This window comes from Electrophorus electricus, chromosome 1, assembly GCF_013358815.1.
Source record: "Electrophorus electricus isolate fEleEle1 chromosome 1, fEleEle1.pri, whole genome shotgun sequence".
Taxonomy (NCBI): domain Eukaryota; kingdom Metazoa; phylum Chordata; class Actinopteri; order Gymnotiformes; family Gymnotidae; genus Electrophorus; species Electrophorus electricus.
The window spans coordinates 33122658-33194746 of NC_049535.1; the positions used below are offsets into that span (position 1 = coordinate 33122658).

The following is a 72089-nucleotide window of genomic DNA, read 5'->3' on the forward strand; positions in this document are numbered from 1 at the left end:
GTACGTGAAGCACAGAAAAACAGGCAGGGAACAATAAGGCTATAGATTCATAGGAAGAACTGGATACTATGTAAAGGAACTGGATCCTAATGCATGAGATTTTTAACAATTCCAGCTCCAACTTCAGGGAAAATTTCCATGATGCTCAGCCATGTATGTACCCAAACATTATGTCATTTATGTAATGTAACAGATTATGTAACATTATGTATCAGATGCAGAAATTGTTTAAAAGGGTGGTACCTGGTCCTACCTGCAGAAGTTCTATGGTAGGAGCTGGCTGAAAAAGAGCAGATGAGTCATATTACAAAATCAGCTTTACATTATGCAATGTTCTGAGCACGAACAGAGACAGAGTCCAATGCAGTATGGTGAATGCAGTTTAATAGAGAACATGGTTACTCCACAATTGTAATCTAAATAGACTTACACAGGTCACGATACAGAAGAACAGTCAATGAGGCAACCAAAACAGACAGCGAACAGGCAAAGAGGGTAATCCAACAACATATGCAGAAATCCAATAAACCAGAAGAAATTCACAATAACAGACTACAGCTCAGAAACATAACACAGGTTGACGACTTCACAAAGACACAGTGAACAAATAGGGCATAAATACAACTAATGAGGACTAACAAGATACAGATGATACAATAATAGGCATAGATACTAACAAGGGGGCGGAACAGAATGAAACCAAAATTAGGAAGCATGAGGAAACAAAACCAGGAAGTAAACAAACTCTGTAAGCACTACTCTGTACTTTAGAGTTACTATTACTGATTATTGCAGTCTATGTTGCTGTTAATATCTTTATCCCTGTTCCTGTTTAAACAATACCTTACCATGTCCTTTTTGTTTTCATGCCATATCTTTTGGGTTTTAGCTGTTCTTTGATTTATATTTTGTATTTGTTTTTCTTATCTTTGCTTTGCCTTTTAGCTCCCTCATTCCCACATTTCACGTCTGGTTTAGTTTGTTACATTAACTTCCTTGTTTGTTTTGTCTTTTCCTTTCCATCTGATTACATGCCTGCTAGCTCATGCATCCGACCTGTTACCCAATCACTTAAAACGTTACAAAGAGTGATGGACATCTTCTCACATTACCTGGCAATTATGGTTATGAGGCCTCCTCCTTTGTTGGACCCACAGAACAAAGAATATTATGTTGGCCAGTAAGGACAAAGACAAGGTTACAGAAACCAGACCTGGAAAAAAGACAGGAAATTGTGTTCATCAGTGAAGAACTGGAGCCATTGGGCAGTCCAACATATTATGAAGCTTCATACTTTGTAATTTTGTGCAATAATCCATACTTTTATCATCTGTGAAAATGAAAAGGCATCAATATAATGGAATATTTCCATAACTCCTACAAAATCAAGATGTTGAAAAAACAGATTCATGTGGTAAAATCATACCAACAATATGGATGGAAAAACAAATCTGGATTATGGTGTGAATTCTATAAAAATATAGTTATCATCAAATTTTTTAATATTCATGTTACATTGTTACCACAGGGAATTTGCATAAAGCCCCACTGTGAAGGGAAGTTAAAAGGCTGCTGCCAAACTGCTAGTTATAAATTTTATTTTATTTTTTCTATTTAGGGAATTTTGTGCGTGTGTCTAAAGAGTAGAACAAACTCTTATCAGTATGATTGTCACGGTTACTCCCTCCTTGCTTCCATGTTCCATGGTTTCCGTCTTGTGTTTTTTTGGTTCCTTTCTGGAGTTTCGTTTTCTCTGCCCCTCATTTCGTTTTCCACACCTGTTCCTCATTTTTAGTCTTGTTAAGTTCATGTATTTAAACCCTGCCTTGTTCCTATTGTCTTGACTGTTGAATATATGTATGTTTGGATGTTTTTGAAAGCCCTTCATGGACTTCATGGACTCAACTTGCTTGGTCCAAATTCTGATCCTTCTTTTAGCATGATACAAATGAAACATGGATTCTACCAATCAGGCAATCATTCATTGGAATATAGATTACAATATAGGTCAAGTGTACTTAATAAAATGCTGACTCAGCTCTCATACTGCTACAAGTGTTAGTTCCTAGAATGTGATGGAAGACACTTACTCATAGTAGTAGGAACAGGAACAGAAAAGTGAGCTGACAAATCTAAAAAAAAACAACAACAACCCAAAGCACATAAGTGATGTATTTACTACTATAGCATGTTGGAAGAGGTAGAAAAGCACTGCAAAGTTAAAGGTAGCTAACATAACATCCCAAAGCAAAGAAGTGACATATTTACTACTATAGCATAATGGAAGGTGTAGAAGAGCACAGCAACATTAGAAGTATCTAACATATCATCTTGAGAGGTATGTAGTACATAGACAAGAATTATAGCAGTTCTTAATGTGGGAATAAGCTTAAACTAATAATTCTCTGCAGCATTTCATAAAGTAGATGATTATCAGCTATTTGTGTACTTATAAAGTTGGTCTAAATGACATTTAAGAGTGTCATTAAAATATTTTGATGGATAACTTACTTTCCTTTGTAGATGGAATTGTGGTATGGGTGGCTTCTGATGATAAAGTGCCTGGATCATACGAGAAAAAAAAGTCTTTAGGTATTCACACTAATCTTATGGTACTATATATATACACATGTTCTACATGCAGCTATTGGCTATTCTAGGTGTCAATCACTGGCAGGCCCGAGTCACAATGAAATCCCCAAGAGAAAGAAAAATAGTGTGTGCTCAGGTCCATCACACATTCTATAAACTTCCTGGACTGGTATAGAACGGATATGACATTTGACTAGTTGTGCTCTCAGAGGACTTGGATGACTTTGGTAGGACTTTTGGTTCCTATGGGCTAATGTTCTGGGGGGAACCTCTTACAGAGTACACAGAAAGATAGGAAAAAAATACAAAGAAATTATGTAAATAACACTTATGCCAAGCAGAGATGTGTAGAATAGAAATTCATAAAAAAAAAGGTTTTACATTATACTGTACACATGTTCATTTATATAAAGGCAATAACATGATACCAAAAACATGCCATAGTAAATGATTTTCACATTTGAACACAGTAAATATAACCACGGAATGTGTTTAAGGTACGCGCCTTTCCATCATGCTGGAAGTGTTCATTTGACTGGCTAAACTGCAGCTATGAAAGGATAAAATTGGCCAGCAACAGAGTTCAGATACACAGTGGCATTCATGTTTTTCATACTGGATATCAGAGGCCTTACATGTGCAAAGAAAACATTCCCTGCACACTGGCTTGAAGTGTTGACAAAAAAACAGGACGACTTCATTGACTCAACTTGCTTGGTCCAAATTCTGATCCTACTTTTAGCATGATACAAATGAAACATGGATTCTGCCAATCAGGCAATCATTCATTGGAATATATATTAAGAATATAAGGTCAAGTGTATTTAATAAAATGCTGACTCAGCTCTCATACTGCTACAAGTCTTATTTTTTAGAATGTGGTGGAAGACACTTACTTATAGTAGTAGCAACAGGAACAGAAAAGTGGGCTAACACATTTAAAAAAAAACAACAACAACCCAAAGCACATAAGTGACGTATTTACTACTATAGCATGTTGGAAGAGGTAGAAGAGCACTGCCACATTAGATATATCTAACATATCATCTTGATAGGGATGTAGTACATAGACAAGAATAATAGCAGTTCTTAATTTGGGAATAAGCTTAAACTAATAATTTGCTGCAGCATTTCATAAAGTAGATGATTATCAGCTATTTGTGTACTTATAAAGTTGGCCTAAATGACATTTAAGAGTGTCATTAAAATATTTTGATGGATAACTTACTTTATATATATATATATATATACACATGTGCTACAATGAAATCCCCAAGAGAAAGAAAAAATAGTGTGTGCTCAGGTCCATCACACATTCTATAACCTTCCTGGACTGGTATAGAATGGATATGACATTTGACTAGTTGTGCTCTCAGAGGACTTGGATGACTTAGGTATGACTTTTGGTTCCTATAGGCTAATGTTCTGGGGGGAACCTCTTACAGAGTACACAGAAAGATATGAAAAAATACAAAGAAATTATGTAAATAACACTTATGCCAAGCAGAGGTGTGTAGAGTAGAAATTCATAAAAAAATAGGTTTTACATGTGTACATTTGTACACATGTTCATTTGTGTAGGTGTGTAGAGTAGAAATTCATAAAAAAAAAGTTTTACATTATACTGTACACATGTTCATTTGTATAAAGGCAATAACATGATACCAAAAACATGCCATAGTAATTGATTTTCACATTTGAACACAGTAAATATAACCACGGTATGTGTTTAAGGTACGCGCCTTTCCATCATGCTGGAAGTGTTCATTTGACTGGATAAACTGCAGCTATGAAACGATAAAATTGGCAAGCAACAGAGTTCAGATACACAGTGGCATTATGTTTTTCATACTGGATATGAGAGGCCTTACATGTGCAAAGAAAACATTCCCTGCACAATCCTTATTGTATCATCTCCTGTGAGGAAGAGACTGGTGCAGTCTTCTGCGAACTGTACGCTAGAACTTAGGGTTACATTAAATTTCAAATTGCACCCTCTCTGCAGAGTAAGAAAGTCTCTCTAATAACCTACAATACGAGGCAACCAAAACAGTTTGTTTTAGATGGCACTTACCCTTGATAATGCAGGAACAAGTTGTAGAATCTAAAATAAATAAACAAGCAAACAAATAAAATGACATTGTGATGGTCAGACATTTTTAGGATTTAAGAATAGAGGAAACATCAAGCAAAATAGATTGTAATACATTATAAGAAATACATTGGTTTTCACCTAATTTGTATAATCTGTGCATTGTTAGTCCTCAGTAGCATGTGTATGTAAACACTGCCGTGTTGCCTGTGTGTTTGCTGGTCATTGTGTTAAGCCTAGCCTCCATCTGTTATTCAGCATCATGATTTCTCTGCCTGTTTTCTGATCTTTAGTGTTAGTTATTATCGTTAACTTGTTTCATTGTTATAACCTGCTCCCTTTTCTCATTGTTTGTTTGTTTTTTTTGTTTAAGATGTATTCCCGGACTCTACGTGTTGGATCTATGACTCTGGACCTTAACTACGACTCTGATTATGGATTTTCCTCTCAATGAATCTTGGTCTTTTCAGGGTCTGCATCTACCTCATAATCGCTCCATGTAACTCCACCTATGTAGAATGTTCAAAACAATGTGGCACATGTCTTGTATGAAAAAATAACATTAACAAAGCAATAAATATACTGTTACTTACTCTGTATTTTTGGGCACTCTGGGATGCTACCTAGTCAAAAAAGAGCAATTAACTGAGCTTTAGAACATTGTCATTTTAAAGAGAGCTTTAGATATAAAAAACAAAGTGCTCATTCACCTCTAGACAGTTTTAGATCCATACCTGCCAATGATTTATTCCCGTTGCATATTTTATTATACATGATCACAAAGTCAGTTGGTCTCATAAAATATGTTGTATAGGAATCTTTGCAGGTATAATTCTCACAAAAATTGGTAATATTTTCTGTTTCCTTTGTGTTGTTCAGCTAGAAAAAGCAGAAGAGACGACACAATGACTTTAGACTTTACAGTGAACACACAGTCTATGACACAAGCCCATATGACCTGCAGTCCTAGAATTTTATGTGTGGTGTCCTTGAGCACGAATCAAGCATCAAATATGCAAATATAACTAGCAGTACCCTTGCAAAGCCTTTCAGGATATTTCCATATGTCCACATAACTTTTTCAAGGCAATCAATGCAGTTCCTTGCATCATTCCTACATTCATTCTTAAGTCTTTCTCCATTCTGCTTCCAGGTGGAACAAAGAGTATTTATGACAGAGAGTAAAATATGCTCGTCCTAAAAAAAGAAACCCAAGAAGAAAGAAAAATGATTAACTTCTCATGACAAAATGTTGTGCAAACCTTGAGCCAGCTTTTCAAATTAAGTTTTAAAAGCTTAGAAGGAATCAAGAAACAATGGTGAAAATGTAAGCCATCACCCCTAGTGGTTCAGGAAGAATAATACAGGTCATGATCATATTTAATCATAATTGTTTTTGCAGTTGAGGTGAAATCAGTGTGGCAACGTTTTATTTGACTAGACACTATTGTTTCTGTTATATCTAGGTTTTCTTATAAATAAGAGTAATTCTCTAAGTGTCTCTCCATTACCTAAACTAATTCCTAATAATGAAAGTAATAATTATATAAGTGGATATAAAATGCAATTTTATTGTGGAATTCACTCATAACAGTTTTGTAATGTACTGTAACTCATTCATATTCTTTGGGGGCCAGCAATCAAATTTTACTTTTATTTTAATAAGGTACTTCTATGCATGACAACTATACAAAGTCTGTATAAATGATAATGTATCCATAAATGTAATTGTTTTTTGTGCTTTCCACACATTGTACTGTATGTTACTCTTGGTAATGCACTAGAGCTGTTTGAGTATATTAAACTAAAATTACATAATATTATTTTGTCATTATCCATAGAATATAAATGTATTATGTAAACATGGCTGCTTCATTCTACCTTTTCAGATTCAGCAGGAGGTGTGAAGTTCTTGACCGCAATCCAATGGTCTTTAAATAAACATGTTGTCTATATATATTAAAAAACAATACAAATGTTAACCAAGTGTGTAAATATAAAACACACAAATAACTAATTAATGAATATCATCTGGATGTAAAAAGTCCTGATCTTAAAATAATCTTAATTTAAGAGTCCTTGTACATTTTAGGGAACCCAGACTATGTCAAAGACTTAATATCAGCACCATCATACACCTTTTGGTGTGGATGTGCTTATTCTGCACAAAATGGATAAATCTAACTATCACTGCCCAATATAAACCTCTCTGATGAATTACTTAAATACTGTACTGTCACATTAAAAAATAAAAATTCCATTTCCCTAGACTTAATATTGTTGCTTTTTGTCTTGTATATTTGACTAATACATATAGCAATACATGAGTTATAAGTATTAGTATACCTACTGATATTTTTGTCAATATATATTACATTTATGACTTAAAAATTTAATAATAATTTAACAAAAATGATTAATAATGAAATACTTACTATGTCTTTATGAAAATTATTTTCACATTCTGCATCACAGACCATGAGTCTTAAAATAAGTCCCTGTGAAAAAGGAGAGGAGATCATGTTTAGACTAAAACCTGTAGACACTGGAATTCTAATGCTAATCTGATTTATGCCTTTCTTGTCATGCCCATTTACTTTAAATTAACTGTATCATTTTATGCTCTATATGCTCTTATTCATGTTTACATAAAACAATTTTGAATTATTACTTTTGAATGTGCTATACTATTAAACTTACATTGTCTTGGCTAATACACTTTCAATTAACTAACCATATTTGCAAAAAGTGCACATAACATGTATCTTTAGTACAAGGAAGAGTTTTGTTCAGCATTAAGACCCATGTCCTTATAAAAGCAAAAATGTATGCACTGCATTTGCATCTTCATAACATGAGAGAACTTAGAGCTAAGGAGCTACTTTTTAATCAAACACATTCAGACCTTTAGATGATCAGGACGAGATCACCAGGACATCAGATCAGAAGGTTAAGATACATGTGAGCTGTGACATAAAAAGATGCGTAAGCATCATATAAACTCACAATTAACACAGTGCAGAAGGCTTTGTTGCTCATTACGGCGATGTGGCAACCATGAAAGCTCATGTCCTTATGGTCCTGTGTGCCTTGGTAAAGAACATGGATGGGTGAAGAAATGGTATATCCAAATAACTAAGACCACTGGTTTCTGTAGGAGAGGAGAAAAGAAACCTTTTCAACGCCCTTTTCAGTGTATTATGTCAGTTATCTCTGCAGGTTCAACCCTTAAGAGATTTCTTTGTGAAGCTCAGATTTCCAGAGATTTCACAAATCCACTTAAAGGTGTCATTTTTTTATTATCATAGAGGGGCAAAAAAGCAGTTAATTGAATAAGTGTCACGGAACGCTCCCCTCTCACTGGTCTACATTGTTCCAGCCTCTGTTGTCTGTCACGTTCCCCGTTTCCCTAGCAACCAGGGGTCTGTCTCCAGGATTCCCTGCGTTCCCTGCTAAGTTATCCTTTCTGTCTGTGTTGCTTTACCTGTTCATGTTTGCTAGTTGTCTACTGTCTCTCTGTGTTTTCGTCTACGCTGCTTTCCCCGTTAATATTTGCTTGTTTGATTCCGCTCTCTTTCCTCGTCCGGTGTTCCTCCATCGCTTCGCTTCTGTTTGTTTCCTCTTAATATATATGCAAGTGTTATTTGGTTTTCTTTGAGTTTTATTAATTATGTTTTTTGTCTTGGTTGTTGTTTGTCTAAAGTATGCAGTCCAGATCAGTGTTCTCCCTGCGTGTCCTACTTTAATACATCTTCGCTGTTCTCAGTTCATGTTTCCTTAATGTTTACTTCCCTGCTTCCCTAGTTCTCGCCCTCACCCTGTTAGCCTGTTACTCTTATCTTATCCTGTTTGTTCCTTGTTATATTCTGTATTGTTAGTCTGTGTCTGTAATTAAACATATTTAGTTATTCTATCCCGTCCGTCCCTTCTATTATGGATTCCCTATGTAATTCACTTCCGTCTCATGTCTAAGGCGCCGACACCCTCGCGTTACATTTTCATGCTGCCTGTTATTTTGCACATAACCTGTTTTCTGTTGTGTCCCTCACTGTAACCTCTTGTGTATTTTTCGTTTGCTATGTTTTCCCGGACTCTCCCTGTTGGGCTCACTGACCCTGGACCGTTGCCGATTTGCCCTTTAATAAATCTTCTCAGCGCTTGCATCCGCTACGTGATCGCTCCACGTTAAAATTATATATGCATAATATTGTCATTATTATTATTAGTAGTAGTAGTAACAATAATAGTAATGTAACAGAAATACGTTTATTGTATCATTATTATTATTATTATTATTATTATTATTATTATTATTATTATTATGGTTAAAAGTGGTATGGTTAATATGGAGGATTGTAACCGGACCGATGTATTTATATGATTAAGTGAACACCCGAACAACGTTCACTCTCTTTGTTCTCTCCACATTAGTTAGTTGCATAGTTCGAAAGCCTGACTGAAACAACACATACGGACTTAATCACGTTTGAATACATTAACTATATTTTCGGATGCTAGTAGGACAAGTTTAAAAAAGACCTTACCTTCAGTCAGAATTACGATGCCGAACGTACAGCTGAATTTCTAGCTTTTGTTTTTAAAAGTAAGACAGTCCTGCTTTTGGTCGGATGCTAAAACTCTCAATGGACATTTCTGCCCTCACTCAAATCTCAGTTTCCTTTTCTATAGGCTTTGAAGTCTCCCCTGGACGTAGCGATTTACTTTCGATCTTGAAACCGCTCGACGTTTTATCAAGCTCGGCCTTGGGAAGCCCCCATGTGTTCAGAGATGTCACATTAAAATCCCCCAGAATGTGCCAGACGGAAGCTTTCGAGGACAGGTCATAATTTTTCACACTTACCCAAACGAAAAGCGTAAGTTGTTGGACCACATTATAATGGCTCGCATGTCATTTGGCGTACACACAGTCTATGACCCGCGCACGTCCTGTCCTCTCTGTCGGGGTACAGAGACCATCCAGCACCCAGTCGTCTGCCCAGTGCTGCGCTATTAATTAGTGCCCGCTCATGCTGCTAACTAGCCTGACATTCAGTGTCCGCATGTGGCTCAGTCAAACCTGTAGCTCCAGTGGACTCATTGACCCTCTCCAGCTACTCCAACATCAGCAGTCTTGTTCTGTCCCAAGGGTAACACAGAGCACAGTATGTTCAGTTAGCACTACTGATAGCAGCGGCAGACTACAGTGACTCCCCTATTCCTGTTTGGACAAGTAATCTCTACCACTCCAGTATTTCTCACAAGTACAAAAAATTGTTTATACATCAAAAATACTAAACTCCTCTAAAATATGTGCAGTGTATATCACAGCTTTTGGAGCCAAGAATGCAGATTATTAAGTTAGCTCTTTCAATCTCAGATCTCCTTCTAATAAGTTATTCTTAATTTATTACTTCATTACATGTCAGAGACTTCATTTTAAGCTTTTAAAAGAGATCTGTCTAAACGAATGTAACAGTTCAGCGGTGTTAATTTATAACGTGGGGAGGCTTGACAAGACACACAACGACGTTTATTGATTAACATTAAAGACAATGTAGCGTTTACGATATCGCAAGGTTAAACACCGACACATCCACAATTAAACGAGAGAATTATATACATGCACACTGACGCGGCAAAACGAGGAGCAGGTGTGAAACACGGGGAAGGCGTGGCCCTACGGACAAACGAATACACACACACACACACACACACACACACACACACACACACACACACGCATACACACACGTTTGGGAGGAAGGGCCGTACCGTGACATAATTTAATTTGCTCCATCAAACTTCAATTTTATAACTGCCCCACGAGCATAAAGAGAATGTGCTGGAATAGCTATATTTAAATTATCGTGCAGCAGGACGCACAGAATCCCTCGATACAGTGAAACATTTATTAATGAAAGAAACAAACAACACTGGCGGCACTCAAACAATACTAACAAAAGACATGTCCCCGGCCTCATTAGAGGTTCACTTCCGCCCCGGTTCCGGACGTGCTCCTCCCCTGAACGATCCTCCTCATTCTGCTGATCGGAAGGAACTCGGGCTACAGCTCTGCCCTCCAGGGATCCCACTAGCTCCACACAACCAACCTCTTTCTGATTGATGTGGGGCACATCCATCCTCCTTAGGCTTCAGCTAAGAAATTCCTGGGGGTGTTCCCCTCCACCTCCGGAGTGGACCCGGATACCAGTCGTGGTCCTCTCCCCAATCTCCTGGGATCCAGGCGGCAGTGCAGGGGGTGGCCATGCACCTCCCGCTAGGAAGTCAGTTCTTCACCAAAAGAGCTGGCATCCTGTGGTGGTTGGTCATTCTGTAACGGATCTGCTGGCTCGAGTGCCGATTGGCATGGAGCAGGACGCACAGAATCCCTCGATACTGTGAAACATTTATTAATGAAAGTCACAAACAACACTGGTGGCACTCATAAACAATACTAACAAAAGACATGACTTCCATAGTTAACACAACACATTACACAATAACACTTAACAAGGACTACATACGTATTTAACATATAACAGCAGACTAACAATGACCAACACCATACACACACTAGCGGAGATTTAAATAGACACGACATTAAGCCCCATGCAGGTGCACGTAATCACAAAAGGCGTGGCCACAAACAAGGTGAAACCCCCTGGCACCCGTACCACGTGACTCGTGGGGAGGAACGTCCCGTGACAGTTTGTTATTCAATATACACACCTGACATCCCCAAGGACTATAATGCCAAGGAACCCTAAAATGCCAAGGACCATTCTGGACTCTTTTCCTTTTCCATTCTATACGCTTTTCTTTTTTGCCACTCAATAACAAAGATCACTGTTCTTGAGCATAAATGGCATTTTCTGATTCTTCTCTGCCAATGCTACATTGGTGTCAGTAGTGGGTCACCAGTGTCAAAATGGAAGAAATTGAGAGGCACATCAATAAACTGAAAAGCAGGCAGTAAAGAAGATGTAACCCGGTTGAAGGGGGTATTGAGCATGATGTCTGATCTCTGCCAGACAGTTACAGTTTTATTTACTGGAGCGTGATTATTAAAGGAAAGACAGGGTCATTATCTAGACAAACCTAACAAGCTTGCTATTGAGCTCCAAGTACAACCTCCAATCCCATGACAGACCTCCTATTGTTCTCACCTCTCTTTCCTGCCATAAAATTAAGCCGGTCAGATTCTAGCCAGGGTCTGACAACAGTACCAAACTAAATATACCCAAACTATACTCAGGCCCTTTCTACCAAGCTTTCCAGTGGTATGGAATTTGAGAAAGTAAAATGATATTGTAAGCAGAAAAGGTGTGGATGGTTTAAAATAAACTGGGTTCACATAGAAAAGGCCTCTGTAGGCTTCAGTGTAAGGCCTCTGAGGGCCTCTGTGTCAGGCCTCCAAGGGCCTCAGTCAAAGGCCTCAGTATCTCAGCCTGGCACTGGAACAAACAATATTATCACGATGGGCACCAGGTGATTTGAATGAGATCACTTTTTAAAAAATAAAACAGTTTGAATATAACGATTGAATATAATGGTACCAAACTCTAACTGGTGTTGAATATGTTAAATAATGCATGATTTGGATATAGTGGTGGAAACCCTGAAAAGTACTAAGTAAAAAAGAAAAAAAGTGGTAATATAACTGTCCTTGAAGAAATTGTATAAAGATCTTGAGCTCCTGGGACTGTATAACAGTGAGCAGTAAGGAGGCGGATGCATGTGCGGAGAAGAGCGAGATTTATTAGGGGCAAATCCAGAATCATAATCATTAGGGTAGTCCAGGGTCACAGAGCCAATACGGAGAATTTTAGAATACATGATAACAAAAACAATGGCTAGGATAAATGAGGGCTAGGTGTAACGGTGAGCGGTAGGGAGGCGGACGCATGTGCGGAGAGGAGCGAGATTTATTATAGGCAAATCCAAAATCAGAGTTGTTAAGGCAGTTCAGGGGCAAAGAGCTCACACGGAGAGTACGGGAATACATGAGTAACAAAATAAACACACACGAAGACAAACGGGGAAGCAGGCTATAACTAAGGCTAGGGAAAACGCAGGGCTAGGAAACACGGAGTACAAACCAACACAACCATACGAAATAAACATACAACCATTCAATGAACTAAACACATTCAAAAATTCAAATGAACATCAACAACCAAGGCACACAACAGTGCTTAAATACGTGAACTTCGCAAAACTAGAAACGAGGGACAGGTGTAAGCAATCAAACAAGGTGAGAACAAAATGAAACTATGGAACGGAACTGAACAGAAGACAAGGAAAACACGGAAGGTGGAAGGGACTGATCGTGACACTAGGAAACACGAACCATAAGCATACTAAGGCAAACAGGGAAATCAGGCTATAACAGAAACTAAGAAGTAACATACAGAGGTAAGGAAAAACAAAACAGCTAGAATCAAACAGGCGAACAGACACAAAGGCTTCGAAACAAAGATGGGCTTACATATATCCAGTATATTCAAACTTTCAATATATTCCACACAAACAGAACTTAACAAGACTAGAAACAAGGGACAGGTGTGGAAAATCAAATGAGGGGCGGAGAAATCGAAACTATGGCATGGAACTAAAATACACAAGACAGGGAAAACATGAAACATGGAAGCCGGGAGGGACTAATCATGACAGACTGTTAGACATATTCCCAATTATGCTTCATTTGTATGTTATATTGAACAGCAAAATAAACACAGGACCTGCTATTCAATTAATTATTGAGTCTGCATCTTTTTCGATTTAAAATGTACTTAATAATACAATTGAAATTTAGGAAATAATAAGGAACCACATTAATTGGTGGTCCATACCACGGGTATGAATTGGATTTATTGAACACACCCATACCATCAGCAAGATGACTCGATAATCATCAAGGCAGAACAAAGTGAAAGTAAAGATGAAGAAGACCAATCATACAGAGATAAAGAACAACAACTACCCAGAAGATCCAATCACTTACTAAACAAGCAACAAGTCAGAAAATGTCCACTGCTTCACATAGGGCTCATATGTGCTATGGTCATTCATGGATTTGAAAGGATTGATAGTACAACTGCCAAACATAAATAGTGGTGGTAAAAGATGGATAACAGCCTTTGAAGAATGCACAGCAGGACATCAGTTAGCCAAAGGAGACATCAAGGCTATTCTTTCACAGACTGTGGGAAGGCAAAAATGGAAAACATTCTCATTGGCTAAGACAGAAAGACATGCAAAGCCAAAATGGGATGCTATATCATTGGATCCTCAGAGAAACAATATATGGGATGCCATCAGGCAAGAATTTCCAACAAAAATGGATCCATGTCAATTACACAGCTTAGAGCTGAAACCTGGAGAATGTGTCCATGAATACATCACCACCTTCCAAAGAAAATCGCTAGAAGAGACTGGGTGATCTTGGAATCAGATTGAAACCGACCAGAGACTCTTCCACATGATGTTCAAGAAAAGCCTGCCACAAGAAGTACAAGGTGCACTTGAAGAGGTAGTGGGCCTAAGTAACATGGAATGGTCAGTCTTCAAGGAACATGTAGAGAGATGCAGGAAAAAGAAGGAACAAGAGAAAGAAACCATGGAGAAGTTGACAATGCAGTTACAGAAGGCTCAGTTAACAGAGCTGAAAAAAGAAGAAAAAAGAATATGTGGTAAATCAAGCAGCAGTGGTGATTAAAAAGCTTAGTGATGCATCTATTGATATAACCATGCTCTAAACATAAGAAGCTATCATATAGGCAGCAGTAGTTACTCAACCTACTCTTGCTCCAAACATTAATCCACAGAATGCACAAGCAGTTCCAGTCGCTGTTCCAGCTACAGCTCCAGTAAGACCTCCAATCAATTTCTATGTGCATGGAGGTGAAAGAGGAAAAGGCAGAGAAAGAGGAAGAGGATGAGGAGGAATGCAAAGACCAGTTAATGTCCCAACCATAGGTGCCTATCAACAAGAAGAAAGTCATAACCTACAACAAGCACCAGAACAACAACAGGGCCAGAGAATAATATACTGCTGGACATGTGGATAACTGGGACACATAAGCCATGACTTTCCTGGTGGACATGGGAGCCACCCACTCAGCAGTTGGACCAGAAGGTTCTCACTTACCCCTTTCTAATTCAAAGAATTCGAACACAAGGTTCCTCTGGGAAACCACAAAAATTAAAATTCACAGAACTCTTAGAGCTGACCATATAAGAATGCCACTGTTGTTTTCAGAGTCCTATCCAATTAATCTACTAGGAAGAGATAATTATGTAGATTAAAAGCAGATAAGCCAAAGATCTAGGACCAATGATGAAAGCCAGCAAAGAAATAAACTAGATAAAAACAGACAAAAAATGAATTCATAGACCATCAGACAGGTCATATTATAAAATAGCTATGAAATCTGATGACAGGGCAATGGCAGAAAAAGTTATGGTAGATAGGTTGAAAGCAGCTACACAATACATCCTAAGTGCAGATCATGAAGAATTATTAAAACAGTGTCATAATGCCAGATCCCATAGCAGACTACAACACCCAGCAACCCGTTGTTCTGCCTGGCAACAACTCCACCAATCAGATACATTTAATCATCACCGGTGTATTGAACTCACCTGTACATCATTAGTATCTGTGTCTGGTTTTTGACTCAGACTGTTATGCTCTCTACGACTTGGATTATCCCTTTATAATCTCTATTTGTCGTCACACTGGATTATTGTACAACCCCTGAACAACAATTAAACCAACCTGCTGTTTCATATCCACAAGTGTCTGATTTTGCCCGACCCGTCACAGGCTTGTTGGAAGGGTAGCTCAGATATACCATACTTCAGAAAAACTGTGGGAAGAGGAAAAAAATGAAAGCTTCTGCATGGTTTTTTGAGGGGCAGCATGAAATTAGAAAATGGGATTTTTGCTAGGCTGTGAAAAAAAAAAACCATTGTATAAAATACCAAGACCTAATCGAGAGCTAGAGGCTGTTACGACATACACGCATAATGCTTATGAAGTGATTCATGAACATGAACACCAATTGTAAGGCATTACAAATATGATGTATCATGCTTATACTTGCCCCAGAACTAACAAGATCAAACTAGAGGTTTACTCATAATGGACCCCATGTAGACACAGCAAGGGAGGAGCATAAGTGAGTGATTTAAATGTATGCAGCACACAGAGGAGTGAGATGGAGCCCTTAGTGAAAAGAAGTACAAGTGGGAGGGAGTCTGAGAGCCCCCCCCCCACACACACACAACCCCCTCCTAATTCAGGGGTAGGAGCTGCAAGGTCACCCACACACACATACACACATACACATGCCGTTGTTGTAATAAAGAGATAGACTTGCTCACTATACACACACTGATTTATTAGTGTTGATTTATTTTTGTGCTTAATCTATAACTGAACAATAGAAACAGATTGTATATTACTTCATTAAAAGTAGTGATAAGAAATAATGGATTTAAAAATAGATTGTCACTATACACAATGGGGACCAAGCTAAGTGAAATGACACCACTTAATATGGTCCTATTAGAAGGGATAGGGACAGAAAGAGAACGAATGACTTATGAAAAAAATGGAACAAGATGACTAAAAAAAGAGTGTCCATTGAGAGGATATTTTGATGAAGAAACCTGCCAAATAGTTAAAGACTTTATTATACAAAGGAAAAGGAAAAAGAAAGTTGAAGTGGCGAACCAACAAAGTGAACTGACAATACTGCAAGCATTTGAAAAACATGCAAGACAAGTAAAAGAAAAAGAATTGGATTACAAGAAGAAAAGTGAAACAAAGGAAAGCTGTGGACAACATCTTTAAACAGCGACAGAGAGACCACCACCCTATGCCCCAAAACAAAAGAAGACAGCAAAAATGTATCCACTGCTAGCAACAACAGAATGGACATAGGTGGACTTTCCAGGCCAGTGAGTCGAAGTGTCACTCGTCAGACATCACCTGAGAGGCCACCTACAGTGAGGATTCTGAACAAGAGTCTTGACTACGGCTGGTAAACAGTCATTCAGACTCCAATGCAGAAAACACAGTAAAGGTGTGAGCCTAGCGCTGCCAATACCGTCACCATTGAACATCCTGCGACAATTGGATTACAGGTACATCAAGAACTAACGAGTCAATCATGAAGTTTCAAAGGGACATTAATGGACTGAATTGGGTGAGAAGAATGAACTGCATATTGTTTCTTTTGATTTTTACTTGTTTCTACTATTTGGTTTTCACACAGAAGGAACCCAGTTGATTGTAATAACATGTCAGGTTGTGATAATCTCACTGTTAAAGTGGGTTTAAATCAAATGAATGCTCTTAACTCCACCAACCATTCAGGTATCCAGAGGTATATACGTCGTAAACGCAGTGTTGCTTCCTCTATGCAAAATCTGCTCATAACTTTGCGGGAGCAAAAGATGTATACTGCATTTATGCATCCAGATAATATACGTTTATCATATGTTAGTTACACTGCTCGTACCTTTACAAAAGATAGTTGCATTGCATGCACTAAAGGGAAAATCAAGCCAGTCACTTGGTCTCTTCCCTGCAACTTCTCCACATGTGTTAGTGGAACGCCGCGTGCCTTCTGGTGTCTGATGTATAAAAGCTGCACTCGTTATGATCCAATAAGTAGGCTGTAATGCAGATAGTTCTTGAATAGGTATAATAGTATCCTTTCACCCATCCCACAACGTATTGTAGGAGGTAATGAAACTGACATATAGGCAGAGTGGATACCAGATTTTTCAGGGAAGTGTGAAAAAATTTGGATTTCAGACCATGCCCCAAGCCATGCGAATAGTATAATTGGTACCCTCGAGTACTTTGATAGTGCAACTGGTGAAATTACATACTTGAACATTTCGCCTAGTCATGCCCAAATCACCACTTATTGGGACAGTGCAGTGGTTCCTGATTTTTATTGAGTATGTGGACATAAGGGATTATATGTGACCCTAGCAGCCAAATGGACAGGTTTATGCGCCCGAGTTATGCTAATAGTGCCATTCTCTATGATTCCAGTACCAGAATCAGCATTAATGGAAACTCATCATTATGCATAACAAACACATAATCAAATTGAAAAAAGTGCTGTAGTAAGTTTCGATAACAAAGTTCACCTTGATGCTATCGGAGCTCCTAGGGCGGTTCCATATGAATTCAAGGCCAGGGACCAAATTGTAGCAGGATTTGAATCAGCACCTTTTTGGTGGGTTACAATAAATAAAAATGTAGATTGAATGAATTACACACATTATAACCTGCAGCATTTTATTAATTACACTCATGATGCACTAATAATCATAGCAGAGCAATTAGAGGCCACTTCACTAATGACCTGGCAAAATCATATGGCTTTGGATATGTCTACTGCATTCAAAACCACCAGTGTGATACCAATCCTCAAGAAGGCCACACTGGACAGCTCCAGCGTTACCAACTACAGACCAGTATCACTTCTCTCTTTCCTCTGAAAAGCCCTTGGACGATCAGTTTATAATCAATTGTCTCTTTTTCTCACACAGAACCAGCTGCATGAGCCCAATCAGTCTGGCTACAAACTGATACATTCTATAGAAACAGCTCGGATAGCAGTGACTGAGAAACTTCATGCCGCTAAAGTTGCCAAACAGTCATCTGTTTTGATTCTTCTAGACCTTTCAGCAGACTTTGACACAGTGAACCACAACATTCTTCTCTCTGTTCTTTCCAGGCTTGATGTGACTGGCTCTGCTTGGAGATGGTTTCAGTCCTATCTGGATGGATGGTCCTATCAGGTGACATGGAGAGGCTCCACATCCAAACCATGTAGACTCTCCGCTGGTGTTCCACAAGGCTCAGTATTAGGCCCCCTTCTCTTCTCTTTGTATACTCGTTCTCTTGGTGATGTAATATCTTCTCATGGTTTCTCCTATCACTGCTATGCCAATGACACTCAATTATTTCTTTCTTTTCCACCCTCTGACACGCAGGTCTCCAGACGTATCTCAGCATGCTTGACTGACATCACATCATGGATGACAGCCCACCACTTGAAGCTCAACCCCAGTAAAACCGAGCTTCGGTTCATCCCAGGTACTCCCAACCCTTACCATGACCTCACAGTTTCCTTTGAGAACTCCCTGGTATCACCATCCGAAGCTGCCCGTAGCCTGGGCGCAAATTTGGACAACCAGTTGTCGTTCTCAACTCGTGTTTCTAATCTAACCCAAAGATAGAATACTGCAACTCGCTACTTGCTGGTCTTCCCCTAAAAGCCATTAAACCTCTACAACTTGTCCAGAATGCAGCAGCACGACTGGTCTTCAATCTTCCGAAGTTCACACATGTTACTCCACTGCTGCGCTCCCTTCATTGGCTCCCTGTAGCTGCACACATCAGATTTAAAAGCTTGATGCTTTCCTAAAAAGCCAAAAATGGACCAGCCCCTTCATACATGAGGTCAATGGTCAAAGCCCGATCCATACCTCAAGCACTTCGAACCTCAAGTACGGCTCAGCTTGAAATACCTTGCTTCAGGTCTCATGGATGACAAGCATCGAGACTATTTTCTGTCCTGGCTCCAAGATGGTGGAATGAACTCCCACTTGCTGTCCGGACAGCAGTCTTCAAATGCAGACTGAAGACCCATCTATTTGCAGAATATTTAAAGGACAACTGCCACTGCTCCATTATTGACTGACTAATTTCGTACTTATTGTAGGGTACTGTTTATGTTGTTTAACAAACTCTAGCACTTATTGTTTATAGCACTTATCACTGTTTAAGATAGACCTTATGTATTTTGCACTTCTAGGTATCAGCATTCATCCCTGCATTCTACAGTATTCTAGTTCATTGGTTTAATTCTAACCTACTGTACTGTACTTGGATATATTCTATGAGTAAATGACAAAGCACTTTTGTAAGTCGTTCTGGATAAGAGCGTCTGCTAAATGCCGTAAATGTAAATGTTATTGTCACGGAACGCTTGCCTCTCTCACATCACGTGCTTTGGCCCACCACGTGCAGTGGGAGGGTTTTGTTTGTAACCACGCCTGCACACACCTGCACCTTGATTGTCTTTGTGTATTTAATCCCTCATCATTGTGTGCAGTGCTGTTGGTCATTATTGATGTATCCTGTTGTTTGTTTTTTAGCGTCTAAATGTAACATTAGTGAATATGTTTGTCTACCCTGTGTTGATGTTAAAAAGTATTAAATGTGCCTATGTTCATTGTTTGTGTTACACGTGAGTGCCACTATAGTCTTTATGTTTTATGTAAATAAATGTTTGTCCATGTCGAGAGAGTCTGTGCGTCCTGCTCCACACCCTTCGGTACCCGAGCCACTCATTATAGTTATTAGCAGAAAAGGTGGTATTTTTGTTCTGCTAGGTGAATCCTGCTGTACAGACATTCCAAATAAGACAGCCCAAATAACACATGATTCTATTACTATAGCACTGTCGAAACTGGAACCCTTGAGATATGAAGTCGGCAGGAACTCTGGGGTCGATACAAATGTCACTGGATGGTTTGATAGCTTGCTTGAAAAATGGTAGGCTATAATTATGTCTGGTAGGAAGTGTTTTGCTAGCATTCTGTGGGAGTTGCCTCATTCCTTGTATTGATTGATTGTATGTAAAGTGGATAAATCAGAGTCAACTCAAATGTTTGTTGGTTATCAGCAGTTCACCATCTCAGCCACAACTTATTTGCCATGACATTTTGTTTCAGTTAGATATTTGGTCTTCATGTGGTTTGCCTTGCTACTCCATTCTTCCGTCTGCTTTGATAATTTGATTGATGTATTGTCTAATTCGTTATCAGAATTTTACAGGGCTTCAGTTGCTTCAATTTAGTGTTGAGGCTGTTTGGACTGTTATAACACGCCATTTTGGGGTGGTGTATGACAAGTGGCAGATAATTCAGCAGATGGGCTTTCATGTAACGCTTAACTATCCTGCCTTGCTGTGCCAGCCGTATGACGTCAGCTCCTGCTTCCTCCGGAGGGACTGGAAGTCGTGGTGCAAGTCCAAAGGTAGACTGGACAGCCAATGACAGGTAAGATCCTGCCCAAAGTACAGGATAACCTAAGGCAGGCGCATTCACAGGACTTCGTGTCACCACTTACCAAATTATGTCTTTAAATTTGTGCATTTGGGGGAATTGAGGAGGAGCCTTGAGGCTACATGATGGCAGTTTTGCTTTTTCTTGTTTTTTGTTTTATTTCTTTTTCTTGTTTTTTGTTTTGATATTATTTCTTTACTCTTTGAATGCATGATGACTTTTTCTTTGTTTTAGTCTTCTTCTATTTGATTGACATTAGGTTGTTTTTGTTTAAGGTAGGCGCTGGATAAAATGTTTAGCATGACCATTCATGGTGCTGCAGTAGATTTCATTCTAAATTAGAGCGATAGTAATACTGTCTTGTCTTGCTGTGTCAGTATATAAATTCAGCTCCTATCTGATGGGGGTTCATGTACTTTGATGGTGGTTTATGTTTTTATTTTATTTTATCTGTAGTTTTTTTGTTCCTATTTACCTTGCATTTCCCAGTTACTTTTGTTTTCTTTTACTCTGCTTTATACATTATCTCTAATCATCCAGTGTATCAAATCATCAGTCTTTCAGTATATTTACTATAGTTGTAACTGCATACAGCAAGAGATCCTTCCTGATTTCATAGATGGTCAGAGATGTATTAAGCTTGCATAGAGTAGGTCATATCAATATGTTAGTTACTCACAGTATTAGTAATAATATGAAGTTTAATAACTTGGTAGAAGTAACAACTAAACTATCCTGCCCCATGTCTGATGATTAGAGATGGGCTCTGCTGGAGGAGACAGCCACCTTGGATACAAGGTATAGGTAAGAAGGAATGAAAGGTTGGGGCTAGTCAATTAACCCACACTATTAAGTATATAAACAAACTATTAAACACTACATCATTAAAAAGTATATCGTAGATAGCTTGCAAACAAAAAGGTAAGAATAACAAATAGGTTAGGAATGATATAAACAGACTTGGATAAACAAAACAACGGTTCTACTTGCATGCAAATACGGGCTTTCATAAACATTAACAAGGCTAGAAATTAGTAACAGGTGAAAGTAATGACAGGTGTAGAAAACCAAATGAGGGGCAGAGAAAAAGAAAATAAGGAATGGAACCAAAACAATACACGAAGGAAACCATGAAAAAAATGGAGGGACTAACTGTGACAAATTGAAGAAAGGGGGGGGCAGTTCAGATTCATGGTTTTTGATAAGAGACAAATGGCCTATATATACCTCCATTAACTTTGTTGAACATTTTAGGAAGGAAGTGATAATGATAATTAAGCAAGAATGGTGGTCTCCTTATTTAGTTCGTACAATAGATCATTGTTATGTGTAGAGTACAATTACTGAAAATAATTAACTGCACCATTGGGGCATATTCCTGTCCCAGGTGGACCATTTAGACACATAGTGATGCAATATGTAGATATGGTGAAACCCACTGGAAAGTTTAAATACATTCCGGTTAGGTAGAAGCATAAGCAATGGCAAAAGAAGATACAGGTTGAGCAGCCAAGTTTTTAATACAAGAGATTATACCTAGATTATACCTAGATTTGTTTTTAATACAAGAGATTATACTTAGACACTTTGTTAACAGAGTAATCAATATCATAGCACAAGCACTAAGAGTTAGATGTAGACTGGGATATGTTTATCATCCTCAATCACAAGGTATAGTTCAATGTCAAAATGGAGTCCTAAAAGCTAAAATTGTTATGTGCAGATAGCAAACAGAAAATGAATTGGTTAAATGCCTTACCCCTAGCTTTAATGAGCATGAGAATGACATCTAATTGTAATACCCATCTGACTCCACATGAGATGCTCATGGGATGCCCGATGCCTGTTACTTATTTTAGGGGACCAACTAAAGGGCCTAATCTAGAACAACTGCAAGGAAAACTGGGGGAATATGTTAAGTGCCTGACAAAGATGCATAAAGAGATCTTTACACAAGTAATGGGTGCAACTGAAGGATGTAAGCGAAACATTGAAGAAGGAGATTTCCAGGGGATTATGTGTATGTGAAGACTTTCAAAAGAGGTTGGCGAGGACCCGGACATGAAGGACTTTTAAAGTTGCTTTATCAACAACCACTGCTGTAAGAAAGTGTCGGCTCATCTTGTTCTCGGGAACTGGATTTATTGAAGCCAGTGCAGCACACAGAGCAACAATCACAAGTTCCAATGACTGAAAATAAACTAGACAATCAAGCTGCTGAGGCAGGACCCAGTGGAACTTCCAGACCAGTGACTCCGTGTTACTCAACAAACACCACCTGCGAGACCACTCAGACAGTGAGGATTTTGAACAACGGCGTGTACACATTCAGACTCCAATGCAGATAACACAGTAAGGGTGTGAGCTGAGTGTGGCCCATACTGTGTTCATTGAACATCCAGTTGCAATTGGATTACAGGATCATCAAGAACAGCGAGTCAACCATAAGGTATCAAGTGGACATTGATGGACTGAATGGGGTGAGGAGAATGAACTGTATATTGTACCTACTAGTTATTTTTTGTATTGTCATTGTTACTACTATTTGGTTCTCACACCGAGGGAATTCAATTTGATTGAGAACATGTATTGCTGTGCTAATCACATTGATGCAGAGGGCTTGAACCACACACGTGCTCTTACCTACACCAACCAGACTGGTGTCCCAAAGTATGTACATTGTAAACACAGTGTTGCATCCTCAACGCAAAAGCTGCTCAAAACATTGCAAGAACAATAGGTGTACACTGCGTCCAAGCATCCAGATACTGCCCGACCTCCTATCACACTACATTACCCAGCAGACTGTTCATTATCGGCCAATGACTCAGCCAATCAGGGACATTCAATCAGATCGTTGTCACTTTTGGTTTTGACCCTGGTTTATTCAGCTACCACTAAGTTGAACGCTAATAAAGCTTCTATTTTATATCCGCGAGCATCTGATTTTTACCCATTCTGGCCACAAACCTCCTCAAGGCCATCAGGAATGCATCTATATCAATACTTTCCAGGTTATAGAGATGCACGCAACTTGTCATACATTTCTTTGGTATGTTGGACTCTAACCTACTGTAATAGAATATTCTATGAGTAAATGAAAAAGCACTTTTGTAAGTCACTCTGGATAAGAGCGTCTGCTAGATGCCATACATGTAATTGTAAATGTAAATGAATATGACTCCCCAGCGCTTTTAAATATGCCGTCCAATCTTTACATTATAAGGGCCGAACCAGTACACTCCACTTGACCAGAAGGGTGGCTTATACAGGCAAAGTCGGGCAGGTGGTAAGTCAGCTGAGGAGTCGGTGATTTAAATTTAGCGTACATTCTCAGATAGTGTTCTCTGGTGTCACAATAAGGACATTAATGTTTTGGTTGCCCTTTAGTCTTTGAGAAGGCTGCCTTAGGGTTGGAGGATTTGGTGGCGTTTCTTACTGCTGTAACGCTTCTGGCCTGAGTGCCGTAGAGCGCGGGGCAAGACGTGCAGACTCCCTCGACTGTGAAGGACATTTATTGACATTAAACATATACGACAAAGGTGGCACTCACACATAACACTAATGGTAAACATGACTCTACACTTAACATTAAACGAAGAACACATATACATTAATATGGGACTACACAAACCAACGTTACAGTTACAATGATTGAAATGATCACACACATAGTGACAATGACCAACAAGGGAGCACACGCTGACAGGGGTTTAAATACCTACAAACACTTAACATTAATCCCCATGCAGGTGTGTGCTATCCCAGGGGAGGCATGGTTATGAATAATACACATGTGAGTCCCCCTACACGTGGCGGGCCATACCACGTGACTCGTGGGGGGAGGATCCTTCCGTGACAACCGCTGTACTTTCTTCCCCGTAGTAGATAGTGGATGCCAGACTCTGAGATTTCTTCTGTCATGCTCATGGAACAAAGCAGCTGCTCCACTAGAACGGTGTTTTGCCTGCGATCTGAGCTGTAGCTATGCAGAGAACTCTTATATTAAAGTATAAGTTCTATCTGTTCCAGTTTGGAGTATGCCACGGTTAATGTAGTACTCTACAAATCCATCGCGATAGTTTACAGGGAGCTTACTGAGAAGCTTATCCACATGTGAACAGCATCTTAGCTTATCACTATTTTCTGTGTCTGTTGCCATCGCGTTTTTGTTTTCCTCGCCCTTTTTTTGCCTCCAGACATCCCTCATCATTTGCTGTCTTTTGTTGTGTCTCCTTGTCCTCCCTCCCAGCTCTTTTGTTGTCTGTCCTCAGTCTGTTGCTGTTCAGGTTCTGAACTCTCACGTTTGGTCCCTCCTAGCGCCATATTGTCGTGTTTTGTTTTTCTCCTCTGTTCATATTCCAAGCCTCATGTTTTCTCTGCCTGTTTTGTTATTGCTAGTGTTAGTTAAGTGTTCTTATTGTTTTTGTCACTGTGTGTTTTGCTTCCTTTTTGTTTATCATGTATTCACATACTCCATGCATTGATTCTATGGCCCTGGACTGTTCTAATGATTACGAGTCTGGATTTGCCCATAATAAATCTCGCTTTTCTCCTAGTATGTGTCTGCCTCCTAACCTAAGGTATATGTATTACTAACTGTTACAAACAGGTTCAAAGTGACCAGTCCTTCAGATTCGATCTCCTCTAAGATACCCTCTGCCCTCCATCCTCTGTAGCTGGATCCGGGGAAGTCAAGAGACACTCACACCAGCGTAGTGAATCAAGAGAGTTCCACTTTATTGAGGAAAGTACAGAGTATATATGTGTCCCATCTAAATCTACAGGACGACGGGGAAAAGCGAGGCATGTTCTAAGGGTCAGAAGTGGGATCACAGTCTGGGTCAGAATTGGGATACTGCACAGGTAAGTGACACCCTAGTATTTAATGTGTCGTTTTCCTGCTCAGTGTCTCTGTGCTTAAATTTAGTTTAAATTTAGTTTAGGTGCGTTTTTGTCTCAAATAAGTTGGAAGAAGTCTCGTCCTTTGGTATGAACTGAGTGTTGAATTTTGTACTTGTTATCCTGCCTGTCGAAAAGGTGGAAGAAGTCTCATCTATTGACACGAGCTGAATATTGGGTACACTGTGCAAAGATTTGTTATCCTGCATGAGACTTATTGAAATGCAATTTATTGTTTATTAGTGAACCCTCCCTCCTCTGTACCTATTTGAGCGCTCTTTGTATAGTTGTATACTGGTTGTGATTTTGTTGAGTGACCCATGGGTTCCGATGTTAGTTATATAAAAACCTAAAAAGGGGGAAACCCCAAAAGATTGGCTGTTTCGGTGTGTTTTGGGCTCACATTGTGATCCGTACATTGATTGTCTGGCTGGTTGGACTGAATGTGCTGGGTTTAGACACTATCCACGTACAGGCTCATTTGAAAGGGGGTTTATAGTGCTCAGTGCTGTTTATGAGGGATATGGGGACCCTAGCTGGGATTTTCAGTATATAAAGAATTCTTGGCAGGTCTGGACTAAGGCCAAGCCAGTGTGGGACAAGGCGCATGGGATTAAACCCAATAAGACGCCTGGGTCTGAAATAGCTATTTTTGTCTGAAATAGCTGCCACACAGCTGAAAGGATCCCCTCCTCTGCTTGTGAAGCATACACTAATAAGACAGGCTCCTGGTCGGGCAGATGTTTCTGTGCCAAATGATACAGACACGTCTGAGCTGAATCAGAAAGCTGAGAGCTTCTGGAGGAGGAGTGGACGGCAAGCCCACACCCACCCTCTATCCTAACCTGGCCTCTCTGGCAGGGTGAGACTTTGGGGCATGCCTCCAGCCCGTTCATGAACATTTCTGCTCCATTCATGATGCTGGGTGAGAAACTGTGTAGAGTTATGCCTCCTAGTGTGACTGATATTAAAAATATTTGTGACAGTTTACCTGATCCAACTAATGTTCATGCATTTGTGGATGCTTTAAAGGGATGCACCAAATATGCTCAATTAACAGGAACTGATTTCAAGACCATTCTGATGCATTGTTTAAAGCACAGGTTTACTGAGGAGGAGCTGATTAATGGCATTAAGTCACTGTCATTTAGCAACGACACCCTCCCAAATTTAAATAGCGATGGAGCCAATGTCTATTACTGGGCACAGCACAATAACATTGACACCTTTTATCAGGAACTGAGGGAATTCCTACTTAAACTACAGGCTTCTCGGAGCTGCAGATATGGCCCTGAAGAGCCGTGATTAGTGTTTGTCTCCAGTTTTACTAGGGCCTGGACTGAGCATGCAGGACTTGGATCAACCTTAGAGTCAGACAGGAACCTGTTCATATGAACTTGTCTGCAAAATATGAATCCTCAACATGCACAATCTCTGTGGTGTAACCTCTTTAGTAAGTCTCCAACTGAGTTTGCTTCTAGGGTGCATGAATTAGAGGCTGCAGGCGCCCTTCCCATTACAATACAGAAACCAGTCCCCGCCATGGCTAGCACCCAGTTTAAGAAGAACTTGGAGTGCCACTATTGTCACAAAAGGGGTAATTTTGCTCGTGAATGCCATAAGAAATGGTGGGATGAGTCAAAGTGAAAGAATGATGACAGAAAGGGTCAGCAGCCCAAGGACGAATTTCAATATCCTGGTAATTGGCAGGCTGTGCCAGCTTTCCCACCGGCACCAGCACCTAATCAATAGGAGTGCCCACAGGATGGGAACCCTCATGGACACTGATCCGAACCAGTTTGCAGATTTAAGTGCCACCCTAGCTAATGATTTTTGTTCACTTCCTCTTATTGATCTGCTGATCGATAATCGTTCTTATTAATTTCTGGTGGACTCTGGTGCCACCTATTCATCCTTTAGCTCACACTGTTACACTGGTCCAGTCTCTGGTTAGTTCTGTGGGAATTTCGGGGATCCCTGTGGACTGTCCTAAAACACACTCTCTGCCCGTTAGAAGTCCGCATGACCCCTCAATTTTTTTGATGCATCAGTTTGTAGTTATTCCCGGTTCTCCATTTAACCTGTTGGGTCACGATTTAATGTTTAAAATGAATCTCTCTCTCTCTCTTTTGAGCAGGGCAAAATGTCGATCCATTCTGGACCAAATATCTCTATGTTTACAGACGTGCTGGGCCAACCTAGCAACACAGCAGACCACTCAATACTTCCTGAGCTTAAAGACATCCCTAAATCACTGTGGGCCACCCATAATAACAATGTGGGATTTATAGATTGTCCTCCCTACAAGTCTCGACTCAAGCACAGTACCCCTGTTTACTGTAAACAGTATCTGCTATCTCCTGAAAAAGAATCAGGTCTGTCACCTATCATTGACTCACTGCTCGCCAAGGTGTAATCATTCCCACTGTGTCATCCTCCAATACACCTTAAACCCGGTGCATAAACCAGGTGGTAAGGGATGGAGATTTACTCAAGATCTCAGACGCATTAATGACATAGTAGTTCCTATAGCCCGGTTGGTGCCTGATGTGTCTGCCATTCTAACCATTCCTAACTATTCCTGTACACCATCAGTATTTCACTGTTGTCGGTAGGCAATACACGTGGTGCCAGCTCTCCCAGGGCTTCCTGGACTCCCCAGCTGTGTTCTCCACTGTTGTAAGAGACGCATTGGCATCCTGGGTCCCTCCAGAGGACTGTGTTGTTATCAGTTATGCAGACAACATCCTCTTGTCATCAACAACGCAGGAGCGCTGCGTGATGGGGTTCGGCTCACTACTGAAACATCTGGCTTCATGTGGGTTTAAGGTTTCACCATCTAAGCTCCAGTGGTGCAAGCCATCTGTCACGTATCTAGGGCTCCTGCTGTCCACTCAGATGACTGTCAGGCAGTCATATGTAACATCCCTCTGCCCAGCACAAAACAAGCCATGCTGAGTTTCCTGTGTCTGGTTAACTACTGCCACCAATGAGTGCTGGATTGTTCCTTTCATGATAAAGTCCTCAGGCAGGGCTGTAGAAAAGACTGGAAAAGACTGCACTGAGCCCATGTTTCACTCATTTAGGACTCTGAAATTGGCCTTGTGCTCTGCTCCAGTGCTTGGCCTGCCGAATTATAATCTGCCCTTCCACCTTTACATTTCTGAAAATGGCTCCACAGCCGTAGGCTTCCTGGCCCAGGAGCACAGTGGAAGTTATTGCCCTGTGGCCTACCTTTCCAAAACTTTTGATTCGGTAGTTCAAGGCATGACGGCCTGCTTACACGCTGTGGCTGCCTCGGCCCTGCTGATCACTGATCCAGAGAAATTGTCACTGTCTCATCCTATGGTTCTACACACTTCACATCAAGTTATTAATATTATGAATAACATTCAAACACAGCACATGACTACACAGCGGTGTTCAGGCTATGAAGCCATCCTCTGTACCACTCAGAATTTAACCATTAAATCACACACAACCCTGAGCTCACCTGCTAATGTGTTGCGATCGCTTTTGACATCGCTAGATCATTCTGATGACTCTGTGCCCCACCACTGCATAGAGGCTATCCTTGAGTTCTCAAGCAGGCGCTCTATTTATCTCTAGCATGCCGCTCGAAGGTGGCTATTACATTTTTGTAGATGGCTCATGTTTTAACCCATCTGACTCCGAATTTTCCTGTGGTTATTCTGTTTACTCTCTGCCCAACCTCATTTGGGAGGCTTACTCTCTCCCTTACAGCTCTGCTCAAGTAGCTGAACTGATGGCATTGACCAGGGCCTGTCATCTATTCCTAGATCAGGTTGTCACCATCTATACTGATTCCCGTTATGGGTTTGGAGTTGCTCATAACTTCAGTAAGATTTGGCACTCCAGGGGGTTCTGCACCTCACATGGTAAGCCCATTTCTAATTCAGGACTAGTGTATGCACTTTGTCGGTATGTACACTACCAGCTCGTCTGGCTATCATAAAGGTCAGGGATCATGACTCAACCTCTGGACCTTTATGCACATGCCACCTTGTGGTTAGTTGAAGTACCTGCTGGTGAGGCGTTTCCTTGTTCTAAGGAAAATGCCCGCACTGTGGTTAAAATCCTAGCCAAAGAGTATGGTGTGCCTCAGGTAATAGATTCAGATCAGGGACCCTGTTTCATTTCTAAGGTAACTCAGAAACTATGCACCTACCTAACTATTGACTGGAAGTTTCACATCCATTATCATCCTCAGTCATCTGGCATTCTTGACATAATGAATCATACCTTGAAAGAAAGGTTAACAAAAGCTATGATGGAAACAGGAAAGAAGTGGATATATGTACTGCCAGTGGTTTGTGTGAGATCAGAATCACACCCAGTGCCACCACCAAATTGTCAGCATTTGAGGTAATTTCTGGTAGACCATTTACCACCGCATGGGTCAGAGGTAACCCAAGTGTTTCTCATTCAGGTGACATGGACGTGATCTTGGCAGACTACTTGATTGAGAAATTGAACAGTGTGTACTGATAGCAGTGACCCGAACCACTGTGCTAACAGTGAGATCAGCACAGTGGATATACACCAGCTGGCTGAAGAAATCAACAGTAGCTGACGCATCCGACAAGCTAAATGCACCCTAACACATTCACATATAGTACATTTACATTTACAGCATTTAGTAGACGCTCTTATCCAGAGCGACTTACAAAAGTGTTTTGTCATTTACTCATAGAATATATCCAAGTACTATATAGTAGGTTAGAATTAAACATACCAATGAACTAGAATACTGTAGAATACAGGGATGAATGCTGATACCTAGAAGTGCAAAATACATAAGGTCTATCTTAAACAATGATAAGTGCTATAAACAATAAGGGCTAGAGTTTGTTAAAAAACATAAACAATACCCTACAATAAGTATTAAATTAGTCAATCAATATGGGAGCCATGTCAGTTATCCTTTAAATATTCTGCAAATAGATGGGTCTTCAGTCTGCGTTTGAAGACTGCAAGGGACTCTGCTGTCCAGACAGCAAGTGGGAGTTCATTCCACCATCTTGGAGCCAGGACAGAAAATAGTCTCGATGCTTGTCGTCCATGAGACCTAAAGCAAGGTATTTCAAGCTGAGCCATACTTGAGGTTTGAAGTACTCGAGGTACGGATCAGGCTTTGACCATTGACCCATGTATGAAAGGGCTGGTCCAATTTTTGGCTTTGTAGGCAAGCATCAAGGTTTTATATCTGATGTGTGCAGCTACAGGGAGCCAGTAAAGGGAGCGCAGCAGTCGAGTAACATGTGAACTTCGAAAGATTGAAGACCAGTTGTGTTGCTGCATTCTGGACAAGTTGTAGAGGTTTGATGGCTCTTAGAGGAAGACCAGCAAGTAGCAAGTTGCAGTAATCTAGCTTTGAGATCACAAGAGACCGCACAAGCACCTGGGCAGCTTCCTGCGAAAGGGTCGAATCCTTCATCTAGAGGAGAGAGGGCACAGAAGATTCCTTGATGAGGAGAGTGTAGAAATGAAAGTATTTGTAACTGTATCCAAAGAGAGAGAGGATAGAAAGTCAGGGTGAGGAAGGGTGGACAAAATAGTAGAAGTAAGGGAAGAGGGAGTTCTGAAGTGCAGATTGCGACAGAGGGAGGAGGAACATTTCGGAGAGGACTGGATGGAAAGAGAAGGAAGGGAGAGAGAAGGATAGAAAATGATGGTCTGAGAGGTGGAGGGGGGTGACTGTGATGTCTGATGTTGTGGTGGTACGGGTAAAGATCAGGTCCAGAACATTGCCCGCTTTGTGAGTCGGAGGAGAGTGCTTGAGGGTGCGGTCAAATGCTGTCAACAGCGGAAGGATGCAGGAGGAATGCAGCTTGTCTGATGGAAGGTTGAAGTCACCAAGGAGAATGAGTGGATTTCCTTCAATGGGGAATTGACTCAGAAGGATGTCGAGCTCATCAATGAAGTGATCTAGGGAACCTGGAGGGCAGTAGATGACAATGATAAGAAGTTTGGTGGGGAATGACACTGTAATGGCATGAAATTCAAAAGAGGAGATGGAAAGTAGAGAAGGAAAGTGGAGTGAAACGCCACTCTCGAGACAGTATGAAATTTGTTATATGATTTTATGCTGAGAGACTGCCCCTCGGCTGCACCACACACCACGGAAGTACTCCTTGGCCCTGTATGTCAATACACTTTAGCATTGGTATTATAACTTGATGGATATCCTATCTGCCTATTAACATCCTTTTGCAGACTCTATGCTCCTTTCTCTCCTTGTTTTCCTGATAAGCGCATGCAAAACTTTACTATAGAATAATGGGCCCCATTCGTGTCATAATATTGGCATTGTTTTCAGTCTCGAAAGGTACAAAAGGGGGGATAGTGGGCTTTCAGTGTAATGGTAATTTAGCTTGTGTGGTCTCCCTGGTAGCAGTAGGAGAGGTGGAGCCAGGGAGGGACTGTCTGGTGTGTCAAGCATTCCATACACCCTGGGTACCAGTCCTGGTAGATAATGTTATGGCAACAGCACTTAATCATAATTCATCCGACTGTCAAATCAATATGGGAGTAGGGTTTTTGCTAAATGTATCTAAGGCAGTAGCTGCCAGTGGTAATCTCCCCGCATGGGCCTTTGATGGTGGTTCATGGCTGGACCACAGGACAGACTGCAACATTGGCATTAGTAAACGGTATTACCCCAAATTCAGAAACATGACCCTAGCAGTATTACCTGTGACAGGTACCACCTGTCTATGTTCTGCAGGCTTACCTGATGGTCCTTTTTAGGCCACACACTATGTAAAAATGAGGTATGGGCATTAGGCATGGGACTGGGCAGATGCACAATAAATAATATAACAGGCACACCATCTCTTTGCTCTGCAATCCTGGGCACTGGAGCATCTGCAGCTATCATGTGGCTATGCAGTAGGATCGCATACTCCAGCCTACCCACTTTGATTGTTAGTCATATCCATCATCAAATTCCCTGGAAAGGATGTTGTACCCCAGGATTAACTATCCCATCCCTGGTCATATATACACGTTCGCAGTCGACATCTGACAGGGCTAAAAGGTCTGTAATTACTGGCACCCCTAATAGGTATGTTGGGTGTGTACTGGCCTACCCATGGACTAACCCTGGAGCGAACGTGGGTTGGAGTTTGTTCCTGGGAGGAGGAACTATTGCAGCCCTTAATAAAATTAATGGATTGAAAACACCCTGGCATTGCTCAATGATAAGGTAGATAAGATCCGTACCACTATCTTGCAGAACTGTCTAGCCGTAGATCTCCTCTTGGCAAAGGAGGGAGGCGTCTGCAAAGTCACTAATGAAACGTGTTGCTTTGACATCCTTAGTTACTATAACAACATTACTGACATCATTTCGCACATGAAGACCGCTATTGCTAAACCTCCACCCTCCCATGATTCTCGGATCAGTTGGTTAACTGACCTTGTCGGCCCTTGGGGATCTAGGCTCATAAACATATGTTTTTCTGTACTCCTGATTATTTTGTTGATTCTTGTTTGTGGACCTTGCTTATTGTTACTGCTGTCTTCTTTCATAACTCACATTTCTACCTCTGTGATTAATCATGCTAATGTTGCTTTGGTGCCTGCATATGAGAAAGGTCTATATACTGATATGTGATTCCTTTGGAATCAAAGGGGGGAGTGTTAGATACTGGAGCCTTTATGTCTTCAGGCACCCAACGCAAGGTCTCTGCCTATCAGCCATGACATGGCGGCTTGACCGCGAGCTGGTCACCCGAGGTCATCCGCTCCCTCTTCTTGTCTCCTTTACCCCTCCCTTTCTCTTTCTCTCTCTCCCTGTCTCTCTCTAAGCACAGGAGTGGCACATGGTGGGCACAGGAACAGTTCGTGGCTCGTTCATGCAGAGAACATCTAATCTTTACTAACCTTGTCTCTTTCCTTTCTACGTAGACCCTTAGAACATGCCTCACTTTTCCCCATCGTCCTGTAGATTTAGGTAGTAAATATAGGACACATATATACTCTGTATACTCTGTGCTTTCCTCTAGATAGTGCCCTGTAAGGGAAAAACGCTTGCTTAAAAGAAGAAATCAGAAAATATGTGACCTTTATGTGACCCTCGCCCCTTTCTTTGACCAGTCTGTAAGGAAGGGCGAATAAAGAAGTGAATAGAGAAGTGATGATGCAGCTGATAAAAAAGCAGAAGTATGACAGTTATTGCTTAGCTGTTGTCGAGCAGATTTAAAATACCAGCAATGAAACACGGGGATGTTTCGCAACCCCCCTTAGCTGCACTCATGAGATTAGCACATGAGAAAACAGCAGGAAGTGGCAGGGTGATATATACTCATGTAAGAGAGAAGTCAGGGGCTTCTCTCCATCGATGCATAAGAGATATAACCAATACACATCTGGCTTGAGTCCTATTGATTTTTCCTCCACAATTTGCCGTAGTTGGTAGGATTGCACAGCTCCATACCCCACAACTGAGAGAGAGATGTCCGTGAGGAAAAAAAAGATAAATATCCTCATCTAAACCCCATATTTGAAGGGAGAAAGGAGTTCCAGAGGCAGGATCCGGACTGCTGCAATCGACTGTAGAGTGAACCAAGGGTAAAGCGGATCCGGCGGCTGTTGTAGGGAGGTCTGGTACCTGTGATGACACTGGGGCAAAAAGTGTAGACTCCAAAAGGTGGACTGTAAGGAAACAGTGGCGGATGTGAGTGGTAGAGAGTCGTCTCTGAGGGAAGACCTTATACGTTCACATGCTTGTGTTAGGGGTATTGTGAATCTCCCACTATCTATAATGATGCCCTCAGAGACAGCCTAGCACCACTGCAGTTATCGGAGGGCAGTGTGCTATTGCAGTATGTTGATGATTTACTTCTGGCCGCTCCCACCCAGGAACAGTGTGAAAGAGATTCCTTGTGCTTACTCATACACTTGGCTGAGACTGGCCACTGAGCCAGTAGGTCGAAGTTAAAATTTGTACAGCCAGTAGTAAAATTCTTGGGTCACATGATTTCTAGGGAAGGGAAGGCATTGGCCACTGACCGTTCATCAGCCATTGCTCGCATTCCAAGGCCCACCACCAAATGACAGCGGCTTTCATTCCTAGGAACGTGCTCATACTGCCGCACCTTCATTACTAATTATGTGCAATTGGAAGCCCCATTGAGAGCTATAGTCCCAACAGGGGGATCTCAAACCAAGGTGGAGTGGACCCCAGAGACAGAGGAAGCGTTTGTGGGGTTAAAACAGTCCCTCCAAACTACACCCACCTTAAGTATACAAAATCCAGACAAGCCATTCACCCAGATAGTTGACGAACGAAATGGGTGCATGGCATCAGTTCTCCTGCAGAAGCATGGAGACAGAAATAGGCCAGTTGCTTACTATTCCTGCAAACTAGATCCGGTGGCCACAGGCCTGCCACCATGCCTAAGGGCAGCAGCGGTGGCTGAAAAGGCCTTAGCTGCATCATGAGACATCGTGGGGTACACCACACTAATCCTGCTGGTTCCACATGCTGTACATGTACTTCTTAACAACCACAAGACATCACACCTCACTGCACAGCGATGGCTAAAATATCAAACCGCATTGCTGGAAATGCCTAATGTAATGGTTCAGCAGTGTACAACGCTGAACCCATCATCCCTCCTTTCTATGCTGGAGGACAGGGAGCCACATGATTGTGTGAAACTAATAAATCATCTCTGTTCCCATAGGGTTTACCTCCAGTATGAGCCCCTCGAGAATCAGGGAAGACAGGGAAGCTGCAGGTCAGGTATGCAGTAGTCACTGCACATAGTACTGATAAGGGAGAACCACTCCCCTCACATTATTCAGCCCAGGCAGCTGAACTGATCGCGCTAACAGAGGCCTGTAAAATTGCTAAAGATAAAACCGTCACCATTTATACAGACTATTGCTACGCCTTTGGGGTAGTGCAAGATTTTGGCATGATTTGGAAACAGCTGAAATTCCTCACTAATTATGGGCAACATATTCAGCACCATCACCTTGTTGCGGCCTTGCTAGATGCGATCACCTTACCAACTGCTATAGCTGTGTGTAAGTGCGCAGCCCATACTAAAAGTATAGACGAAGTGTCAAAGTGCATCCCATTTGCAGTATATTTGACACACTAAATGACATATATTTAAACTGGGATTTTCATCCCATTTGCGGTATATTTGACACACTAAATTAAATATACCTGAATTGGGATTTTCATCCCATTTGCAGTATATTTGACACACTAAAAGACATATATTTGAATTGGGATTTTCATCCCATTTGCAATATATTTGACACACTACATGACATATATTTGAATTGGGATTTTCATCCCATTTGCAATATATTTGACATCACTGAAATGTTTATATATTTATAATTTTTTATGTATGTATATAATTTGGCATTTTATATATACAATTTATAATTTTATATATATTCAATATATTTGACCCACCACTCTACATTGAATATATAGAAATCTACAACAACTCATTGTCACTAAATTTCAAAGATTTATTAATATAACACACACACACCAAGGATGAAGTTTAAATGTAAAAACACACACAAATATAAATTATTTTAGCATCTGCAATATATTTGACACACTACATGACATATATTTGAATTGGGATTTTCATCCCATTTGCAATATATTTGACACATTACATGACATATTTGAATTGGGATTTTCATCCAATTTGCAGTAAATTTGTATATTTGACACACTAAATGATATATATTTGAATTGGGATTTTCATCCCATTTGCAGTATATTTGACAAACTAAAAGACATATATTTGAATTGGGATTTTCATCCCATTTGCAATATATTTGACACATTACATGACATTTATTTGAATTGGGATTTTCATCCCAATTGCAATATATTTGACGTCACTGAAATGTTTATATATTTATAATTTTTAATGTATGTATATAATTTGTCATTTTATATATATATATATATATATATATATATATATATATATATATATATATATATATATATATATATATATATATATATATTCAATATATTGGACAGTATATTTGACTCACCACTCTACATTGAATATATAGACATCTACAACAACTCACTGTCACTAAATTTGGAAAAGTTTATTAATATATTATCAATACTATACAAATGCACATCTAAAATGTAGAAAATTTATAAAAACAGAAGTGAACAAGCTCAAACACACAACACACAAGTGAACAAGTTTACATGTAACAACACACATACATAAATAATTTTACAACAAATAGGGCTCTCCTCACAGCTTTTCTTGACACCATCCCACAAATGGTATATTTTCCATGCCATATGTCATAATTCAAATATACATGAATTGGACATCATCCCACATATGGTATATTTTCCATCCCACTTGCAGTATATTTTTCATAATTCAAATATTCTGGAATGTGACAGCATCCAAATATGGTATATTTACCATCCCACACGCAGTAAATTTGACAAACCAATTAAATGTAATTTAATTGTGATTTTCATTCCATCTGCAATATATTTGATTTATTATGACTCACCAATAATCTATTTCTGTCTTTGGTGGGATGTATGAGGCATCATAGGTGGGATGTATGAGGCCTCATGGATGACATATTGGAGCAGTGTCCCTGTAGCTCATCAGAAACAACAAAAATGAACTGTTTTATAGGGTGTCCAAAACAAGTATATGAGATATGAATGGACATATGCTTGGAGTGGGATGTTTACAAACACTATTTAGGGTGGTGCCCAGACTTTGCCGCGTCAACCGGTGGCTCATCTGGGTGCCCTGAGTAACATATCAGAAGGCTGGGTTGCTATGCCCTTCCCAAACCAAGAAAAAAAATCAACAAATCTATTCTTGAAAAATGTTTTCTGCCTGCTCCTGAGTTTCTGTGTCCTTTCAAATCTGCACACAATGTAGGGAGAAATCTTCTGGGCTTTTGTAATAGAAAACAACACACTAGGGTGTGCTCCTTTCACACACTGTCTCATGGGTTATCCCTTGCAAACATAATGAGTTTTTGTGTCAATCTGACCTTTGTAAAGGGTGTCCAAAACAAGTATATGACATTTGAATGGGAATATACTTCGAGTGGGATGTTTACAAACTGTGTTTAAGGAGGGGCCCAGTGGCTCATCTGCATGTCCCGCATAACATATCAGAAGGCTGGGTTGCCACATCTTAGGGAAAACTACTTCCTGTTCCATAAACTCTAGGCGTCTGGCACTTTAATATGTTGTCTCTGGAGCCTCCCTTACACACACACACACACACACACGCACACACACACACACACGCACACACACACCCCGTGAAATCACGTGACTCTACAAGTGAGGGAAAGCTACTTCCTGTTCCTTAACATCTAGGCACTAGTGGACCAATGAACGGACCATCCCACTCCAAGTATATATGACACCACTCAAAATGTTTGATTTGAGATTATAGGTTTTTCTTTGCTCAGACTGCTTTCAGGGTGTTCAATCTATATGTGGAAGTAGGGTATGAGGGGGGGTGAGGGGTAGGAAAGCGCAAGAGCTCCCATAGTGAATCCCAAAACCTGTATATTGATCATGGTAATCAAATCAGTTAAGGGCAGTAAACATTGTCCAGACATTTACTTACCCTATGGCGTATTGGGATCCAAAATGAGCTCACAATCCCTTTACGCATATATGTGTCCAATGGCAGTATATAAGAGTGGGGCCCAATCCCAAAAAGTGTATATAGGGACTTACTATATACAATCACTTAGTTTTGATTAATTTACAATTTTCTGTGTATGTCTAATTATCATCAGGTCTAGTAATAATCTCCTATATTCAAGTTCCTGCTTTTATTGGAATTCCACTTTTCAGTACCTGCACAGAAACCTTGTGACCACCACTGACCATCCCAGAACTCGACTGGGCTTTTAAAACTCAAGCAGGAAAGCACACAGATAGTCATCTGTAGACTTCTGCAAGTGTTTTAAACTGTTTAAATTTTGCTTTAATTTTTTAACATGGGCAATGAAAAAACAAAGTTTACTTCTTTTTTACCCACAGATAAAATCAAGCATACTTTTTTACAGGAACCAATGAATAAACCTTAATTTTTCCAAAGCCTATTGACCCATGGACTGCAGTGAGGACATCGACATGCTGCTTTCCAGTCATAAAGAATAAATGCGCATGTTGAGCTGTATGGATAGCTTTTGCTGCCAAGCTGCTGTTCATAGAACTGAATTGAGAAAAACAAAGAATAAAAATATCTTTTTTATTCTCGTGTTGATAACAGTGTATACCAACAATGGATGACATGAAGCTCCTCCACCATATCAAACATCTTTCACGTAGTTTCTCTTGCTCACGCATACTTTCACTCACTCGTGTGCATTTCCACCCCCTTTCGCACAGTTTCACTCTCACGGATACAAACACAGCTTTTTTCATAAACGGCACTTCATACCTGAAGCTCACCATGACACTGTTTTCTTTGGGTTATATTGTAAGACCAACATCATCTATTATACATAATATTATGAAAAAGTGTGGATGTAAAAGCAGTGTTGATTGTAATGTATCATTGGGTATGGGAAAGGTGCTTTATAAGTCTAAATAATAATAAAGACACTGTGAATAATACTTCATTAAGTATACATACATACATTAAGAAAAATATATTAATAAATGATTCATTTGCTATTATGTGGGAAAATAAATTCTCATTTCAGTATCTGACTGTCTTCTTTTTCTTTCTTCTTATTTCTTTAAGAGTGTAGCTTCATACAACTTAACCGTTGCTTCCTCAGTGAAATTTACTGATAGTATCTCACAAATGAAGCAAAGGTGGCCCAGTCCTACATCATATTATGCAGGTTCATAATTTTCTGTCCAATCCCAGTCCACATATCACTTTGCCTCAGTTTCATGTTCCCAGGGAATCTGCTTGTTCAGTGCTGTAGACAGTTCATGATGTGTGAGGACACTCACAGCTGTCAGTGGAGTTCTTTCTACAGTGCTTGACTTCTATCCATGCTGCTTTTGTCTGAGTCTGATGATGCCTGTAATGGACAATACAAGGAGATATCTTTGGAGAGATAAAAATCAAAACGGATTAGTGCTTCATAAATGCATTCACAATCACTGTGCACATACTCATTAACAACGCTATACCAAAGAGATGACAAAAAACAGAATCTCACCTGCGGTAGCTTCATGACTGTGGAAACTGTTTCTGTACGTGAACTACACAGAAAAACAGGCAGGGAACAATAAGGCTATAGATTCATAGGAAGAACTGGATACTATGTAAAGGAACTGGATCCTAATGCATGAGATTTTTAACAATTCCAGCTCCAACTTCAGGGAAAATTTCCATGATGCTCAGTCATGTATGTACCCAAACATTATGTCATTTATGTAATGTAACAGATTATGTAACATTATGTATCAGATGCAGAAATTGTTTAAAAGGGTGCTACCTGGGCCTACCTGCAGAAGTTCTATGGTAGGAGCTGGCTGAAAAAGAGCAGATCAGTCATATTACAAAAACAGCTTTACATTATGCAATGTTCTGAGCACGAACAGAGACAGAGTCCAATCCAGTATGGTGAATGCAGTTTAATAGAGAACATGGTTACTCCACAATTGTAATCTAAATAGTTTTACACAGGTCACGATACAGAAGAACAGTCAATGAGGCAACCAAAACAGACAGCAAACAGGCAAAGAGGGTAATCCAACAACATATGCAGAAATCCAATAAACCAGAAGAAATTCACAATGACAGACTACAGCTCAGAAACATAACACAGGTTGACGACTTCACAAAGACACAGTGAACAAATATGGCATAAATACAACTAATGAGGACTAACAAGATACAGGTGATACAATAATAGACATAGATACTAACAAGGAAGCGGAACAGAATGAAACCAAAATTAGGAAGCATGAGGAAACAAAACCAGGAAGTAAACAAACTCTGTAAGCACTACTCTGTACGTTAGAGTTACTATTACTGATTATTGCAGTCTATGTTGCTGTTGATATCTTTATCCCTGTTCCTGTTTAAACAATACCTTACCGTGTCCTTTTTGTTTTCATGCCATTTCTTTTGGGTTTTAGCTGTTCTTTGATTTATATTTTGTATTTGTTTTTCTTATCTTTGCTTTGCCTTTTAGCTCCCTCATTCTCACATTTCACGTCTGGTTTAGTTTGTTACATTAGCTTCCTTGTTTGTTTTGTTTTTTCCTTTCCATCTGATTGCATGCCTGCTAGCTCATGCATCCGACCTGTTACCCAATCACTTAAAACGTTACAAAGAGTGATGGACATCTTCTCACATTACCTGGCAATTATGGTTATGAGGCCTCCTCCTTTGTTGGACCCACAGAACAAAGAATATTACGTTGGCCAGTAAGGACAAAGACAAGATTACAGAAACCAGACCTGGAAAAAAAACAGGAAATTCTGTTCATCAGTGAAGAACTGGAGCCATTGGGCAGTCCAGCACATTATGAAGCTTCATACTTTGTAATTTTGTGAAATAATCCATAATTTTATTATCTGTGAAAATGAAAAGGCATCAATATAATGGAATATTTCCATAATTCCTACAAAATCAAGATGTTGAAAAAACAGATTCATGTGGTAAAATCATACCAACAATATGGATGGAAAAGCAAATCTGGATTATGGTGTGAATTCAATAAAAAATATAGTTATCATCAAATTTTTTAATATTCATGTTACATTGTTACCACAGGGAATTTGCATAAAGCCCCACTGTGAAGGCAAGTGAAAAGGCTGCTGCCAAACTGCTAGTTAAAAATTTAAAAAAAAAAAATTCTAATTAGGGAATTTGTGGGTGTGTCTAAAGAGTAGAACAAACTCTTATCAGTATGATTGTCACGGTTAGTCCCTCCTTGCTTCCATGTTCCATGGTTTCCGTTTTGTGTTTTTTTGGTTCCTTTCTGGAGTTTCGTTTTCTCCGCCCCTCATTTCGTTTTCCACACCTGTTCCTCATTTTTAGTCTTGTTAAGTTCATGTATTTAAACCCTGTCTTGTGCCTCTTGTCTTGACTGTTGAATATATGTATGTTTGGATATTTTTGAAAGCCCGTATATGTATGCCCGGATGTTTTGTACTCCGTGCCTGTTTGTATGTTTATCCTAGCCTATTCTTGTTTCTTAGCCTCTGTTAAAGCCTGCTTTCTCTGTTTTGCCTTCGTGTGCTTTTGTTTGCTTGTTTATTATTTATCCTAGTAATCTCCACATCAGTGAACCGACTCTGGAGTACTCTGAAGAGTACGACTTTAGATTTAACCCTAATAAATCAAACTCTTCTCCACACTTGCATTCACCTCCTTAGCACACATGGTTACAATGGACTAATTGTCTAACACTTTACTTTATTCATCTTACACAAATGTATGGTCAAGTGTACTTAATAAAATGCTGATTCAGTGCTCATTATGCTAGAAGTGTAAGTTTATATAATGTGGTGGAGGGCAGTTACAGCAACAGAGTTCAGATACACAGTGGCATTCATGTTTTTCACACTGGATATCAGAGGCCTTACATGTGCAAAGAAAACATTCCCTGCACACTGGCTTGAAGTGTTGACAAAAAAACAGGACGACTTCATTGACTCAACTTGCTTGGTCCAAATTCTGATCCTACTTTTAGCATGATACAAATGAAACATGGATTCTGCCAATCAGGCAATCATTCATTGGAATATATATTAAGAATATAAGGTCAAGTGTATTTAATAAAATGCTGACTCAGCTCTCATACTGCTACAAGTCTTAGTTTATAGAATGTGGTGGAAGACACTTACTTATAGTAGTAGGAACAGGAACAGAAAAGTGAGCTAACACATCTAAAAAAAAACAACAGCAACAACCCAAAGCACATAAGTGACGTATTTACTACTATAGTATGATGGAAGGTGTAGAAGAGCACTGCCACATTAGAGATATCTAACATATCATCTTGATAGGCATGTAGTACATAGACAAGAATAATAGCAGTCCTTAATGTGGGAATAAGTTTAAACTACTAATTTGCTGCAGCATTTCATAAAGTAGATGATTATCAGCTATTTGTGTACTTATAAAGTTGGCCTAAATGACATTTAAGAGTGTCATTAAAATATTTTGATGGATAACTTACTTTCATTTGTAGATGTTATTGTGGTATGGGTGGCTTCTGATGATAAAGTGCCTGGATCATACGAGAAAAAAAAGTCTTTAGGTATTCACACTAATCTTATGGTACTATATATATACACATGTTCTACATGCAGCTATTGGCTATTCTAGGTGTCAATCACTGGCAGGCCCGAGTCACAATGAGAAACAATTTTTCTTTCCCCAAGAGAAAGAAAAATAGTGTGTGCTCAGGTCCATCACACATTCTATAAACTTCCTGGACTGGTATAGAACGGATATGACATTTGACTAGTTGTGCTCTCAGAGGACTTGGATGACTTTGGTAGGACTTTTGGTTCCTATGGGCTAATGTTCTGGGGGGAACCTCTTACAGAGTACACAGAAAGATAGGAAAAAAATACAAAGAAATTATGTAAATAACACTTATGCCAAGCAGAGATGTGTAGAGTAGAAATTCATAAAAAAAAAGGTTTTACATTATACTGTACACATGTTCATTTATATAAAGGCAATAACATGATACCAAAAACATGCCATAGTAAATGATTTTCACATTTGAACACAGTAAATATAACCACGGAATGTGTTTAAGGTACGCGCCTTTCCATCATGCTGGAAGTGTTCATTTGACTGGCTAAACTGCAGCTATGAAAGGATAAAATTGGCCAGCAACAGAGTTCAGATACACAGTGGCATTCATGTTTTTCATACTGGATATCAGAGGCCTTACATGTGCAAAGAAAACATTCCCTGCACACTGGCTTGAAGTGTTGACAAAAAAACAGGACGACTTCATTGACTCAACTTGCTTGGTCCAAATTCTGATCCTACTTTTAGCATGATACAAATGAAACATGGATTCTGCCAATCAGGCAATCATTCATTGGAATATATATTAAGAATATAAGGTCAAGTGTATTTAATAAAATGCTGACTCAGCTCTCATACTGCTACAAGTCTTATTTTTTAGAATGTGGTGGAAGACACTTACTTATAGTAGTAGGAACAGGAACAGAAAAGTGAGCTAACACATTTAAAAAAAAAACAACAGCAACAACCCAAAGCGCATAAGTGACGTATTTACTACTATAGTATGATGGAAGGTGTAGAAGAGCACTGCCACATTAGAGATATCTAACATATCATCTTGATAGGCATGTAGTACATAGACAAGAATAATAGCAGTCCTTAATGTGGGAATAAGTTTAAACTACTAATTTGCTGCAGCATTTCATAAAGTAGATGATTATCAGCTATTTGTGTACTTATAAAGTTGGCCTAAATGACATTTAAGAGTGTCATTAAAATATTTTGATGGATAACTTACTTTCATTTGTAGATGTTATTGTGGTATGGGTGGCTTCTGATGATAAAGTGCCTGGATCATACGAGAAAAAAAAGTCTTTAGGTATTCACACTAATCTTATGGTACTATATATATACACATCTTCTACATGCAGCTATTGGCTATTCTAGTTGTCAATCACTGGCAGGCCCGAGTCACAATGAAATCCCCAAGAGAAAGAAAAATAGTGCGTGCTCAGGTCCATCACACATTCTATAAACTTCCTGGACTGGTATAGAACGGATATGACATTTGACTAGTTGTGCTCTCAGAGGACTTGGATGACTTTGGTAGGACTTTTGGTTCCTATGGGCTAATGTTCTGGGGGGAACCTCTTACAGAGTACACAGAAAGATAGGAAAAAAATACAAAGAAATTATGTAAATAACACTTATGCCAAGCAGAGATGTGTAGAGTAGAAATTCATAAAAAAAAAGGTTTTACATTATACTGTACACATGTTCATTTATATAAAGGCAATAACATGATACCAAAAACATGCCATAGTAAATGATTTTCACATTTGAACACAATAAATATAACCACGGAATGTGTTTAAGGTACGCGCCTTTCCATCATGCTGGAAGTGTTCATTTGACTGGCTAAACTGCAGCTATGAAAGGATAAAATTGGCCAGCAACAGAGTTCAGATACACAGTGGCATTCATGTTTTTCATACTGGATATCAGAGGCCTTACATGTGCAAAGAAAACATTCCCTGCACACTGGCTTGAAGTGTTGACAAAAAAACAGGACGACTTCATTGACTCAACTTGCTTGGTCCAAATTCTGATCCTACTTTTAGCATGATACAAATGAAACATGGATTCTGCCAATCAGGCAATCATTCATTGGAATATATATTAAGAATATAAGGTCAAGTGTATTTAATAAAATGCTGACTCAGCTCTCATACTGCTACAAGTCTTATTTTTTAGAATGTGGTGGAAGACACTTACTTATAGTAATAGCAACAGGAACAGAAAAGTGAGCTAACACATTTAAAAAAAAAACAACAACAACAACCCAAAGCGCATAAGTGACGTACTTACTACTATAGTATGATGGAAGGTGTAGAAGAGCACTGCCACATTAGAGATATCTAACATATCATCTTGATAGGCATGTAGTACATAGACAAGAATAATAGCAGTCCTTAATGTGGGAATAAGTTTAAACTACTAATTTGCTGCAGCATTTCATAAAGTAGATGATTATCAGCTATTTGTGTACTTATAAAGTTGGTCTAAATGACATTTAAGAGTGTCATTAAAATATTTTGATGGATAACTTACTTTCCTTTGTAGATGGTATTGTGGTATGGGTGGCTTCTGATGATGAAGTGCCTGGATCATACGAGAAAAAAAAGTCTTTAGGTATTCACACTAATCTTATGGTACTATATATATACACATGTTCTACATGCAGCTATTGGCTATTCTAGGTGTCAATCACTGGCAGGCCCGAGTCACAATGAGAAACAATTTTTCTTTCCCCAAGAGAAAGAAAAATAGTGTGTGCTCAGGTCCATCACACATTCTATAAACTTCCTGGACTGGTATAGAACGGATATGACATTTGACTAGTTGTGCTCTCAGAGGACTTGGATGACTTTGGTAGGACTTTTGGTTCCTATGGGCTAATGTTCTGGGGGGAACCTCTTACAGAGTACACAGAAAGATAGGAAAAAAATACAAAGAAATTATGTAAATAACACTTATGCCAAGCAGAGATGTGTAGAGTAGAAATTCATAAAAAAAAAGGTTTTACATTATACTGTACACATGTTCATTTATATAAAGGCAATAACATGATACCAAAAACATGCCATAGTAAATGATTTTCACATTTGAACACAATAAATATAACCACGGAATGTGTTTAAGGTACGCGCCTTTCCATCATGCTGGAAGTGTTCATTTGACTGGCTAAACTGCAGCTATGAAAGGATAAAATTGGCCAGCAACAGAGTTCAGATACACAGTGGCATTCATGTTTTTCATACTGGATATCAGAGGCCTTACATGTGCAAAGAAAACATTCCCTGCACACTGGCTTGAAGTGTTGACAAAAAAACAGGACGACTTCATTGACTCAACTTGCTTGGTCCAAATTCTGATCCTACTTTTAGCATGATACAAATGAAACATGGATTCTGCCAATCAGGCAATCATTCATTGGAATATATATTAAGAATATAAGGTCAAGTGTATTTAATAAAATGCTGACTCAGCTCTCATACTGCTACAAGTCTTATTTTTTAGAATGTGGTGGAAGACACTTACTTATAGTAGTAGCAACAGGAACAGACAAGTGAGCTAACACATTTAAAAAAAAAACAACAACAACAACCCAAAGCGCATAAGTGACGTACTTACTACTATAGTATGATGGAAGGTGTAGAAGAGCACTGCCACATTAGCGATATCTAACATATCATCTTGATAGGCATGTAGTACATAGACAAGAATAATAGCAGTCCTTAATGTGGGAATAAGTTTAAACTACTAATTTGCTGCAGCATTTCATAAAGTAGATGATTATCAGCTATTTGTGTACTTATAAAGTTGGTCTAAATGACATTTAAGAGTGTCATTAAAATATTTTGATGGATAACTTACTTTCCTTTGTAGATGGTATTGTGGTATGGGTGGCTTCTGATGATGAAGTGCCTGGATCATACGAGAAAAAAAAGTCTTTAGGTATTCACACTAATCTTATGGTACTATATATATACACATGTTCTACATGCAGCTATTGGCTATTCTAGGTGTCAATCACTGGCAGGCCCGAGTCACAATGAGAAACAATTTTCTTTCCCCAAGAGAAAGAAAAATAGTGTGTGCTCAGGTCCATCACACATTCTATAAACTTCCTGGACTGGTATAGAACGGATATGACATTTGACTAGTTGTGCTCTCAGAGGACTTGGATGACTTTGGTAGGACTTTTGGTTCCTATGGGCTAATGTTCTGGGGGGAACCGCTTACAGAGTACACAGAAAGATAGGAAAAAAAATACAAAGAAATTATGTAAATAACACTTATGCCAAGCAGAGGTGTGTAGAGTAGAAATTCATAAAAAAAAGGTTTTACATTATACTGTACACATGTTCATTTATATAAAGGCAATAACATGATACCAAAAACATGCCATAGTAAATGATTTTCACATTTGAACACAGTAAATATAACCACGGAATGTGTTTAAGGTACGCGCCTTTCCATCATGCTGGAAGTGTTCATTTGACTGGCTAAACTGCAGCTATGAAAGGATAAAATTGGCCAGCAACAGAGTTCAGATACACAGTGGCATTCATGTTTTTCATACTGGATATCAGAGGCCTTACATGTGCAAAGAAAACATTCCCTGCACACTGGCTTGAAGTGTTGACAAAAAAACAGGATGACTTCATTGACTCAACTTGCTTGGTCCAAATTCTGATCCTACTTTTAGCATGATACAAATGAAACATGGATTCTGCCAATCAGGCAATCATTCATTGGAATATATATTAGGAATATAAGGTCAAGTGTATTTAATAAAATGCTGACTCAGCTCTCATACTGCTACAAGTCTTATTTTTTAGAATGTGGTGGAAGACACTTACTTATAGTAGTAGCAACAGGAACAGAAAAGTGAGCTAACACATTTAAAAAAAAAACAACAACAACAACCCAAAGCGCATAAGTGACGTACTTACTACTATAGTATGATGGAAGGTGTAGAAGAGCACTGCCACATTAGAGATATCTAACATATCATCTTGATAGGCATGTAGTACATAGACAAGAATAATAGCAGTCCTTAATGTGGGAATAAGTTTAAACTACTAATTTGCTGCAGCATTTCATAAAGTAGATGATTATCAGCTATTTGTGTACTTATAAAGTTGGTCTAAATGACATTTAAGAGTGTCATTAAAATATTTTGATGGATAACTTACTTTCCTTTGTAGATGGTATTGTGGTATGGGTGGCTTCTGATGATGAAGTGCCTGGATCATACGAGAAAAAAAAGTCTTTAGGTATTCACACTAATCTTATGGTACTATATATATACACATGTTCTACATGCAGCTATTGGCTATTCTAGGTGTCAATCACTGGCAGGCCCGAGTCACAATGAGAAACAATTTTTCTTTCCCCAAGAGAAAGAAAAATAGTGTGTGCTCAGGTCCATCACACATTCTATAAACTTCCTGGACTGGTATAGAACGGATATGACATTTGACTAGTTGTGCTCTCAGAGGACTTGGATGACTTTGGTAGGACTTTTGGTTCCTATGGGCTAATGTTCTGGGGGGAACCTCTTACAGAGTACACAGAAAGATAGGAAAAAAATACAAAGAAATTATGTAAATAACACTTATGCCAAGCAGAGATGTGTAGAGTAGAAATTCATAAAAAAAAAGGTTTTACATTATACTGTACACATGTTCATTTATATAAAGGCAATAACATGATACCAAAAACATGCCATAGTAAATGATTTTCACATTTGAACACAATAAATATAACCACGGAATGTGTTTAAGGTACGCGCCTTTCCATCATGCTGGAAGTGTTCATTTGACTGGCTAAACTGCAGCTATGAAAGGATAAAATTGGCCAGCAACAGAGTTCAGATACACAGTGGCATTCATGTTTTTCATACTGGATATCAGAGGCCTTACATGTGCAAAGAAAACATTCCCTGCACACTGGCTTGAAGTGTTGACAAAAAAACAGGACGACTTCATTGACTCAACTTGCTTGGTCCAAATTCTGATCCTACTTTTAGCATGATACAAATGAAACATGGATTCTGCCAATCAGGCAATCATTCATTGGAATATATATTAAGAATATAAGGTCAAGTGTATTTAATAAAATGCTGACTCAGCTCTCATACTGCTACAAGTCTTATTTTTTAGAATGTGGTGGAAGACACTTACTTATAGTAGTAGCAACAGGAACAGACAAGTGAGCTAACACATTTAAAAAAAAAACAACAACAACAACCCAAAGCGCATAAGTGACGTACTTACTACTATAGTATGATGGAAGGTGTAGAAGAGCACTGCCACATTAGCGATATCTAACATATCATCTTGATAGGCATGTAGTACATAGACAAGAATAATAGCAGTCCTTAATGTGGGAATAAGTTTAAACTACTAATTTGCTGCAGCATTTCATAAAGTAGATGATTATCAGCTATTTGTGTACTTATAAAGTTGGTCTAAATGACATTTAAGAGTGTCATTAAAATATTTTGATGGATAACTTACTTTCCTTTGTAGATGGTATTGTGGTATGGGTGGCTTCTGATGATGAAGTGCCTGGATCATACGAGAAAAAAAAGTCTTTAGGTATTCACACTAATCTTATGGTACTATATATATACACATGTTCTACATGCAGCTATTGGCTATTCTAGGTGTCAATCACTGGCAGGCCCGAGTCACAATGAGAAACAATTTTTCTTTCCCCAAGAGAAAGAAAAATAGTGTGTGCTCAGGTCCATCACACATTCTATAAACTTCCTGGACTGGTATAGAACGGATATGACATTTGACTAGTTGTGCTCTCAGAGGACTTGGATGACTTTGGTAGGACTTTTGGTTCCTATGGGCTAATGTTCTGGGGGGAACCGCTTACAGAGTACACAGAAAGATAGGAAAAAAAATACAAAGAAATTATGTAAATAACACTTATGCCAAGCAGAGGTGTGTAGAGTAGAAATTCATAAAAAAAGGTTTTACATTATACTGTACACATGTTCATTTATATAAAGGCAATAACATGATACCAAAAACATGCCATAGTAAATGATTTTCACATTTGAACACAGTAAATATAACCACGGAATGTGTTTAAGGTACGCGCCTTTCCATCATGCTGGAAGTGTTCATTTGACTGGCTAAACTGCAGCTATGAAAGGATAAAATTGGCCAGCAACAGAGTTCAGATACACAGTGGCATTCATGTTTTTCATACTGGATATCAGAGGCCTTACATGTGCAAAGAAAACATTCCCTGCACACTGGCTTGAAGTGTTGACAAAAAAACAGGATGACTTCATTGACTCAACTTGCTTGGTCCAAATTCTGATCCTACTTTTAGCATGATACAAATGAAACATGGATTCTGCCAATCAGGCAATCATTCATTGGAATATATATTAGGAATATAAGGTCAAGTGTATTTAATAAAATGCTGACTCAGCTCTCATACTGCTACAAGTCTTATTTTTTAGAATGTGGTGGAAGACACTTACTTATAGTAGTAGCAACAGGAACAGAAAAGTGAGCTAACACATTTAAAAAAAAAACAACAACAACAACCCAAAGCGCATAAGTGACGTACTTACTACTATAGTATGATGGAAGGTGTAGAAGAGCACTGCCACATTAGAGATATCTAACATATCATCTTGATAGGCATGTAGTACATAGACAAGAATAATAGCAGTCCTTAATGTGGGAATAAGTTTAAACTACTAATTTGCTGCAGCATTTCATAAAGTAGATGATTATCAGCTATTTGTGTACTTATAAAGTTGGTCTAAATGACATTTAAGAGTGTCATTAAAATATTTTGATGGATAACTTACTTTCCTTTGTAGATGGTATTGTGGTATGGGTGGCTTCTGATGATGAAGTGCCTGGATCATACGAGAAAAAAAAGTCTTTAGGTATTCACACTAATCTTATGGTACTATATATATACACATGTTCTACATGCAGCTATTGGCTATTCTAGGTGTCAATCACTGGCAGGCCCGAGTCACAATGAGAAACAATTTTTCTTTCCCCAAGAGAAAGAAAAATAGTGTGTGCTCAGGTCCATCACACATTCTATAAACTTCCTGGACTGGTATAGAACGGATATGACATTTGACTAGTTGTGCTCTCAGAGGACTTGGATGACTTTGGTAGGACTTTTGGTTCCTATGGGCTAATGTTCTGGGGGGAACCGCTTACAGAGTACACAGAAAGATAGGAAAAAAAATACAAAGAAATTATGTAAATAACACTTATGCCAAGCAGAGGTGTGTAGAGTAGAAATTCATAAAAAAAGGTTTTACATTATACTGTACACATGTTCATTTATATAAAGGCAATAACATGATACCAAAAACATGCCATAGTAAATGATTTTCACATTTGAACACAGTAAATATAACCACGGAATGTGTTTAAGGTACGCGCCTTTCCATCATGCTGGAAGTGTTCATTTGACTGGCTAAACTGCAGCTATGAAAGGATAAAATTGGCCAGCAACAGAGTTCAGATACACAGTGGCATTCATGTTTTTCATACTGGATATCAGAGGCCTTACATGTGCAAAGAAAACATTCCCTGCACACTGGCTTGAAGTGTTGACAAAAAAACAGGATGACTTCATTGACTCAACTTGCTTGGTCCAAATTCTGATCCTACTTTTAGCATGATACAAATGAAACATGGATTCTGCCAATCAGGCAATCATTCATTGGAATATATATTAGGAATATAAGGTCAAGTGTATTTAATAAAATGCTGACTCAGCTCTCATACTGCTACAAGTCTTATTTTTTAGAATGTGGTGGAAGACACTTACTTATAGTAGTAGCAACAGGAACAGAAAAGTGAGCTAACACATTTAAAAAAAAAACAACAACAACAACCCAAAGCGCATAAGTGACGTACTTACTACTATAGTATGATGGAAGGTGTAGAAGAGCACTGCCACATTAGAGATATCTAACATATCATCTTGATAGGCATGTAGTACATAGACAAGAATAATAGCAGTCCTTAATGTGGGAATAAGTTTAAACTACTAATTTGCTGCAGCATTTCATAAAGTAGATGATTATCAGCTATTTGTGTACTTATAAAGTTGGTCTAAATGACATTTAAGAGTGTCATTAAAATATTTTGATGGATAACTTACTTTCCTTTGTAGATGGTATTGTGGTATGGGTGGCTTCTGATGATGAAGTGCCTGGATCATACGAGAAAAAAAAGTCTTTAGGTATTCACACTAATCTTATGGTACTATATATATACACATGTTCTACATGCAGCTATTGGCTATTCTAGGTGTCAATCACTGGCAGGCCCGAGTCACAATGAAATCCCCAAGAGAAAGAAAAATAGTGTGTGCTCAGGTCCATCACACATTCTATAAACTTCCTGGACTGGTATAGAACGGATATGACATTTGACTAGTTGTGCTCTCAGAGGACTTGGATGACTTTGGTAGGACTTTTGGTTCCTATGAGCTAATGTTCTGGGGGGAACCTCTTACAGAGTACACAGAAAGATAGGAAAAAAAATACAAAGAAATTATGTAAATAACACTTATGCCAAGCAGAGGTGTGTAGAGTAGAAATTCATAAAAAAAGGTTTTACATTATACTGTACACATGTTCATTTATATAAAGGCAATAACATGATACCAAAAACATGCCATAGCAAATGATTTTCACATTTGAACACAGTAAATATAACCACGGAATGTGTTTAAGGTACGCGCCTTTCCATCATGCTGGAAGTGTTCATTTGACTGGCTAAACTGCATCTATGAAAGGATAAAATTGGCCAGCAACAGAGTTCAGATACACAGTGGCATTCATGTTTTTCATACTGGATATCAGAGGCCTTACATGTGCAAAGAAAACATTCCCTGCACAATCCTTATTGTATCATCTCCTGTGAGGAAGAGACTGGTGCAGTCTTCTGCGAACTGTACGCTAGAACTTAGGGTTACATTAAATTTCAAATTGCACCCTCTCTGCAGAGTAAGAAAGTCTCTCTAATAACCTACAATACGAGGCAACCAAAGCAGTTTGTTTTAGATGGCACTTACCCTTGATAATGCAGGAACAAGTTGTAGAATCTAAAATAAATAAACAAGCAAACAAATAAAATGACATTGTGATGGTCAGACATTTTTAGGATTTAAGAATAGAGGAAACATCAAGCAAAATAGATTGTAATACATTATAAGAAATACATTGGTTTTCACCTAATTTGTATAATCTGTGCATTGTTAGTCCTCAGTAGCATGTGTATGTAAACACTGCCGTGTTGCCTGTGTGTTTGCTGGTCATTGTGTTAAGCCTAGCCTCCATCTGTAATTCAGCATCGTGATTTCTCTGCCTGTTTTCTGATCTTTAGTGTTAGTTATTATCGTTAACTTGTTTCATTGTTATAACCTGCTCCCTTTTCTCATTGTTTGTTTGTTTTTTTTGTTTAAGATGTATTCCCGGACTCTACGTGTTGGATCTATGACTCTGGACCTTAACTACGACTCTGATTATGGATTTTCCTCTCAATAAATCTTGGTCTTTTCAGCGTATGCATCCACCTCATAATCGCTCCATGTAACTCCACCTATGTAGAATGTTCAAAACAATGTGGCACATGTCTTGTATGAAAAAATAACATTAACAAAGTAATAAATATACTGTTACTTACTCTGTATTTTTGGGCACTCTGGGATGCTACCTAGTCAAAAAAGAGCAATTAACTGAGCTTTAGAACATTGTCATTTTAAAGAGAGCTTTAGATATAAAAAACAAAGTGCTCATTCACCTCTAGACAGTTTTAGATCCATACCTGCCAATGATTTAGTCTTGTTGCATATTTTATGATACATGTCCGCAAAGTCATTTGGTCTGATAAAATATGTTGTATAGGTATCTTTGCAGGTATAGTTCTCACAAAACTTGGTAATATTTTCTGTTTTGTCTGCGTTGTTCATCTAGAGAAAGCAGAAGAGACGACACAATGACTTTAGACTTTACAGTGAACACACAGTCTATGACACAAGCCCATATGACCTGCAGTCCTAGAATTTTATGTGTAGTGTCCTTGAGCATGAATCAAGCATCAAATATGCAAATATAACTTGCAGTACCCTTTCAAAGTCTTTCAGAATTTTTTCATATGTCCACATAACTTTTTCAAGGCAATCAATGCAGTTCCTTGCATCATTCCTACATTCATTCTTAAGTCTTTCTCCATTCTGCTTCCAGGTGGAACAAAGAGTATTTATGACAGAGAGTAAAATATGCTCGTCCTAAAAAAAGAAACCCAAGAAGAAAGAAAAATTATTAACTTCTCATGACAAAATGTTGTGCAAACCTTGAGCCAGCTTTTCAAATTAAGTTTTAAAAGCTTAGAAGGAATCAAGAAACAATGCTGAAAATGTAAGCCATCACCCTTAGTGGTTCCGGAAGAATAATACAGGTCATGATCATATTTAATCATATAATTGTTTTTGCAGTTGAGGTGAAATCAGTATGGCAACGTTTTATTTGACTAGACACTATTGTTTCTGTTATATCAACGTTTTCTTATAAATAAGAGTAATTCTCTAAGTGTCTCTACATTACCTAAACTAATTCATAATAATGAAAGTAATAATTATATAAGTGGATATAAAATGCAATTTTATTGTGGAATTCACTCATAACAGTTTTGTAATGTACTGTAACTCATTCATATTCTTTGGGGGCCAGCAATCAAATTTTACTTTTATTTTAATAAGGTACTTCTATGCATGACAACTATACAAAGTCTGTATAAATGATAATGTATCCATAAATGTAATTGTTTTTTGTGTTTTCCACACATTGTACTGTATGTTACTCTTGGTAATGCACTAGAGCTGTTTGAGTATATTAAACTAAAATTACATAATATTATTTTGTCATTATCCATAGAATATAAATGTATTATGTAAACATGGCTGCTTCATTCTACCTTTTCAGATTCAGCAGGAGGTGTGAAGTTCTTGACCGCAATCCAATGGTCTTTAAATAAACATGTTGTCTATATATATTAAAAAACAATACAAATGTTAACCAAGTGTGTAAATATAAAACACACAAATAACTAATTAATGAATATCATCTGGATGTAAAAAGTCCTGATCTTAAAATAATCTTAATTTAAGAGTCCTTGTACATTTTAGGGAACCCAGACTATGTCAAAGACTTAATATCAGCACCATCATACACCTTTTGGTGTGGATGTGCTTATTCTGCACAAAATGGATAAATCTAACTATCACTGCCCAATATAAACCTCTCTGATGAATTACTTAAATACTGTACTGTCACATTAAAAAATAAAAATTCCATTTCCCTAGACTTAATATTGTTGCTTTTTGTCTTGTATATTTGACTAATACATATAGCAATACATGAGTTATAAGTATTAGTATACCTACTGATATTTTTGTCAATATATATTACATTTATGACTTAAAAATTTAATAATAATTTAACAAAAATGATTAATAATGAAATACTTACTATGTCTTTATGAAAATTATTTTCACATTCTGCATCACAGACCATGAGTCTTAAAATAAGTCCCTGTGAAAAAGGAGAGGAGATCATGTTTAGACTAAAACCTGTAGACACTGGAATTCTAATGCTAATCTGATTTATGCCTTTCTTGTCATGCCCATTTACTTTAAATTAACTGTATCATTTTATGCTCTATATGCTCTTATTCATGTTTACATAAAACAATTTTGAATTATTACTTTTGAATGTGCTGTACTATTAAACTTACATTGTCTTGGCTAATACACTTTCAATTAACTAACCATATTTACAAAAAGTGCACATAACATGTATCTTTAGTACAAGGAAGAGTTTTGTTCAGCATTAAGACCCATGTCCTTATAAAAGCAAAAATGTATGCACTGCATTTGCATCTTCATAACATGAGAGAACTTAGAGCTAAGGAGCTACTTTTTAATCAAACACATTTAGACCTTTAGATGATCAGGACGAGATCACCAGGACATCAGATCAGAAGGTTAAGATACATGTGAGCTGTGACATAAAAAATGCGTAAGCATCATATAAACTCACAATTAACACAGTGCAGAAGGCTTTGCTGCTCATTACGGCGATGTGGCAACCATGAAAGCTCATGTCCTCATGGTCCTGTGTGCCTTGGTAAAGAACATGGATGGGTGAAGAAATGGTATAGCCAAATAACTAAGACCACTGGTTTCTGTAGGAGAGGAGAAAAAAAACTTTTCAACACCCTTTTCAGTGTATTATGTCAGTTATCTCTGCAGGTTCAACCCTTAAGTGATTTCTTTGTGAAGCTCAGATTTCCAGGGATTTCACAAATACACTTAAAGGTGTCATTTTTTATTATCATAGAGGGGCAAAAAAGCAGTTAATTGAATAAGTGTCACGGAACGCTCCCCTCTCACTGGTCTACATTGTTCCAGCCTCTGTTGTCTGTCACGTTCCCCGTTTCCCTAGCAACCAGGGGTCTGTCTCCAGGATTCCCTGCGCTCCCTGCTAAGTTATCCTTTCTGTCTGTGTTGCTTTACCTGTTCATGTTTGCTAGTTGTCTGCTGTTCGCTCGTCTGTTCTACTGTCTCTCTGTGTTTTCGTCTACGCTGCTTTCCCCGTTAATATTTGCTTGTTTGATTCCGCTCTTTCCTCGTCCGGTGTTCCTCCATCGCTTCGCTTCTGTTTGTTTCCTCTTAATATATATGCAAGTGTTATTTGGTTTTCTTTGAGTTTTATTAATTATGTTTTTTGTCTTGGTTGTTGTTTGTCTAAAGTATGCAGTCCAGTCCAGTGTTCTCTCTGCGTGTCCTACTTTAATACATCTTCGCTGTTCTCCGTTCATGTTTCCTTAATGTTTACTTCCCTGCTTCCCTAGTTCTCGCCCTCACCCTGTTAGCCTGTTAATCTTATGTTATCCTCTTTGTTCTTTGTTATATTCTGTATTGTTAGTCTGTGTCTGTAATTAAACATATTTAGTTATTCTATCCCGTCCGTCCCTTCTATTATGGATTCCCTATGTAATTCAGTTCCGTCTCATGTCCAAGCTGCCGAAACTTCGCAAGTGTGTTCGCGCTCCACCACCCTCGCGTTACATTTTCATGCTGCCTGTAATTTTTCACATAGTCTGTTTTCTGTTGTGCCCCTCACCGAATCCTGTTTACTAATTCTGTTGTGTATTTTTCATTTGCTATGTTTTCCCGGACTCTCCCTGTTGGCTCACTAACCCTGCACCGTTCTAACGACACGGATTGCCGATTTGTCCTTTAATAAATCTTCGCAGCGCATGCGTCTGCTACGTGATCGCTCCATGTTAAAATTATATATGCATAATATTGTCATTATTATTATTAGTAGTAGTAGTAGTATGGTTAATAGTCGACTGGATGGAGGATTGTAACTGGTACGATGTATTTATATGATTAAGTGAACACCCGAACAACGTTCACTCTCTTTTGCTCTCTCCACATATGTTGAATAGTGCGAATGCCTGTCTGAAACAACACATATGGACTTAATCACGTTTGAATACATTAACTATATTGTCGGACAATATAGTAGGACAAGTTTAAAAAAGACCTTACCTTCAGTGAGAATTACGATGCTGAACGCACAGCTGAATTTCTGGCTTGTGTTTTTAAAAGTAAGACAGTCCTGCTTTTGGTCTTATGCTGAAACTCTCAATGGACATTTCTGCCCTCACTCAAATCTCAGTTCCCTTTTCTATAGGCTTTGAAGTCTCCCCTGGACGTGTCGATTTACTTTCGATCTTGAAACCACATTTTTATCAAGCTCGCCCTTGGGAAGCCCCATGTGTTCAGAGATGTCACATAAAAATCCCCGAGAATGTGCTATTTATAACAATTAACACAAATGAAAGTTACTGAAGCTTTCGAGGACAGGTCATAATTTTTCACACAAGCGTCAGTTGTTGGACCACATTATGATGGCTCGCGTGTCATTTGGCGTACACACAGTCTATGACCCGGGCACGACCTGTCCCCTCTGTAGGGGTACAGAGACCATCCAGCATGTTTGCAGAGGGGGACATGTGGAGCAGCATAGGCTATGTCATAATTTCTATTAGTTCATCATAGCAATACAATATCATAGGCTAATGCATTAGGTTTATTCATTAACTATTTTTGCATTTACCCACATTTACTCAGTCACTCATTTTTACACTCATATTAACTCCTATAGGAATATAAGTTACTCTAGCTAATCAATACATTGTTTACTCAATATCCACATTTACTCATTCAGTATGTACCTTTCAATGTTTTCTTCTTTTCTTTTTCTACAATTTTTCTTACCTTTTTCTTACTTACACTTTAATAGCTGATCAGCATTTACTCAACATTTAATCATTAAATAATTATCCAGAATACATTGTAACTGCCTACAATGTGGGAACCTTCCTGACCTTCTAGAAGGTAAGAATGTATTAAGCTTTGCATACAGTAGGAGATCACATTTAGAATTTACAGTTACTTACAGTATTAGCATCATTATGAATTGAAGTAACTTCATTACCCACATTACCTATGAGATAAAACATAATGAAAATTGTGTATATACACTAGGTGTGATGACTCAACTATCCTTCCCCATGTTTGACAGTTGTTACACATGGGCTCTGCTGGCAGGCACAGACACCCTGGGTACAAGGTAGAGCTAAGAAAAGGGTTAAAGGTTGAGAGACACATTGTTAGTTTACTAACCAGCAACGTTTATAACAAATATATAATCAAGCTCAAACACTATATCATTGAATATTATATCATCTGTTGTAATCAAATAAACTTAGCAGTAACATGGTTCATGACAAAAAAGTCATGAAAGGGGGGAAATGAGGTAATAAAATGATACTGTAAGCACAAAAGCTATGGATGGCTTAAAATAAACTGGGTTCAGTAGGCAAAGGCCTCTGTAGGCTTCAGTGTGAGGCCTCAAAGGGCCTTTGTGTCAGACCTCTAAGGACCTCAGTAAAAGGCCTCGGTCATCTTGGCCGGGACATCTTGGCATGGCACTGGAACAATCAATGTTATCACGATGGGCACCAGGTGGGTTGAATAGGATCACTTTTTAGAAAAATAAAACAGTTTATGGTTGAATATAATGCTACCAAATTAACTGGTATAGGTACTGAATATCAATTTGCATATGTCGAGTCAGAGAGCATGGATCAGAGAGATAGTTAGCCAGCCGTAGGTTTATTGCTCTATTTAGCATCTCCTACACAAAATACAATGTTGGCTGGATGGGTTCCTTCACACTCCTATGTTCACCTGAGCCTGTTTAGTGCCTGATTGTTTTTGATTATTTGAGCCCTGGGTTTTGTCTTCTAGTTGTGGGTTATTCTGGTAAGACTTTTTTGCCCTCCGTGATTGTGTTTCCCTAATTTAATAAACCACCTCCCTGCGTATGCATTCTGCCTCTCACCTGTTCCTAAGGGAAAGTATTACATAACCGCACAACTTAAAACTAACATTGTTTTTGGCTGAGGAAGGAGACCGGTGAGATGCAGGAGTCAGCAGTCTGAAATATTATTCGTATATCTTGACTTCTTACTTCATAATATATCCATATGTATTACTAACCAGGCTAAACCCTCCACCCAGTGAGATGTAGTCAGTGTGGTTAACCAAGTCAAAGATATCCATTTGCTGTATCCATGGCTCTGATAAGACCTACATGGCAGCAGATGAATGCCCACGTGCAGAGACACATGCCCACACATACATAAACACACACACACACAGATTATGTAACACAAGTTATGAAATGGACATTTGGAGAGTCTTTCATCCATTTGCCTGCATAAGCAGTGCCATAAAAAGTATGGTAATGGAATCTCTTTGTGTTTATCCTCTCTTGCTGCAGCTATGACCGCAGACCTTGGACTCAAGAATATTCAACAGGGACATATTTTCAATACTGGATGAAACCAGAGACTCTCCTGTAATTGCAGAAGGCAGAAATATAGTTGCTGACTTTGGAAACTGGGACGGTAAGAGGATTTTCCACAATTCAGTGGGAGTTATTAGTTACATTTGTGGAAAAGACATAGCAAGACTTAACAGAAAAGAAATAACCTAATCAGGCACCATTTGCCGTTTTTGATTTTCTGCTGAGGAAAATTCTAGGTATTAACAGTACCGTGGTTATGGGTTCAGTACCGTGGTCATGGGTTCAATTCCCAGGGATTACGCATTACTCAAGTTCTTTTCAGACATTATTGTAAGTTGCCAAAAAAAAAAAAAAAAAAAACATCAGCTAAATGCCGTAAATACTTTTATATCAAGTTCAGCAGTTGCCACCCTCATTTTAAGAGTATATGTTTGTTTTGGTAAGGTGCCCATAAGAGAGATGGAAATATTTTCATGACCAAATGAGGTAATGTGGTTATGGCTCTGGTGCCATTATTTAATAGCAACTTTATTAGATATATCTAATATATAGGTGCATGTTATAAGTTTCAACTACAGACTATAGCTCATCTATCACCACCCACACTTCACCCCATTAATTAGTTGTCATTTTCTGAGCAATGACTGCTTACAGAATATTACTTGCATAAACGTGGCATTTTTCAATACTGTATTAACACATGGTTATTTGTTGAATTGATCAGGCACTGTAGTATTACTTTTAGATTGAGAGTAAATCACCACACCAAAATAACATGTCCAACTAAGAACCTGAAGATAATGACAGCAGCAGGCTCATCCTGAGAGCTCAGCTTGTTATACCTCTCCAGCCTCAAGCGCCTGAATGAAGGCACAGCTCTCACTGGTGCAGGAGTGCACCGTCTCAGTCCGGCCCTCATGGAACAGCTGGGTCATAGAGGCTTGATACATCAAAAGCCATTTCTGTCCTACACACACAAACAAAAACACACTTCACATAAGTTAAACATTTTGGTCAAAGGTTTACACATGCCTGTATTGAATGCAGGCTATAAGTATCTTCCAAGGCTATATGTATCAGCCAGATATGAAGTAATTGTTAGGAGACATGATAAATGTATAAAGCAATTGTCTATGTGTGTGCACTAAACAAGTTAGACAGAAAAAGAGATTCATAAGAGAAAATTCAAAAGGGTAAAAAAAGATTCAGAACGCAGAAGACAGACTGAAACTGAAAGAGAGAGGAAAAGATCCATAAACAAGGAAAATGAGAGAAACCCCCAGGCAGCATGCCCTATAATAAGTCAGATGCTGGACCTGGAACTAATTTATTCCAGTTTAGAAAGTGGAACTTTGTATTGCTGATGAAACATCCTGTTTCTCCGGAAGCTTCACTATAGTTCACTATAGGGTTTCACTATAGTTTTGAATCTCTCTCTCTGAATGTATGTATCCATCTATATATATATAGAGAGAGAGAGAACAATGGTCTCTCATCAGATGTTGCTATATATATATATATATATATATATATATATATATATATATATATATATATATATATATATATATATATAGCAACATCTGATGAGAGACCATTGGTCTCTGTAATTGCATCACCTTTCATTTACACTTAATGTTTTTTTTTTTACAATTTTAATGGAACAAAATTAGTACCAAAAACACCCTCACCCCCAGTTTGACATTTTCAAATGACCATGTCAACAAACCATCTTTGGGTGCCTTGGACTTTACCAACCCACCCCCCAACCTGTGGGTGTCATGGCTGTTACACAAACGATGTGGTGTCGTGTGACCTTTTCTTGGCTTCCACAAAGTGAACTGGGTGGAAGTGAAAGAAAACAAAATTCCCCACCCATTTTATAAACTATCTACCATAACAATCAGTCTGTATGCACTTGTATCTATATAGCATCTATATGTCTGATGTGCAAAATGTTGTAAATAGCATTGTTACACATGCATTTACAATACACTAGTGGTGTACAGTCAGACCACAAAGGGGCAACAAAAGTGATCAGAAAATAAATAAGTAAAAGGGCTTTTTAGGGCTTATTAAAAGTGAAAAATTAAATTAGGACATCATTTCTACCTGAGAGTGGAAATAATCAAAACTGCTCATTAGTATGACTGCAGGGACTCACTGCTGTGTGGGGCCTACATGTCCTTACTGGTGAAGTTTTCAAGGGTTCTGAACAGTTGTCACGAATGGCCACCCTCCTCACGTCCCTGATGTCACGGTTTCCCTGTCTTCCTGCACTCCCTGGTTCCATGCCTTAGTTTCGTTTTCTCCTCCCCCGTCTGTTCCTCTATTCCACTCGTTTTAGTTTCCGCTGTTCCCATGTTCACCTGTGTCTGTTCAGTGTCTGATTGTCTTGCTTATTAAGGCCCTGTAGTTTTGTCTTCTGGTTGTTGGTTATTGTGGCAAGTTATGTCCTTCTGTCAGTTCTGCCTTATGCTCATTTACAGTTGTTGTCATTACTTTCTGTTTACCCCGGTAGCATGTTATTTTATCCTTAGTGTTACCCCTTTTGCCTATGTTTGTTTTACCCTTCGTGTTTGTGTTTCCTCATTTCATAAACCACCTTCTGCAATTGCATTCTACTTCTGCCTCTTCCTGGTGGAATCATAACAACAATGAAATGTATGATATTCAATACAGGGGCTGGCCTGTAGCAGCCTTGCTCTTCTCAGGCTTCTGAAGATGGAATTACGATATTATTAATAAAACATCACTCTCTGTCTCCATGTTACCTTAGCCTGCGATCTTTTATTGGCAAATACAGGTGAGACACATTCTGGCATACCCAATTAAATAGCCTTTTTCAAAGCTTCCCTTCAATGAAATTTCACTAGCTAGCCTTCAGAGTACACACTACTTTTGTTTTGTCATCTGTTTGTGAGGACAGTTGTGATGTATTTAGTAATTTAATGTCAAATAACTTATTTTTAGCCTGTTTTATGCAATACACACCTCAGAAGTACACGTTTTCCTCAGTTGCTAAAATTGTATTCAGTTATAATTGTAAGTTGCTTTGTGTAAGTGTCTGCTAAATACTGTAAATGTAAACTTTGTAAGTACCTAAGTGCTCATGTATTATTAGTCAGTTATATTGCCAAAAGTATTCACTCACCCATCCAAATAATTAAATTCAGGTGTTCCAATCACTTCCATGGCCACAGGTATATAAAACCAAGCACCCAGGCATGCAGTCTGCTTTTACAAACATTTGTGAAAGAATGGGTCGCTTTCAGAAGCTCAGTGAATTCCAGCGTGGTACTGGGATAGGATGCCACCTGTGCAACAAGTCCAATACTAAATATTCCAAAGTCAACTGTCAGTGGTATTATAACAAAGTGGAAGCGATTGGGAATGACAGTAACTCAGCCATGAAGTGGTAGGCCACGTAAAATGACAAAGCAAGGTCAGTGGATGCTGAGGTCAGCAACTTTCTGCAGTGTCAGTCACTACAGACCTCCAAACTTCATGTGGCCTTCAGAGTAGCTCAAGATCAGTGCATAGAGAGTGTCATGGAATGGGTTTCCATAGCCAAGCAGCTGCATCCAAGCCTTACATCAGCAAGCGCAATGCAAAGCGTCGGATGCGGATAAAGCACAGCACCACTGGACTCTAGAGCAGTGGAGATGTCTTCTCTGGAGTGACGTATCACACTTCTCCGTCTGACAGTCCAATGAATGAGTCTGCGTTTGGCGATTGCCAGGGGAACGGTATTTGTCTGACTGCACTGTACCAAGTGACTGCACACCAGTGCATAAAGACATGAATGAGCGGGTTTGGTGTAGAAGAACTTGACTGGCCTGCACAGAGTGCTGATCTCAACCTAACAGAACACATTTGGGATGAATTAGAGCAGAGACTGTGAGCCAGGCCTTCTCATCCATCAGTGTCTGACCTCACAAATGTGCTTCCGGAAGAATGATCAAACATTTCCATAAATATATTCCTAAACCTTGTGGAAAGCCTTCCCAGAAGAGTTGAAGCTGTTACAGAGTGAAGCTGTTGCAAAGTGTGGGACAACAGCATATTAAACCTTATGGGTTTTATTAAGTTTGGGATGTCACTCGAGTACATATGCATGAGAAGGCAGATGAGCAAATACACTATATTATTATACTATAACAGTGGTGCTGCAATGAAAAGAACACCACCCTTAACAATTGTTTTATATGAAGTACATTCATAAACTTACAAGTCACTTGCTAATTCAGAACACTTATCTTGTAGGTATATCCTGTACACATGTATCTAAAGTTTGTAGCCTCTTACCATGGACAATTTGTGTTAGCCATCCTCTAGGTCAGTTTCTGTTGCCTGGATATTTTTGAATGGTAGGACCCTCCAGACTAGGACTTATAGAAACTGGGAATAGACTTTCATTGTGTGTTTGTTCTCATTACTTGTTTTAGTTCTGTAATGTTTATATTTTCTGTAATGTTTTTATAGTCAAATACGCCTCTCTACTTAAGAGAAGCCATTTAGGCCATTATTCAAACTTACCCCTCACCCACAATTTCAAATCCTTTATGCTAACCACAAAACTCTCATGCATACTATCAAACCCCTTACACTCACCATCACTCTCACACACTATCAAATCGTTTAAAAATCAGTGAAAAGGCTTGCACACACTGCTTATACATATGAAACACGTGCATATATGATACATTTTTACATAAATAGCCTACTGCTTACATTTGCGTGTGACAACTTACACTTGCATATACATACACTTTGTATATGCAAACATTTTGTATAACTCATACTAGCGCTCCCAATTGTCCACTTTGACAGGGGAACATTGTATGGAACTGGGACTTAATCAGCATGGAAATTCTTTACTTTTTGGAAGTTATCTATGAATTTTTAGGACACAGACAACATATTGGTGTCCCATCACCAATTCATCAACACTTCATGGCATAAAGAGAATTTTAAGCAAATTTTAGAACACACTCTGATTGCTAGTGAAAACTATGTTCGAATAGTTTACATTTAAACATTCCAGCATTAATTGAATTAGAATTTTTGCGATTATACACTAAATAGCCCATAGACCTGCTGGCAACAATGTGGCTATGTCATACTATTAGGGTAAACATTAGCTTCTCAGTATCCTTCAATTGGCCTACAGTATGTGAGTAAATATTCAAAATGTATATCTTGTCATTATTTATTAGAATACACTCCCAATATCAATGACATTCATTCTGAATAGTTACTAAGACAACTTATCTTCTATTAGAAATGATAAGATTATGTGCCATGTCTGATCAATAACCCTCAATCTTAAATTCATTTTCAAATTTCCAAAACACATCAGGGGTTCTTACACCATATAGCATATAAGATCAGAGATCTTTAAGCAATTGTAGTTTGCACACTGCATGACTTATTGGCAATAAGGGATAACACACTACAATATGTTTCACCATCTGATCGAGAGTATGATGGTGTCTCTGAGAGGTTTGATAGTGAGGTCAGTTTGAAAATTGGCCTAAAGGGCTTGTCCATACATGCTGTATGCTTTTGTGTGTGTGTGTGTGTGTGTGTGTGTGTGTGTGTGTGTGTGTGTGTGTGTGTGTGTGTGTGCATGCGTGCGTGCATGTGTACGCATGCATTAACCTCTGGTGGGATGTCCCAATTCAGATGCTGAGGGGGAGGAAGAGAGTGCTCCACTTCACCCCTGTAGTTTCCTTCTGTGTCATAGCCCAGGTGAAAAGCATCAGTGGCCAGTGTAAACTGAGAGAGAGAGAGAGAGAGAGAGAGAGAGAGAGAGAGAGAGAGACATCAATTACATCATGCATACATCTTTGCATGAAAACAGAAGCACTGAGAAGGAAAGTGTTAATCCCAGAAATGCCAAGCTGACCAAGTAGCTACAGGAGTGGAACACATTTTTCTCTGCACCGATCATCAGCACACAGCGTGGGGAGCACATGCACACAGCATTTTAAGTTGCATCAAGCACTCGGTATTTCTTCTCAAATTGGGACATAGTCTATGTAACCATGACAAACTCCTACATGGTAAACTTGGTCAGTTAACCGCAACAGATCTGACACTGTCCTCTGATGATTTGAGAAGGCTCAAATCATCATCATCATCACAAGCAGGTGTTCCCTGTAATGTAACTGTCCTTTTTAACGTAATGATCCCAGTCAATAATATGCAGGAAAGGCTTCTGTATAACTGTATGCCTTGATTGTGGTCACTGGCTACCCAAATAACTGTATAATATTCATTCAATATGGTTTTCACAGTAATATTACTTTAAGAAAAAGGAATAATTAATGGATTGATAGTTTTCCTTATCCTTTTGTTTATACATATAGAATGATGTATAAAAAGGTTATTGCAAAAAAACCTGTAATACATTGTTCCAGGAATAAGTATTTGCTCTTCCACTCTCTAATCTGAAATCACTGTCAACATAAGAACTTCAACAAGGTCAGACATTTCCTAACAAGACCAGATCTAGAGAAACTCATCCATGGTCTTCTCAAGCAGGTTGATTACTGTAGTGGCCTCCTAATAGATCCCCCCCCCCCCCCCCAAAAAAAAACAAAAACTCTCTGCGAGCAAAAGGAGAGATCACATCACCCCCATTCTTAAATCCTTACACTGGCTACCAGTATACTGCAGAGTTGACTAAGATTTTATTGCTGGTCTTAACGGTGTAGGACTAGTGTATAGCATATATTCTATCTGAAATGCTGCAGCGTTATGGGCTGAACAGAATTCTCAGATCATTAGGAACTAGTCAGTCTTGCCCAAGGTAAAAACTAAGGATTGCGAGCCAACGCACTGAGGAGAATATGAGGCAATATGAGGCAAAATAAAGATGTTTTTATTTTTGATTTACAACCATCTAGTATTGGGATTCTTCCAATATCCTCAGGCGGCTGGTTTCGTTCACCAAAAAACAAAAATAAATAAATAAATAAATAAAAACAAACAAACAAACAAAAAACACACCAGCATAAGTTTTTAAACATAATTGCAGGACGCATAGGCTCCAGTGACATGGACGAACATTTGTTACATAAAGACAGCGGCACTCACATAACACAAGAAATGAACACAAAACCGTAAACAAAAACGATAAACATGAATACATGTAACAACGACACGTGGAACAAGGCGAGTACAACAACAACGCTAACATTTAGCAGACGCATCATTATTTAAATGAACTTTAATCCATTTTAACTTTATTTTAATAAAATTCATTTGTAACAGTTTGTTTACATTTTTTAGCAAAGCCCTTCCTGATGTGATAGCTCTTGGTCTGTACTAAGCTATATTATACTTCTATATCTGACGTGAAGCACTTTAAATTGCTGCTGTGTGAAATGCGCTACACAAATGACTTTGCCTTCCCTTTCATTTTCACCATCAGCATTTGTTTTGTTTTCTCCAAAGTTTCAAATGATGCCGTGAAACCGTGACATTTCAAGACTAGGCTCCCATACCTTGAAATTTTCAACCTAGCGGCCCTGGTCAAGATTGTGTTGCATCTTCCTCCTCTCATCTCCCGCATATGAGCAACTACAGGCGCATCAGCCCAGGAGTGTTCCGCATTGAGCCCATTCTTTCCGTTCTTAAAAAGCACCACTGAGTTATCAAACCACTTGTGGGAGAGAGACAGAGAGAGAGAGAGAGAGAGATAGTTATTCTTCCTAGAACAGGCAAGTGTTCCTCTTTTAATGTCACAATTGGTTCAAACTGGTATAGATTCCTACATCCTGCTCTCTTTTAATAGATTCCTATATTCTGCTTTAGCTACTGTAACAACTAACGCAGCTCAGTAGTTAATGAATAAGCCATTCACAAGGTTAAAATGGAGGTAGGCACGGGAAGAGATTTAAAGGTTTTACAGAGACATGTAGAGGCCTGTTTTGTTTTTGAAAAGATTAAAAACATTACAGTGAAGCACTCGATGTTGACATGCCAAGATGTAGACTAAGAAAATGTTATTAGATCTGTGAATGAATAATACACGCTTCATATACACATGTACAATTAAAATCTGGTAACCTTATGGACTAAGAATGCAAGCTCTACCCTCTGCATTGAAACACTCAGCTGTCTTTATTGCATTATAAATTATAACAGCATGCACAGATATCCATTTAAGCATGTAAAACAAAGGTAAAATAAAGCGCAACACTAACATAACACACACAAATAGTAAAGCACGATATAATATGAATAACATCAAAGAAGTGTGTAGAACACGGTGTCAAACTCTGACAAAGCAGAACACTTAAACAGGGCTTTAAAATAATGTCCAAGCTTTTCAGAAGTCCCAGTGAGCACCACATGATCAACCGTGAGGAATCTAAAGCTGCATCATATGACCCAGACGCCATCTTGATAAGCCTGACCATCTGAACTCAGATTCAGCATGATGGTGATCTTTTGAGAAAAACCTCAAAGAGAGTTAAGAGTTAAAGTGCTGAGCTGCAAAAAGTGCAGCAGTCAGCAAAATCAAAATCTCTGAATACATCTGGAGTACACAACAGACTGACTTCTCTGCATAAAAAGTAAATTGGAACTGGCAGAAAGTAATCCAACAATGGGCAATCAATCTCTCTCTCTCTCCCCCCCCCCCCCTCCCTCCCCCCCCCCTCCCCCCGTCTCTCTCTAGGCACAGGAGCAGCACATGGCTCAGTCATGCAGGGAGCATCCTAACCTTTGCTAACCTTGCTTCTTTCTTTTCTTCCTGGACCCTTAGATTAGACAGTAGAACATGCCTCACCCTTTTCCCATCATCCTGTAGATTTAGATAGTAGGTATAGGACACATATATACTCTGTGCTGTCTTCAATAAAGTGGAACTCTCTTGATTCACTTCCCTCTTGACTTCCCTGGATCAATCTGGCTACAGAGGACAGAGGGCAGAGGGTTACTTAGAGTAGATCGAACCTGAAGTTCTGGTCACTTTGGACCAGTTTCTAACAGTATCCTCCTTTTACATAAAACTACATTGCCTTAAACCTCAGAAAATTTTATCACAAATATAGAAATTCATAGCATCAAACGAACACACTCTCTCACTCCCAGTTGAAAAATGGACTTAAATCCATCATGTCCTGTAAATGACACCATATGGGGTTTAGCCACAGACCCTACATCACATCCACAGGTTCCACAGTAGAAAGAATGATTTAAATTCACAGAACCACAAAATCTGACCATGAAGAAATTAATGTGACCAACTGAATGCACCATTACAATGCCTAGACTCCCTGGAAGGAACAATTACTATTCATATAACATCTGCAAGTCATCTGGCATTGTTCATCTTTCCCAGCACTCCCACAGTCAGTCATTGCACCATCTGGTAGAAGGTTCTGGAAAATCTCCTCAAAGATAACAGCTGCCACCAGGCTGATATACTCGAACACTATTCTGTTCCCTCCATGCTACAATTTTTACCGGTACACCATTTTAATGGCTTGAGTTCTATCTGTCCTAGTGTTAGTGTTAATCTCAGCACATATACACTTGGATCGAACTGACTCAATTGTATTGTCCCTTTCAAATTCTTGCATCTCGAGTGCACAGCCAAATGAACAGGATGAATATGTCCCGGTCCCCCCCCTTTTCTACGTAAATATCTACTGAGAAAAAATTGTAATGAGTCCGATTGCCTTACTTTGGCAAGGCACAGACCATATTAATAAAGACTGTTATTATGTTATGTTATGTTATGTTATGTTATGTTATGTTATGTTATGTTATGTTATTATAATAAAGACCGGGATATTTCACATATATAGAATATCTATATTTCTCTATGCACCCCTGTTTTCTTTTCCTCAGTTTGGACAGAGCACTGTCCACCATTTCACTACGAGTTATACTGTGTATGACTATGTATGTGACAAATAAACCCAACTTGAAACTTGAAACTATTTCATGGCTACATCATTCAGCTATTACTGAAAGCAATACTGTGTTGAGCTCACCTGTCATAGCACTTGCCATGCAGGAGGGATTTGGCATAGTGGTCTAAGCTCCAAGCCGGGTCATCTCCCAACATGCCTTCTTGCTGGTCATTGAGAATGATGAAGAAAGCCGCTTTCTCGATGCAGTCCAGCGAGCGCTTGCTTATCGCTCAGCTAAAGTACTACCTTTGTACATGGGTCCATGGAAACCTAACACAATGGCAGGATACAGAATTTAACTTCCCGTCTAATGGGAACAAAAAGAAGCCATGCATTCTCCAAGTTAGTACAGCTGCAAACTCAAACTCACAAGCCACTGGAATAGGACCACAGAAATTGTGAGTTTGCGTATTCCCAGTCTGTATCTGGTTATTAATTATGGTCTCTATGGGCTTTAATGGGCCTTTGGGCTTTTATTTGAATGGGCTTTTCTTCCACAACTGGTCTGATACTGTGGATTTGGCCCATTTTTTACCTTTCATTTTTAGCTCCACATTTACATTCCAGGCATTTCATCATCATCATCATCATCCTTACTGAATTATGTCACACAGAAACACTCAGGACTCAGAGAGGTATGACAGAGTTTTTAAATAGCCTGAGCTGCAAAAGCACAACAGTTCACACTCATCCAAACACAACATTTCACATTCATCCACTAGAGCTATTGTTAGGGTTAGCAACATACTGTTTTTAGCAATGTAAACAAATAATTGGAAACCACTAGAAAAACAACAACAACAACAGTATAACAGCTCAAAGCAAAGCCCAGTACTTCACCATAATGTTTTGTACTAAATTAATATGGGTATTACTGAAGGGGTATTACTGAAGGAAGTTTCAATAGCAAAAACAGAAAAATATGTTCAAACCTATCTCTTACACATCAGAGAGTTGCTTATTGCATTTAAGAAACTCGGCAGCAGCATCTGGTGGCAATTCACATGAAATGCAATGGACGGAGATTAAAACAAGAGTAGAGCAATCAGATCTGAGAGCGCAATCAGATATTAGGTTGCTTGTGATGTTGTTTCTTGTTCACACACTCGAGGAAGCCTTTGTTGTCTTAGTTCTTCCATGGCAATGCTATGGAGTCTCAACTCCACACCTAGAACCATATGTATTAAACTAACTGGGAATTCGGCCATTTTCTAGAGTCTCCCAGTGTAGAAATTATTTACAAGGCACACTAAAAAATGTAAATAACAACAGCGCTTGGTAACTGAGCTAACAGCAATTTAATTAAACATACCAACATTTACATACAAATGTTTAATATCAAGAGTAATACATTTTACTGAGGAGTTAAGTACTGCTATATCAGTCAGAACATTTCATCCTAAAAAGAAACGCTCCTTAATGCACATGTGCATGCATGCATGCTCACACGCACACACATGTGTGCGCACACACACACACGCACACGCACATGCACACACACACACACGCACACACGTTGCCTGTATTGAGTTCTCCCAACTTTTCCTCTGCCAGCTGTGGGGGTGAAGGGTTGTCAAGGATTCTCTGGATCTGGAACTGTGTCTCTCTGGGGGTAGAAGGCGGCCAGCATGGTACACCCACAGCCTGAAATAGCGCCCCCTGTGGAACAGAGCCACAAACCCACTGTCCTGCCAGTGCTGCAACGCATCAGGGCTAAGGGGGGTTAAGGGTTAAAAACTAATTCATTAAGGGATACGACTGCACATAAGTGTGTGTTCATGTGTGCATGGGGGTATATATATGTGTCTGAGTATGAGTTTGTGTGTATGTGTGTTTATGAGTATGTGTGTGGATTACCTGTCTCTTCTCCAGGAGTGCATGTTGTGTTGAACATGCACTCACAATGGGTTACACACAGTGGTATAACAATAGCAGACACATGAGTCTAAGGGTCGAGAGAGAGATACAGACAGACACAGACAGAGAGAGAGAGAGAGAGAGAGAGAGAGAGAGAGAGAGAGAGAGAGAAAGAAAGAAAGAATGAATGAGAATGTAAGAAACTGTCATTATTTCAACTGAGAGGAAGTACAACAATTGGAGTATTTTAGTAACAAATACACCAATACACTTGCCAGTATCTAAAGATCTTGGGGGGGGGGGGGGGTGTACATACAGGCTTGAGCTCTTCTCGGTTGACCCTCCAACGATACAACAAA

The 72089-nt window shown here is 38.9% G+C and overlaps 2 protein-coding genes and 1 long non-coding RNA gene across 3 annotated transcripts; all 3 read right to left on the reverse strand.

Annotated features, from left to right (window-relative positions):
• Positions 1–552: 552 nt before the first annotated feature.
• Positions 553–9490, reverse strand: LOC113568554. The gene is made up of 11 exons (XM_035524454.1): positions 9229–9490; positions 7691–7835; positions 7120–7182; positions 6566–6634; positions 5720–5881; positions 5419–5563; positions 5278–5307; positions 4667–4696; positions 2512–2562; positions 2091–2132; positions 553–584 (listed from the first exon to the last, which is right to left on the reverse strand). Exons 2-11 carry the CDS (start codon positions 7751–7753, stop codon positions 553–555), a joined length of 687 nt encoding a protein of 228 aa, XP_035380347.1. The 5' UTR covers positions 7754–7835; positions 9229–9490.
• A 29238-nt stretch (positions 9491–38728) lies between these two features.
• LOC118241598 lies at positions 38729–43910 on the reverse strand. The gene is made up of 5 exons (XR_004776227.1): positions 43871–43910; positions 41053–41153; positions 40194–40220; positions 39905–39947; positions 38729–39789 (listed from the first exon to the last, which is right to left on the reverse strand). It is a non-coding gene; the product is annotated as an uncharacterized LOC118241598 (long non-coding RNA).
• Positions 43911–44092: 182 nt separating this feature from the next.
• On the reverse strand, positions 44093–57731 carry LOC113580291 (zinc finger CCHC domain-containing protein 10-like). The gene is made up of 16 exons (XM_035524455.1): positions 57610–57731; positions 56090–56234; positions 55520–55582; positions 54966–55034; positions 54118–54279; positions 53817–53961; positions 53676–53705; positions 53065–53094; positions 52147–52197; positions 50822–50872; positions 49497–49547; positions 48171–48221; positions 46846–46896; positions 45520–45570; positions 44207–44257; positions 44093–44100 (listed from the first exon to the last, which is right to left on the reverse strand). Exons 2-16 carry the CDS (start codon positions 56150–56152, stop codon positions 44093–44095), a joined length of 927 nt encoding a protein of 308 aa, XP_035380348.1. The 5' UTR covers positions 56153–56234; positions 57610–57731.
• Positions 57732–72089: the final 14358 nt, after the last annotated feature.

Bases quoted from the DNA above. Each gene is read 5' to 3' on its own strand.
- LOC113568554 (XM_035524454.1), bottom strand. From the start codon at position 7,753: ATGAGCTTTCATGGTTGCCACATCGCCGTAATGAGCAACAAAGCCTTC. The intron at 7,183-7,690 runs GTGAGTTTATAT...CCTTTTTCACAG, and splicing joins CCTTCTGCACTGTGTTAATT to GGACTTATTTTAAGACTCAT. The intron at 5,882-6,565 runs GTAGAATGAAGC...TTCTTTTTTTAG, and splicing joins CTCCTGCTGAATCTGAAAAG to GACGAGCATATTTTACTCTC.
- LOC113580291 (XM_035524455.1), bottom strand. From the start codon at position 56,152: ATGAGCTTTCATGGTTGCCACATCGCCGTAATGAGCAGCAAAGCCTTC. The intron at 52,198-53,064 runs GTAAGTGCCATC...CGTATGATCCAG, and splicing joins TTGTTCCTGCATTATCAAGG to GCACTTCATCATCAGAAGCC. The intron at 45,571-46,845 runs GTAAGTTATCCA...CGTATGATCCAG, and splicing joins AATACCATCTACAAAGGAAA to GCACTTCATCATCAGAAGCC.